This window comes from Callospermophilus lateralis, chromosome 17, assembly GCF_048772815.1.
Source record: "Callospermophilus lateralis isolate mCalLat2 chromosome 17, mCalLat2.hap1, whole genome shotgun sequence".
In the NCBI taxonomy this organism is placed as follows: domain Eukaryota; kingdom Metazoa; phylum Chordata; class Mammalia; order Rodentia; family Sciuridae; genus Callospermophilus; species Callospermophilus lateralis.
Window position 1 is genome coordinate 446,404 of NC_135321.1, and position 67,833 is coordinate 514,236.

General features: G+C 54.7%; 2 protein-coding genes across 6 annotated transcripts; one reads left to right on the forward strand and one right to left on the reverse strand.

Annotated features, from left to right (window-relative positions):
- The first annotated feature begins 10,021 nt into the window (after positions 1–10,021).
- Positions 10,022–39,541, forward strand: Slc66a2 (solute carrier family 66 member 2). Of its 5 annotated transcripts, none has more exons than XM_076836709.2 (6): positions 10,022–10,310; positions 11,176–11,518; positions 17,135–17,268; positions 22,933–22,986; positions 31,714–31,930; positions 38,435–38,731. In XM_076836709.2, the coding sequence occupies exons 2-6, from the start codon at positions 11,316–11,318 to the stop codon at positions 38,640–38,642; spliced, it is 816 nt and encodes a 271-aa protein (XP_076692824.1). In that variant the 5' UTR covers positions 10,022–10,310; positions 11,176–11,315; the 3' UTR covers positions 38,643–38,731. The 5 variants fall into 5 exon arrangements, with proteins under 5 accessions (XP_076692824.1, XP_076692823.1, XP_076692826.2 ...); XM_076836708.2 differs by lacking the exon at positions 10,022–10,310 and adding an exon at positions 10,494–10,547; XM_076836711.2 differs by lacking the exons at positions 10,022–10,310; positions 31,714–31,930 and adding an exon at positions 10,494–10,547 and having other exon boundaries at positions 38,435–39,541.
- A 2,933-nt stretch (positions 39,542–42,474) lies between these two features.
- Positions 42,475–57,940, reverse strand: Kcng2 (potassium voltage-gated channel modifier subfamily G member 2). The gene is made up of 2 exons (XM_076837325.2): positions 57,302–57,940; positions 42,475–43,236 (listed from the first exon to the last, which is right to left on the reverse strand). The coding sequence occupies exons 1-2, from the start codon at positions 57,938–57,940 to the stop codon at positions 42,475–42,477; spliced, it is 1,401 nt and encodes a 466-aa protein (XP_076693440.2).
- Between the last annotated feature and the right edge of the window lie 9,893 nt (positions 57,941–67,833).

Genomic DNA, 67,833 nt, shown 5'->3' on the forward strand with positions numbered 1-67,833 from the left:
AGAGTGGAAGAAAGCACTTGTAAATTATGCATCTGACAAGGGGTCTACATCTAGAACATATAAAGGGCTCAACTTACTCAACAATAGCAACAAAAATCCCAAGCAACCGAAATAAAAAATGGGAAAGTACTTGAGTAGACATTTCTCCAAAGAAAATATAAATTGCTCAATAAACATAAAAAAGATCCTCAATATCACTACTCATTAGGAAAATGCAAACCAAAATCACAATGAAATGCCACTTCATACTCATTAGGATAGCTATCATAAAAAAAAAAACTGAACAGACAAAAAATATTAGGGAGGATGCAGAGAAGTTGGAGACCTTGTGCACTCTTGGGGGGACTTCAAATGATACAGGCACTGTGGAGCATGGCTGGGGACTCTCCTAAAAATCCAGAATGACCCTATGATCCCACTGTCACCCTTTAGAACACCTCCAAAAGAGACAAAAAGTAGGATTTGGGTTGTTTTTTTGTAATGGGGATTGAATCAGGGTCTCACACAAGCTAGGCAAGCATTCTACCACTGAGATACTTCCTCAGTTCTTTATTTTAAAAATTTTTTTTCTTTTTATTTTTTAGAGAGAGAGAGAATTTTTTTAATATTTATTTTTTAGTTCTCGGCGGACACAACAAACATCTTTGTTTGTATGTGGTGCTGAGGATCAAACCAGGACCGCACACTTGCCAGGGGAGCACGCTACCGATTGAGCCACATCCTCAGCCCCTTATTTTATTTCTAATATTTATTTTTTAGTTTTAGGTGGACACAATATCTTTATTTTATTTTTATGTGGTGCTGAGGATCAAACCCAGTGCCTCGCGCATGCAAGCAAGCAAGCACACTACCACTTGAGCCACATCCCCAGCCCTAAATTTTATTTTGAGATAGGGTTTCTTTAAATTGTGAAGGTTGATTTCAAATTCATAATCCTTCTGCCTCAACCTAAGAGTAGCTGGGGCTACATGTGTGCACCTCTGTGCTCCGTGGGAAGCAGTGTCTTGAACAGACACTTGCACACCTGTGTTCACAGCAGTGCCATTCACAGTCGTGAAAGGGAAGCAACCCTAGTGTTCACCTGCACACAGAACTCAGCGTGAACTCCAAACGGAGCACCCCAGACCCTGAGCTGTGTCGGCAGGCCTCCAGAATATCTGGAAGGTCAGCCAGACATGCAGGAACGTGCTGTGAGATTCCACTCAGGAGTGATCCTAGAGAAGTCTGACTCACAGGCGCCAGGGGAATGGATGGGCACAGCCCTGGGGAGGGGACAGGTAGCTGGGGTCTGGCTGGGGAAGATGAGGAAGTTCTGTAGGTGAACGGGGCAATGGCTGCAGAACACCATGAGCAAGTTCTGGGACATTGAGTACTCACGGTGGTGGGTCTCATATGTGTATGTTTTCCCAAAGCCCTTGTCGTAGGCTGGAGCCTTATGCTAAGATGGCTGGGACCTAAGAACCTGTGATTCTCTTCCCCTTCCCCAGCGAAGTTTTTTTTTTTTTTTTTTTTTTAATGCAATCACACAAGAGTCTTCATTGCAAGCTTGAGCCTGGACTCAACCGTTTCCGATGCAGCGGTCCTGAGGAGTGAGTCCCCCTCAGTGAATTTTTAAAAGCATGTTTTACTTTCTTGACCGTGATCTTCAGTCCCAGTGAGAACCAACTGGAGCCTCCAAGAGCCCTGAGAGCCTGTCTTCAGGGAAACAGCACCCATGCGTGGCCCTGGCCGGTGTGGCTTTTCACCACACTGCCTGGGTAGGGGTCAGTTCTTATCCTGCCTCTGGAGGAGAGGAAAGGGACCTGGGAGACTGAGGATGCTAAATTCAGGACCTAAGTTCAGGGGAAAATGCTTTAATCAATAGATCATGTCAGTTTGCTGGTTGAATGGCAATTTTTGTTTTCGTTGTATAGATACAAGTTTGATAAAAACCAAAGCAAAACCTATCTATAAGGTATTGACAATATTTATACAGCTGTCTTATGTTTAAGAAAAATTTCTAACTAAAAAGACAAGGTGGTGGGTACTGTGGATTGAACTCAGGGGCACTCAACCACTGAGCCACATCCCCAGCCCTGTTTTGTATTTTATTTAGAGACAGGGTCTCATTGAGTTGCTTAGCACCTTGCTTTTGCTGAGGCTGGCTTTGAACTTTGAACTCCTGTCTAACCTCTTGAGCTGCTGGGATTATAGGTATGTGCCACCGCACTGGGCTAAAAAGACTTTTTTCAGAGCCAGGGACCATGGTGTGCACCCTTAATCCCAGCGACTCTGGAGAATGAGGCAGGAGGATCACAAGTTAAGGCCAGCCTGAGCAATCTAGTGAGACCCTATCACAAAAAAAAAAAAAAAAAAAAAAAGATCTGGGGGTGTAACTCAGAGGTACAGTACCCCTGGGTTCAATCCCAAGTACAAAACAAAAACAACAAAATGTTTGGGGAGTCTTCCCTCATGCCTCTGATGGTGACTAATAAGTAAGAAGAATACAACTTGTGGGACCAGATTTATTTCCTAACTTTTTTGTTTCTGTAAAGCCTGAATTCTACTGGCATGGCAGTCTCAGTTATAACATTTAAAACTCACTGATGGATCTTTTCTCTGTTATTCAGAAACAGAAAGCCCAGGGGGCCTGAGTTGAGGACAGAGCCCAGAGCTGTCCATCCTCTGCTCACACTCCAGTGACCACTGGACTGTCACTGGAATCCCCCAGTTGGAACACAGGAGGAGCCCCTGGGTCTCATTCTTGATTGACAACTAATGGAGACTCATTGCCAGCTGTGCCCAGAGTTGTTTCCTTGGTCTCAATATAATCGTTTCTACAGTTTGCTTTCCTGAACATGTTAGCATATAGAACTGCCTGGGAACCAACAAACAAGAAATTGATTGCTGAGCCCTGGCTGGGATGATTGACCCTGGAAACTTACAACACTAAATATTAAATTTTATTGAAATGTGCTGAGGATGTAGAAATTAGGCCACACTTCCCTGGTGTGAGGACAATTGGGAATAAAGGGTGAAGCTCCTGTTACTGGGCCTAAGAAGCAGAACACTGAGCAGAAGGAAAGTTTGGGAGGCAGGAAGCAGCTTTCCTGAGAGTGAGTGCCTGGGGAAGGCCCCGTCCTCAGGCCTCCCATCTAGCATGGCGCCAGTTTCAAGGGCAGCCTCTGGGCTGCGGGAGGAGGTGCTGCCAGCTGAGCTGTGGTTACCACGGGCTCTATGTGCTGCTCTTCCATTGTGCATTTGTGAAATTTCTGTAAAATTCTATTGGGGAAAAGATTTGCGTATACATTATATTTTTATTTATTATAAAACAGTCATAATATTTTCATGATCTAAACTTTTAACTTTTTTAATGTTACTTTCATCAGCTACATTATTTAATATTTATTTACTTATTGGTGGACGCAACATCTTTGTTTGTATGTGGTGCTGAGGATCGTACCCGGGCCGCACACGTGCCAGGCGAACGCGCTGCCGCTTGAGCCACATCCCCAGCCCATCATCAACTACATTTTGAATCCCACTAATTATTTACTGTGCAGTTGAAGCCCCAGCTGTGACATTGGGTCTTTGCAGGAATCAGCAGCCCCTCTAAGGAGCTGTCTTCTGAGACTACAGGCAGTAGCTCCCAAACCTGGCTGCACATTCAGCAGCTGGGCACTTTGCAGGGCTGCCCAGCAGCAGCCACTGTCAGCCTCTGCGTAGCTTTCAACACACAGACCCCAGGGGGTTCGTGTGGCTTAAAGCTCTGAATGCACAGAAATCTAGGAAAGCAGGAGAGGGGGACATGGCAGAAAGGACCTTGTGTTCTTGACTTTAGATGGGTGCCAGTGTGCTACTGTGATTTATTTAGGATGAGAAACAAGATATATTTGAGTCCTGTATGCCTCCTGAATACACACACAAAGAAGGGTGTGCCTCCCTAGGTTGCGGCACTGTTAATAGTCCACAGCCTGAGGCTCACTCTACTCAGGCCAGGGCTCAGCTGCCAGATCTGAGAAGCCACTAGATGACACAGAACTGTAAAAAGTTCTATGTGAAGTGCTTATTTCAGATCCGTGGCTGTAGCATTTGTTTTGAAGTTAATAAAAGTGGCGTTGAAATAAATGGAGAAGAAATGGAGAGCAGCAGTTTGTTATCTGGGAAACGTCAGCAGGATTGCTGCCCTGCTCTTCAGGGAAAAACATCTTTGGGGGAGTGAACATTTGACTATAAGAACAGGGTAACACCAGAGACTATGTCTATGATTTTAGGGTTTTATTTATAATTTTATAATAAATTTATTATCATTATTATTGTAGTTCTAGATAGAGAGAATGCCTCTATTTTATTTATTTCTACGTGGTGCTGAGAATCGAACCCAGTGCCTCACACATGCTAGGCAAGCACTCTGCCACTGAGCCACAGCCCAGCCTCAATAAAATTTAATAGTAAAAATTAAAGTGAATTATTTAGGATTAACTTAATAGACTTACTACTTTTATTGGTAGCAGCTCACTGCCCACGTGGGCCCAAGGAGTGGGAGGCCGGGGCCACTGCACACCAGGGGGCCTTTGTAAGCCTGCATCCCACAGCTGGTGTTGGCGATGGAGGGCAGATGCCTGTCAGCCACTCTGTCACACCCAGCAGCTCCACAGCAGGCAGCCGAGGGGCTGAGGGGCAGGTGAGAGGCATGAGGATGTGGTCTGTCATTCACAGTAACAGCCTGTATGTGCACCAACATTGACTGATGCCCACGTCATGGGATGTCCTCACTACTGACGCTAAGCAGACACCCTCACTGGGTCACCGTCCCTGTGGTACTGACATAGGCCAGTGTCCAGTGTGCATACCTATTTCATCCCAGTTTGGGAAAATCATGAACGTATATTCTGCACAAAGCTGTGCTTCCAGAGCTGTGTGATGATTCCTGAGTAGTCTGTAGATGCTCTGGGAGCAGACTCCTTGGCTGGGGTGCCAGGGACAGGACCTTCCGCCAGCAGTGAGGCACTGGACGCACCACACAGCAAGGTGTCAGCAGCTGGCTCAACATCTGAGTCCATGTTGGCACTCCATCACACCTGGTGACAGTCTGCAGCAGCGTTGGGGTGCTCTGGAGAATAGGTGCCTCCCAGGCACAAACTGCTTTGACAGGTGTCCCAGGTCACATGCTCTCACCCACTTCTGATTACTTATTGCCCATCTACCATTAATTTCCTGGTCCCTCCAGGACAGACTCCCAAGTTCCCCTGAGACAGAGTTTCTCAAATTTGTTTGGAACTGAGAACCACCTGTGAGGCTTGGCAAAACAGATTCCCAAGTCCTGAGTGGGTGGGGACCAGTAGGCCTGGGGACCCGAATCTTTGCAGTACCAGGTACTAGCACCTGCAAACCTTTTCCTGGGGAAGTGCTTGTCAGGGGTGAGGTGCTGTGTTCAGGGTAAGGATTGTCCTCAAGGACAAGGACAAGCTATTCGAGGCTTGAAGGAGTTTCCTGGGGGTGGTGTAACAAACCACCACAAACTAGGAGGTGATAAAACAACGGAAAAGTATTGTCTTACAGTTCTGGGAGCCAGAAGTCCAAGACCAAAAGTCGATGGAGCTGCAGTCCCTCTGCAGCTCGTGTGTGTGTGTGTGTGTGTGTGTGTGTGTGTGTGTGTGTGTGTGTGGCGGGGGGTCCTTCCTGATGCTTCTAGTCTCTGGGGACTTCGGTGTCCCTTAGCTTGAGGTCACATTGCTCTGATCTCCACCTGCAACCTCATGTGGTGTCTCCCCTTCCTGTAAGGGTCCCAGTCATTGCCTCAGGGCCCCCTACTCTGGCACGACCTCATCTTAACTAATCATATCTGCAAAGACCTGTTTCCAAATAAGGTCCTGTGTCACATTCTGGAGCCCCATGGGGATATGGATTTTGGAGGCCAGTGCTCACCCCTCTCAAGGCTCACCATGGGCTTACTCTCTTCCATTTTCCAAGACCCAGGATTTGTTGGGGTGCTTCCTGGTTCTGAACCTCCGGCCCTAGGAACTCCAACCCCGAGGAATGGAGTCTTGTTCCCAGGATACCTGGGCCTGTCTTCCACCTGTGGAGGTGACCTGAGCTCTGGGCCCCCACTGGCATGAATGAAGCTTCAGCTCTCCTGGAGGGCTGCAGGCTCTGTGGGAAGAGTGGGAGCCATGAGGCCTGCTTTGGGGATCTTTCCCAGAGATGCCGGTGACATGAGCCAGCAGATGGTAGGCAGCTGCTTCCGTGTGAGACTTTGTGCCAGGCCAGACCATTAACCCTCAGGGAGCAAAACCCACACCTTCCTAACTTTGGCCTGACCTGGGAGCACTTTTTCCTTTCTCAGCACCGGGGATGGAACCCAGGGTCTGGAGTGTGCTAGGCACATCTCTATCATTGACCACACCCCAGCCCAAGGGGCCATTGTTTACATGCTCTGGGTTATTGCCCATGTCCTGCATGTGCAATGGAATCAGGGTGTGCCTAGCTCATGTGCAGGGTGGCCCCTGACACTGGGTTTCAGAGTGGACATGTGCATGGGTACATTTTCTTGGGACTGTCCTCCATCTGTTCTGTCGCTTAGCATGGTGTTTTGGGCCTCAGACTCCAAAATTTATACGGAAAGCTCTAAACCCACCGTGCACAATGCCTGCTGACACACGGCAGATACTGGAATTTATTGGCTGAGTTAGTGAGTGGAAGTTGGCCAGTCAACCTCCCTGTGAGGAGGACTATGTGCTGCCCCTCTAATGAGGCTCGTGGATTTCATCCGTGGTGTGGGGTGTGGTGACTGGTGTGAAGCTAGGGGCACATAGAGTACTTGACACATATCTTGGTGAGATCTGTGGGGTTTCAAGCATTTGCTAAGTAGACTGAGGATATTCATCACAAATTCTGCAAGCCAGGGCATTGGAGCTCACACCTCTGCTGCTCTGGCTGAAGCCATGGTCCATGATACTCACATGTAACCCCAAGGGTCACCAGGTGGCCACTGTTTTATCCTCAGGTGCTCTTGTGGGTGGACGTTATTAGGAATTTTGAAATGATGTCAATTTAGCCTGAAAGAGGTATGGGTTTCCTCAAAAGCCCTTGTGGGCAGAGGGCACATGCCTTGACCTGGACCTACCTGGTGTCTGACTGGATACATTTCAGTACTATGCCACTTTTCACTGAGTGCCTCATTGGACTGTTCTCTTGAGGCAACTACAGACCCACATGCAGTTGTAAGCAGCACAGCACACCCCCTTTCTGCATTTGGATCACTTTTGCCTGGGTGTTCCTGTGTGCATCAAGGTACATGATGGGCTGCTCCATCACCCCCAGGATCCAGCCCATCCACCACCCCCCATGCTGTCCCCAGTGCAAATCCTTGATCTTTCCTCTATTTCTGAAATTTTGGCCCTTTAAAGATGTGATATACATGGAATTACCATGTGCAGCTGCTGGGTTGGCTTTTCACACTGCCTGAATTATTCGTGAAGGTGCTCCCCAGCAGGATGATGCTATGTCCCAGGCCTCTCCAAGTGTTTTCCAGGCCAACTACCATGCCCCAGAAAAAATGAAAAGGCTGTTTTTTTAGGTGAAAATTTTTCATGTCTGACTCCTACAGGGAAGCTGCAGGAATCTTGCATGGGCTGAGAGCTGAGGACCACCCAGCAGATGCAGGGAAGAGGTGGGGTGTGTGTCCTCTGGGAGGCCAGTGTGCTCACACCAATGACAGTGAGGGAACAGGGTGGGCAGAGGATGAGAAGAAAGTCATAAACAAGAACAAAGAACACCTGCAAGCAAACGCACATTTTGCACTACAAATTCTCTCTAGCAGGATTCCTTTTCTGAGCCCTAACCCTGGTCCTGGGGTGGCATCTCCAATCACCCTCCTTTGTATTTTCCTGGAGGGAAACGTGGGCAGGGAATAGGGAAGTCTCCTCTAAGGCCCAGCTGTCCTGACTAGGGTGATTTGGATTTGCTCCTAAAGAAGTATAGTTTGTTAGGTACCTGCTGAAGTGGCTCCCAGTCGGATTCAGGCTTTAATGGGTCTCCTGGGGTGGGGGGCAAACCTTGTGACTTGATTTTCCCCAACGGAGCTGGCAGAAGTGCTTGGAGTAGCTCAGCTTCCTCTTCAAGGCCACAGGTCCAATGGCTGGTCATTACCTGTTGCTGGGTCCTGTGTCAGGTTGCAGTGGCCCCTGTAACAAATGACCACAACCCAGGAGGCTTTAACAGTAGAACTTTATTCTTTCAGTTCTGGAGGCTGGAAGTCTGAATCAGTTTTATAGGGTGGAAATACAGTGTTGGCAGGCCAGGCACCTCCATGGGCTCCTGGAGAGAATCCCAAACCTGCTGGCCACAGGTGTCCACTGGCTGTGGCTGCATCCTTCAGCTTTCAAGGCCTCAGTTTCAAATCTATCTGCTCCATCTTTACATACCTTCTTTTCTTGGGTCAAGTTTCCTGCCTCCTTGTTACAGAGATACATGAGACTGTATTTGGGGCCACAGGATGACCTCCCTGTCTCTAGATCCTTAATTGCATCTGCCAAAAACAAAAACAAAAACTAGTGTTTTCTGTGTACAGAGGCCCTCACAGGCTGTTGGAGTTAGGACAGGACATCTCTGAGGTCACTTTTCACCACACAGTGTGGCCGGCTTCCTTGGGAAGGCGGGAGTTAGGTACAGGTGCAGCATCTGTGGTGAGCTGGATATCCTTCTGCTTGGATCCCAGGCAGGGGACATGAAAACGTGAAGCCAGCTCTGCAGACAACAGTTTGCCTGTCTGTGGGGGTGGCCCAGGACCAGAATGTAAGGCTGTCCTGGAGGGATCCCCAGCAACATTGAGCAGTAGAAAGCCAACTTGCCTGAGTGACTCCATGACCTCTTAGATAGCAGGACACACCAGGTGTGCAGCTGTGACTCCCTAGATGCCCCTGTGAGTCAGGAATGGGAACATTCTAGATGATTTAGCATGTGGGGGAGGGTGGGATAGTTTTTGCTCTTGACCCTGCCACAATCTTTTTTGTCTGTTCCTGTGTGGGTTTCTGCTGCTGAACACTGAACAGTGCTGGCTCAGAGAAAATGTCTCTGAGCCTTGGAGGTTGGAGGCTGTGTTCATCAGCTTTCTGCCACTGTGACAAAATACCTGAGAGTATAAACTTAAAAGAAGGAAAGATTTATTTTGGCTCATGGTTTTGGAGGTCCCAACATTCCGGCCTGTGTCCAGGCAGAGCATGGCAGGGAGTGTGTGGTAGAGCAGAGCTGCCCACCTCATGGCATGTCCCCAGAGACCTCACTTCTTTCCACCAGGCCCATCTCCTCTGGTTCCACCACATCCCAAGAGTTCCATCAGCGGGGGACCCAGCCACCAACAAGTGGCCTTTAGGGGACACTGAAGCTCCAAACTACAACAGAGGGGAGAGATGTACTCACTTAGGTCTTTGGGGTCAGGCTGCTGGTCAGTGTTCCTGCTCTTAGATCAGTATTCTCACGATTTCCCACAATGCCAGCAGAGTGGGAAACAGGAGGCCAGGCTAACTAGATCTGGGACAGGGGTGAACTGGTGAGGAGGCCGGCAACACTTGGAGCCATGGCCCCCCACCCACTTGCCGTTTTAGTGCCCCTTTTGTGACGCTCCCCTTTGTAGGAAGGGCCTCCAGCAAAGCCGGTGTGTGTGAGTGTTTCCTAGGGGACTGTGGTCCTCTTCTCTGCCCTGGAGGCTGGCCTCCCAGGGTCCCTAGCAGGTCTTGGGGTGGGCTCCACTCCAGCACTCCCAGGCGAGCTGACACACTCAGGAATTCCTTTGTTCTTCTTCTTTCAACGGGCATCCTGAGGATTGACCACATACAACCGAAGGCAGAAGGAGAGGCTCAACAAACTGGGCGCACCGGTGTGCTTATGCCAGCTGATGCCAGCTCAGGAGTCGCCCAGCAGCTAAGAGCGCCCGGGAAGCTTCCGCCGCGGTGACGGTGACGCCTGGGCCGCTGTCCCTGGAATGGAGGAAATGTCTATGACCCTGCACAGGGCAGGGTTCCGTTTCCTGGAGAGAAACCCAACCCCGCTGGGACCTGTGCGACTCCTCCAGGGCTCAGTGGTCTCCAGGATTGTGAACTTCCGAACTGGACCAGCGTGGCCAGCCCCGCACAGACTCCTCTGTTACCCGCAGGGCGCCCGGCGACATTCCCCAGGACGGGACTTCCCTGGCCAGGGCTCCCTCTGGTTCCCCAGGACTGCGTCCTTGGCTCTAGGTGGCAGCGCTCTGCGTCTACACCGACCCCATTCGCGAGCCGGGGCGGATGGAAACAGGTCCACTCGGGCACCCGAAGACTTGCCCAGCCAGCCAGGTATTTCCCAACCCCGGCTGCCTAGAGGGGTGGAGCCAAGCGCCCACCGCCCCTTCCCGCCCCCTGGGAGCCAGGGGTCGGGTCCTCGGCGTCGTCACGCCCCGGCTGGCGAGCGCTAGGACCCGCGCCGCCTTCCTGCGGGCCCGGAGTGGGCGGGGCCTTCCATTGTGACGTCGCAGGGGCGCGCTCCCCGCCCTCGCGGACAGACTGACGGACAGACCGGCGTGGCCAGCGCGGGTAAGGGGCGCGGGGCGCGGATCTGGGCGCGGGGCCGCCCGGCCGTCTGTCCTCTTCGGGGTGCTCTGAGACGCCCTAGGGAGGCCGAGGACACCGGGTCGGCAACGCGGTCAGGGCCTCCGCCGCGCCCCGAACCCCCCGCCGGGCCGCGCGCCCGCCCCTCCCCCACGGCGGACTTGCTCCCCAGGCCCTGTCACCCCAGTGGTGACTGCGCCCGGGATGCACACCTCCTTCCTCCCGCCGCACGCCCTCCCCACCCACATGCACCCTCCTCTCACTCTACCCCAAGGCCGTGCGCCCTCCTCCCACCGCCATGCACCCTCCTCCCATTTCACCCCGCTTCCCGGCCTTGCGCCCTTCCCCGCTCCGGCCACGCGCTCTCCGTCCTCCCAGCTGCCTGCTGGATCGAAGGCCCGGCGCGCGTCTCCAGCTCCCAGAGCCGCCCCAGTCCCGGGAGGGGGTCCTGCCCCTGCCGCAAGCCCTGAGGTGCCCTTGGTGCGAGCGTCAGCTTCGGCCTCCGGAGCGCCGCCCTCACTGGCCCCACAGGCCCAACAGCTGGGCAGCGGGAAGTGGTGCGCCGGAGCCCAGCTTCTACCAGGAGTTCTTTACTCTCGTCCTCCATTGCCAGACCCCGGTGGTGGAGGATTGCGCAGGATAGCGGCTGCAATGGAGAGGTGAACGTCACTGTGCGGATTCTGGAGCTGTGAGAGCGCTGGGGCTTGTGCCAGGTGGACGTCGGCCGGACGGCAGGGCTGCCGGGCGCCCGGGATGGAGGCCGAAGGTTTGGATTGGCTTCTGGTCCCGCTACATCGGCTGGTTTCCTGGGGGGCCGCCGCAGCCATGGTTTTTGGGGGCGTGGTACCGTACATCCCGCAGTACAGGGACATCAGGAGGACTCAGAACGCCGACGGCTTTTCCACCCACGTGTGTCTGGTGCTACTGGTGGCCAATATTTTACGGATCCTCTTCTGGTAAGCTGGGGCTTTGACCTGAGGGTGCCTGGGAGATGGCATTCTCTTTTGGGGTTTGTTCCAGATGAGAGGCGAGGGTGGAGGTGTCTACTTCCTCAGAGGGACCCATTCCCGCCTTCGGGTGGCTCAGGCGCCCGTTTTACAGCTGGCTAGTGTGGGACCTCCGCAGTCACTGAACTCTTAGAATGAGAATATTCCTCTGGAGAAGGTGGAATACTCTCCAATACAGTCTCCAGATCTGCCTTTTTATTTGATGAGGGCTTATCTGTATCCGTTACTTCCTCTTTGTGAGCATTTCCTGGGACTGACTCTAGTGGTGGGAAGGGCCCCCTGCCTGGCAGACTCTGAGCTGGTGTGGTTTTGTTTTCCTTAGAAAGGAAGTCCAACCTTCTGGGTAGCACTCAATTGGAGACTGTCTTCTTGCTTCTCTCAGGCCAGCTTCCTCTTACTCTCATTTGTGTTCTGCGAGGAAGTTGAGGTTAGCCTGACAGTTGCTAAAGCAGACATAATTTGGAGGGTGAATTTTCAGAGGAAATGAAGAGAGAGAGAGATCATAGCCTCATCCTAAGGTTAAAGAGGTCTGGCATTTTTCCTTCTTCTGACTGTCCCAAGGCTTCTGTGCTGATAGGAAGTTTTCATGAGGGTGGTCAGCTGAAGGGGCCCAGAAGAAAGGCTCGGGCAGTTTCCCACTTTCTGGATGCAGTTTGAGTAATCATGTATCTGCCTTTTGCTAATTAGCATCAAACCAGTAGCACCAAGCCAACCTTAGTGAGGTATGATTCACACTAAGTAAAATGTCCCTGTTTGAAGTGTACATTCCAGTGTGAGACTCCCTGAACTCATGAGCTGCAGGTTCTCTCTTTGTGCTCTGCCCTGGGCCAGATGCTGAATAGCCCTGGGAGTGGGTTTTGCCCCTGTCTGGGATTTTTAGAAGTCGAACCAGTGAGTTGAATCATGTAAGAATTTGGGGGAGTGGGACGGTCTGGCCACTGCAGCAATGTTGGATACCTTGAGCTTTGTCTCTGGGCCAGGAGACTTCTGAGGAGGCTCTCACTGTTGTCTGAAGAAAGTTGTAAGACCATGTTCTGAAGATTTTTCCCTTCCTCCTCCTTGTCCCTTGGCTGAGGATGGAGGTCCCTAGCTACCCCGTGATGGGACTGGGTGCCCTGAAGTGGACTTATCTCAGGTGGAATGGAAATAGCTTCCGAGATAAAATTGTGTTCAATGATGTCGTTCACCTTGAGCGTGAACGGAGTGGGCACACTCCCAGGCAGGCTTCTCAGTGCAGCCCAGGCACAGTGGCCAGACCGCGAAGGAGGGCAGGCCTGTCTTTCTCCAGAATGGAGGAGAGTCACATGAAGCTGATTGATGGATGGGAGAACGTGCCCCTTTGAGTGTTTCCATCAGTATGCTGTTGTTCAGAATTTAAAAAAGAAAACGAAGTTTAAATGTACATTTGGGCATATGGTGTGGGGAAGTCATAGTGAGGCCAGTTCCTGCTGTTGCCTGGAGACTGCCCTAGTGCTCCCAGGGGAGAAGTACCCAGGAACTGGTGGCCTTGCCTTTGCGCTGGGGCCTCTGAGACCCTTGAGTGCTCCCCTAGGGGTTCCAGGGCCACCTTCCTGTGGATGCCAGGCTTGTCTGCAGGTGTTCCTTTCTGTAGAAACACATACTGAGCTATCCTGGGCCACTCAGGCTTCTATGGTCACATATAGGCCCTGGGTCCCCAGCATGTTCCAGAAGCCTGGGAGGAGGACCCAGAGGGTGATGGCCCTTCTCTGGTCTGCAGCCTAGCCTGCCCCTCCCTGCTTCTTGCGCAGTGGGCCTGAGGGTAGTCTGCCACATGTCCCCAGTGCTGCTGAAGGACCTTGGAAGCCCTGCTGGCCAAGGCAGTGTGCTGATCCTTATATCCCTGGCGCCCCTCACAGCCCTGTGCATGTCTCCTTCCAAGCTCCAGGCCAGCAACCTCTGATCCTACAGATTTTGAGGATTTCCTGGCATGCTTTAGCAGGAGTGATACTTGACATGTACCACCATGCACACATGCAGGTGTATATGTGCCCCACCCGCCATGAACACTCAGAGTGGTTGTGGGTGGGGCAGAGTAGGTGAAACTGGAGCCTGCTACATACCAGGATGGTGGTGGAGCTGGAGGCTTCATGGATTTCACAGTGCTGGCTGGGATTCAGACCTCAGACCTCCGATCCCCTGTGATATGTCCTACCCCTATTGAGAGCTGTTCTATAGTCCTGCAGGAAGGGGCTGATTTGAGTGTAAACTCAAGGATTCTGAAACTTACGTAACTCTCATGCCCTCATTTCTTACGATTTTTGTCATTTTGCAAAACTAGCATTCAGTAGATCACACTCCATGAAATGTCAATGTGGAACATGGTGTTTGTGGTGTCAGAAGTCAGAAGTGCCGTGTGATTATTTGGATCACATTTATAGGTCTGGGGGGGGGTGAGTGGGCAAGATGGGCTGGGTCCCAGAGCCTTGTGATCTCATTATGGAATCTGTGAGGCACAGGTCGCATAGCTCAGCCTCTGCTGTCTCTTGCAGGGTTAGTTGTAAGAATGGAAACACTGTATCTGAGATGCAGTAACATTATGCTACTGAGTGATATCTTCAGCACTGAGGAGTAGCTATTAACTTTTTTCCCACTTGAGTTTTTCTATTACTGTGGAAGGTGGAGAAGCTGTCTGTAGAATAGATTGCAGGACTTTGTGTGCCCCTGGGGGCAAATGGGCACCTGCACCCCACCAGAGCCCACTTGGATGGAGTGTTCAGAGTGGCTCTAGGAACAGGGCTGCTGGCCCTCAGAGATGCTGTGCTCACTCACATCCTCAGGCAGGAGAGCAGGAGCTGTTGAACACCTTGCCAGTCAGACTCATGAATCCTGAAAAGTAAAGACCAACACCTTTCTATTTAAATTATCTTTTAAAAATTAATGATGTTGGGCTGTGGCTGTGGCTCAGTGGTACAGCACCTGCCTCGTGCATGTGGGGCTCTGGATTTATTCCTCAGCAATACATACAAATAAATAAATGAAGATATTATGTCCATCTGCAAATAAAAACAAATATTTTTTAAAAGATTAATGATATTGAGCTTTGGTTTCTTTTTCTTTTGTCCTTTGTATATATATATATATATATATATTTTTGTGGAAAGTGTGCTTTTTGATGTTTTGTCTCCTACTTGGTCTGTACTCACCTGTAGTCAGCTAGCTGTATGTCCAGCTCTGTTCCCTCTGGCCCTGGGTGAGATCTGCTGGACCATCTTCTCTGTGGACATCAGTTAAATCTGACTGGTGGTATGGTATTGGGGGTGCAGACTTCAACTGCTTTTTCCAGTTTTTCTAGTTGCTGTGTTTCTGTTGAACATCTATAAAATGGAAGTAGTCTTTTGGTCATAGAGGCCATTTGTTGAAGGGCCCCTGTTGGGAACTTGATTCAGGAACTCATTTTATTGTGCTGCAGGCTTACATAGTGACCCCTAGAGGCTTCCCACTCCCTCACCTGACTGCCTTGGGGTAAGTTGGACAGCCAGGTAGCTGGTGGAGAGCCAGCCTGAGAGCGACCGTGGTTGGCTCTGTATCCCCCGCCGCCTTAGATATGCCTACACTTCACAGGTGGAGACGGGTTTGGGGATGGAGGGTCCCAGGGACATTAGCTGTTGCAGCACATGACTACAGGCACACGTGGGCAGCATGCCTAAGTCCACTGCACCAGCCCTTGCCTGTGACTCAGAAACCCCTGTTGCAGCTGCCTCTTTCCAGCTGGACCTCCTGACCTGGTCTGGCTCCCACACCCTGTCTTGTTCCAGCCTTAGTTCCTCACCTGGTACTTCCTGGTGGCCTCCCAGGGTGGACTCTGATGACACTTCCTGGGGATACACTGGCCTGCCTGTCTGTGCCCTGGCCCCTGTGCCCTGTGCCCAGGTTGCTCTCTTCCTACTTTCTGTGAATTCCATCTTGCCGCCCCCACAGGAGACTATCTGAGACCTTCCCAGTGGCCTGCCTGTAATCTGTCCCCTACACGCACCACCTCCCCCAGGCATACTTATTACCTGCTAGGCCTGCTGATCTGGGCAGGGGCAAGATCGCCATGGTTCAGAGCCTTGGAGAGGCCTACTGTGTTAGGGTTCATGTTGGCAGTGCACTGTGCTCCCAGGTTTGGGCTGGTAGAAGCTGACTGGTAGCACACAGGTGAATCGGGGATCTGTTCTCTGTGTTAAGGGGACTGTTTTTCTCATGGACTGTGTAGAGCTCTCATACACACTCTTCAAGGCTAGAAGACCAGGCCACATCCAGTTTTGTCTTTTACAGTTGCTGGGAGGAGTGTTACCACCAAGTTTTATAAAATGCTTTTTTGATCTTGATTCATGGAGTGACTCTGGCATGTCCCTTGTCACCGTAGCAGGCTTTTCCTGAGCAGGTTTGGCCATGGCTCCAGGTCCTCAAGGCCTCTGGGTGTGTGGGCCTGAGTAGTGGCCACTCTGCCAGTTTCGCCCTGTGCTGAGGACGGGCCACTTCCTGTGGGCGCACTCAGGAGCTGCAGTAACAGGCCCTCCAGCTGCCTTACCCTTGCTGGCCTCAGAGGTGGCGTGGGGGGGGGGGCGGCTGTGAACTTCAGTGTTGAGGTTAGCAAGACATCCAGTGTGGTGTGTTGACCCCAAGTTCAGGGGAAGAGCCTTTCAGGCCGACTCTGAGGCCGTTTCCAGCTGGAGTGGTTGGGTCAGGGCGAGGGAGAGGCTTGCTTCCCTCCCTTCCTTCCTCTGGTGATTGAACCCAGAGTGGCAGCACTGAGCCATCCCCAGCCCTTTTTGTTTTTTATTTTGAGACAGGGTCTTACTGAGTTGCCCAGGCTGGACTTGGACTTGCCATCCTCCTACCTCTGTGCCCAGAGAGGGTAGGGACTTCTGAAGCCCACAGTCCCAGGTCTAGCCAGGGCGATGGTGATGGGGCTCACGTGTCACTTTCCATAGTGTTCTGGTGGTGTAGGGCAGACCCCAGTCACACCAGCCTTGGATTGTGCTGCTGCCCTGCGTGGGCTTGTGGGCTGTGTTGGTGGAAAACCAGCAGGAACCTGAGCTGGCACTGGGCTGGTAGTCTGGGAGCGGGGGTGGCATGGTGCGGGGGGCCTGGGGTGGAGAGCCATGCCCTTAGCTGCCTCCTCTTCTAGTGGGAGAGGCTGGAGTTTGGAGAGAGTCCCTTCTCTTCCCCGCACACTCTGGGTGCTCTGGTGACCTGCCGCCCAGGCAGACAGCAGCTTCTGTGGCCTGGTAGAGGCAGGGGTCTCTGCTTGACAGGCCTTGGCATCTGGGATTCACTGGGATGGAGAGGTAGGGCCTTCCCATGGGCCAGGTTCAGGTGGGATCTCCAGACGGCATGGAGCTCAGGGTCCCTGACTGTCTATCCTGGATCTCAAGGCCCCTCCCCACCTCAGCCCATCCCACGTGGAGCCTGGAAGAGGAGGCAGCAGGCATTGAGTGCCTAGCAGCCATGGGTGTCTAAGGCCCTGGGGCTCTCTGACCCCACTTACCTGTTGGCGCTGGCTGGGAGAGTCAGGCCTGGCCTGCAGCTCCTCCCTGACCTGTAGTCTCTGCTGCCCAGGTTTGGAAGGCGCTTCGAGTCCCCGCTGCTGTGGCAGAGCATCGTCATGACCCTGACCATGCTGCTGATGCTGAAGCTGTGTACCGAGGTCCGGGTGGCCAACGAGCTGAACCTGAAACGCCGCTCCTTTGCAGGTTGGTGCTCGGCAGCCTCTGGAAATGAATTCCTACTAAATCAACAAAAAATCATCTCCTGCTCACTTGGTGAAACACAAGCCACTGTGTTATCTAAGCAACTTTCATTTCACCAAATAGCTGCTCTCTGTGATGGACAGCAGTGTCTCAGCACTGCTCTGTAAGAGGGAAACGGTTCCAGGTGGGTCTCCTCACTAGAGGTCGGTGAGGCGGCCATCAGGTGCTGTGCAGTATGGGAGCCAGAAGCATGTCTGTGTCCTGTCACAGAAGATGGGGCCTGAGGACTCAGGGTTTCTGATGTTGGGTGCTGCCTGTGTGAGACCACAGCCTTTGGCTCTCACCAGGAGGCCCCTTCCCCTGGATTGGTGCACACTTGTGTTAACTGGGGCAGGGCCAGTTCACGTCCAGCTCACACAGCTTTGCTTTAGAAAACAGAATGCACTTCTAAGCTTAGCTTAGAGAATAGAATGCACTTCTTCCTGCGTTTGCCTCCTCCTGAAGAAGTTCCTTGAGTCGGACGTTCTGCGTTGCAGTCGCAGGCTGGTGGGCTTCTCGTGTGCAGGAGGGCAGGGCCTTACGTCGTTTTCCCATCACTGAGCTGAAGACAGCACAAGCTGTGGTTTGTCTGAGGTTGTGTATGTGCGTGATCTCAGTGGTTGCTTACAAGATGATTTTCCCCAGAGTCATTTAGTTTTGGGGTGCTGGGAAGTTGGAGTCTTGCCAGGTATTTTCATTTTTGATTATTATTTTCTTCTCGTTGGCAAGCTCCTTCCTTCTCTTTCTCTGCATGTCTGTTTTAGGGTGAGATGAATGGGCTAGTTTCAGTCTTGGTAGAAAGTGGGTCACCTTCTCTCTGAGGGAGGTCCTAGACCAATGAGTGTTACCGTAACTAGAGATGGCCACCAAGGCCGTCTGTTTTCTGGTGTGTATCTGTCCTTGCTCCCCATCAGTGCCATCCCTCCCGAGTAGCCACTCTCTGCCCTCTTGTGTGATGGGCTGTAAGGTGTGCTGGGGCTAGTGCCAATGGGGCTGCCCACCTTCCTGGAAGGCTGGGCTTCCTAGGGGCCAGCTTCAGTGTGAGCAAAGAGTCACGGTTTCAGGTCTGGTGGGTGGCTTGGGCTCACTTCCTGCCAGCTTGCCCCTCTCTGTGTGGCCTGAGCTTCCCGTGGCAGGATCCATGTCCCTGGGCCTTGGCTCAAGACAGAGCAGGTGCCCTGACTGGCTGGGGGTGGGGTGCCTCAGTCATGTTCTCATGGGGGAATGCCAAAAGACAGGGGCACAGTAGCACCCAAGGTACCAAACTACAGCTTGTGTTTGTGCTGCCCGTCTGAGCGTCACAGTAGGTTTTGTGACCTGTGAAGCCTCAGGGGTTCTGGGGACTAGGGTAGGTGACATTCAGCAGAATGTGCACTAGGAGGAGGGCAGGCCCGGAGCTTAGCATTGTCTGCCTCCAGAACCTGTGTCCCACAGCCCCTTCCTCAGGCTTCCAGCGGGTTCTGGTTCAGGTGAGGGCAGATTTTCGTCTCCTGGGGACCCCATGGAGGTTTCACAGGGAAGCCATGGGAATGGATCTCTGGTAGCCTCCCTTTACCTATTAGTGGTTCCTGTTGTTCAGTGAATTATTCCTAAGGACTGTTTCTGTTCTAACTGGGATTGAATTAAAATAGTGGCCCCTGTTTTCAGGGCTAGATTTCTGTCTTCCTCAGATTTTGTTGCTGTGGCCAAAATACCCTACAAGAACAGCTTAGAGGGCTGGGGATGTGGCTCAAGCGGTAGCGCGCTCGCCTGCCATGCGTGCGGCCGGGGTTCGATCCTCAGCACCACATACAAACAAAGATGTTGTGTCAGCCAATAACTAAAAAAAATAAACATTAAAATTCTCTCTCTCTCCCTCTCTCACTCTCTCTTAAAAAAAAAAAAAAAAAAGAACAGCTTAGAGGAGGGAAGGTTTATTTCGGCTCACAGTTCCAGAGGTTCAGTCCATGGTGGGCAACTCCATGGCTCTGGGCCCATGGCCAGGCAGGACATCATGGCAGAGGGCATGGAGGAGGAGTGCCATCCAATCAAGGCAGCCAGGAAGCAGCCAGAGAGAGAGCTGGGAGTACTGGGGACAAGTATGTACCCCAAAGGCACACCCCCAGCCTCACACTCTACTTTCCTATAGCTACCACATTAATCCATTTTGATTATTAACCCATCAAGTAGATTAATTACAGCTCTCATAATCGAATCATCTTACTTCATTGTCAAGCATGAGCTTTCAGGGACAACTCATATCCAAACTATAACAGGCTGGAGCCTGAAGTTTGAACCAGTGCTCCTGTGATGGGCAGAATACTGGCCACAGAGATGCATCAGTCCTGGGACCCCCGCCTGGCAAAGGGCTCTGCAGGTGTGGAGGAAGTTGGGGTCCTTGTGGGGAGGTTGTCCTGTATTAATCCAGCCTGAGGGAGGAGGCAGGACCTCTGCCTGCTGACCCTGGGGCTCCTGACAGGCCATAGATCCTCTGTCCTGGGACGGCAGTCCATGCCTGAAAATTCCCGAGGTTTCCATCCTAAGCCCTTTTAGGGTTTGAATCCTGTTCCTGTTCATGGTGTCATGTCCACTGTGTGTGAGAAGTGGAAGGATGGATGGAAACCAGGAAACCTGTGCTGACGTTCTCACCACAGTGCTCCTCTTCCTGCCAGCGTCTGCACATCCCACACTAGGACCTTGGGTTGGAGTGCACGCTGGGCTACCCAGGAACAGGGGTGGGTGATGCCTTGTGTCATGGCAGACTCAAGTCCTGGCACAGTGATCATGAGCCTGAGTAATTTAAGGAGAAACTTCAGAATGATCTTATTTCAATAGAATAGTCAGATGGCCTAAAAATAAAAGGTAAACATTTTTCCACCATCTTTTATAGGATTTTTAAATTTGAAGTTTGCAAATTCAGTTTGCAAGGTGAGATTAAGGAAACAACGAAGGGCGGGTTTGATTTACAGATTATGTATTTATTGTCTAAGTGTGAAGAACATGTAGAGTGCACGTTTGGGGTACGACATTTTTGAGTAGCTCTGGTATCTGCAGGCAGTCTGCAGGGCTGGTGGTAGGGTCTGATTGCTGTTTGGTGTTTTGGGGTGGAAGTGGGGCTGTTTCCCATGAGATGAAATGCTTCCTGGCTGCACATGGTTCTGCCTGTCAGCCCCAGACCTGGGGTTGACTGGGCCTCTTCCGTCATGGCCCTGGCCCCCCACCCATAGGAGTGACAGCACAGATCACCACCATCTTTGGCCTACTGCTTGCCATCATCTGAGGCTGCTTCCAGCAAGACATTTGCTGGAATAGGCTGGAGGGGCTGTAGGCTCAGAATTGCACCTACTTAGAGTACCACCCCCAGGGATGGGTGTTGTGAGGATGATGCCTCCTTGTGGGCATACTGCTGCCCGACACAGTTGAGCTGACTTCAGTCATTTTATTCATTTATTTATTTGAACCAGGGATTTCTACCCAGGGACACTTAACCACTGAGCCACATCCCCAACCTTTTTGAGACAGGGCCTCACTAAGTTGCTGAGACTGGCCTTGAACTTGCAATCTTCCTGCCTCAGCCTCCTGAGTCCCTGAGATTGCAGGCATGGCCATCATGTGAGACTGCTTTTTAAAAATTTAACTTTGTTTATAATGTATCTTTTCCTTTTAAATTTGTCATAGGAGTTATTTGAATAACAAATTGTGGCCTGAAGTCAGGTGATTGGATTATCTGACATTTCCCCAGATCTTAGCACTCAGAGCTCCAGGGAGGGGCTGGTTGCTGAGGGGAGGAGCCCCCGTCCGTGGTGGGGCCTCTGGGTGGTCGTTCCGTCTGCCTGTGCTCAGAGCAGCAGCATTGGGACTGAAGGGGTGTGTGGGATGGTGCCCTCTGTCTGGCTCAGGCTCCCTGGGACAAGGCTCATCAATCCTCACCTCCCTGGTCCCACCTGCTGCCACTGTCCCCTCCCTGTGTGCATGTGCTAGCCCCAATGACTCTCTCCTGATGACTTTCTGCCTATGCAGGTTGCCCTGTTCCAGCCCACCCTGAGCTTGAGCCTTATCACCTGGTGCCCTGCTGTCTGTTACCCCAAACTGAGGACTCGAAGGGACAGTCAAGGTGGAGCTTGTGCCTACAGCTTGTGCCCGTTGTCCCTAGTGTCAGCTAGGGAGGCCTGGAGGCCGAGGCTGGAGGCTGAGGCTCACTGACTTGCAGGTGCTCCTCCCCACTCCCTTCTCCCTCTCTCGCCTGGTGACACCCGGGCCCTGGCTGGCACACCCACTGCGACTCCTCACAGGCCTGGGTTCCCTCACAGCATGGCTTCAGGTTCCCAGGGCGAGCACCTCTGGTGAGTGTGGAGGGAGCTGCTTCTTCCCTGGGACCTAGTCTTGGAAGTCGACAGTCCACCTCCATGGACTGGAGCCAGTGTACCTCTCCACCTGGCAAGGACCTTGAGGGTCTGAGGAAGCTGTGGGCAGACATGCTGCCAGCCACATCAGGGTCCTGGTGCCTACTAGAGCCCTGCTCAGCATGGAGTACAAGGTTCTTGGAAACATTCCCTGGTGTCAGCCTTGGACACTCCTCCCAACTGTCCTGCAGATGTTCTCAAATGTAGTGGCTCTGACCATCTGGCTTTCCAGGTGGGAAACGTTGGGTGGTGCAGGTGTGTCCAGGGAAATCCACTGTGGGTTTTTTCTATGTACTGGATCTGTCTTCCACCCCTGGGCTCTTACTCTGGGTACATTTTATGCCAGAATGTCCCAGCATGTTCTCTCCCTTCCCCTTTCAGTGGATCTGATCTTTAGAAGAGGTGCCCATGGGCAGTGAATTGGCCAAATCCATGGTGCTGGGTAGTGACAGGTGGGAAAGCCGCCTGGGTGTGCTGCCCTTGGGTTGTGAGCAGAGTGGCATTGCATCTAGGCCATGGGCTCCTCTGTGTTTGCATTCGCCTGTTTGTTGTGACAGCTGACTTTAAGGTGTCGTCCACCATGGTGGGGCAGGAGCTCAGCTCCTAATACCCTCTGTCCAGCTGCTTCTCTCCAGGACCACATGAGGCTTTGCTGAGCTGTCTGGCATCCTGGCCATGGAGGGCAGTGCAGCAGGAGGATTGACCATGACTGACCTTGGGAGCCCTGGCTATCTCTGTACTGTGGCCTGTCTCTTTTATGTCGAGTCAGCTGTCCTTTGGTGGTGGACAGGTCACTGCATGTGTCCCAAAGCTCTGCTATCAAGCAGCCTGTGGTTGCAGCTGGCACACTGCTGGCCGGGACTGGGTGGAGTTGACCCTGTGGCTGCCCCTGGGGCACCATGGAAGCTCCATGCTGCCTGATTTTAGAGACAGTGACAAGGGGCGATGGAGTCTTCGCTTTGTTCCCTCTGTTCACTTCCTTAGGATAATGGGAAAGGGTAGGCTTGGAGAATGGTTTAGAAAGTGAATTTCCAAAGCACAGAAATGGAATTCTTACAGTCCTTCTGTTCGTGTGTGTGTGTGTGTGTGTGTGTGTGTGTGTGTGTTCAAGAAATACACAAAGGGCTGGGAACCGCAGTCTGCAGTGTTAAAACCAGTCTGTTTTTGTCTTTCTCTTTCTTTCTTTCCTTCCTTCCTTCTTTCCTCCCTTCCTTCCATCTTCGTTCTTCCCTCTTTTTGAATGAAGCTGGAGACAGCAGGGATGAAGAGCCCAAAGCCCCGCCCAGGCGGTCCTATCTGGGTATGTACGCTGCATGAGGATGCCCCCATGTGCGTCCCTGTCACTTCTCAGCTTTGTCTGCCAGTTCTTCCTCTGTGCTTCCTCCCACGGTGCATGCTGTGTCTCCTGAGCTAACCAACCCCTGGCTCTGCTGCCCCAAGCATGAACCCTTCTTCCTTAGAAGCCCATCCATTTTCTGAATGGGAAGGAGGAGATGGAGGGAGGGAGGGAGAAGGTGGAAAGAAGGAAGGAAGGTAAGGAAGGAGGGAATGAGGGAAAGGAAGGAAGGAGAGAAGGATGGAAGGAAGGAAAGGGAGGGAAAGCAGGAGGATGGAAGGTGAGAAGGAAGGAAAGGAAGGAAGGAGAGATGGATGGAAGGAAGGAAGGAGGGAGGGAGGAAGAGGCCAGTGTCCTTCATTCCATCCAGCATCCTTCACTGCTGCTTGGTGGAACTGAGTCTTACCTAACCTCTTGTGTTGTGCGGCTTTGCTGAAGTCTGCTCACCCTAGCTGAGCTTTAGTGGATTGCTTAGGATTTGCTGTGATCCTGTCATCTGTGAACACAGACTGCAACTTTTTTCCTGATCTGGCTATTTTTCATTTCCTGCTGGACTGCTTGGCTGGACCTGGTACGAGTGGACACCCCATCCTGCTCTTGGGCTTGTGAGGCCTTCGTTCTTCTAAAGTGGTGTTAAAGGTTTGCAGGTGCTTGGCTGAAACTGTGGAGTGGCCACGTGGCCTTGGCTTTTCCTCTGATGATGTGGAGCATCATTGGCTGACTTTGTGTGCTGAGCCGCTCTTAAATTCCTGGGGGTGTGTTAAACGCTTCTATGTGTTGCCAGGTGCTGTTTGCTCTAGGTGGGAGGGTATCTTATTTCCATGTCATAAAGATGTGAGAGTGCACTTTTGTGGCTACGACTTGGGACTCAGGGTAATAATGACCATAGGACGTGAGTGGGGAGGAGTTCCCTTCTACTCTGTTCCCTACATGAGTTTGAGAAGGATTTGCATCAAGTAGTCATCTGGGCATAGGGGTTTCTCCTGGGAAGATTTGAATGATGAACTCACACTCTTATAAATGCAGGCCTGCTTTGTTTCTTCCTGCAGCAATTGCAGTTGCTTGTCTGTGCTAGTATCTACCCATTCCCTTGGTTTCCCCACTGTAGGAGTGCTGCTCCCCTGTGGGATTCGGTCCGTTCCCTCCATTTCCCCAGGTTTCTCAAGGTGGAGATTCATATGAGTGATTTTAGCGAGTGATTTCAGTGATTCCCGTTTCCTTACAAATTTCTCCTGTGAGTCTGTGTGTTTATGAGCATCTGCAACTTCCACCTGTTTGTGAATTTCCTGAGTTTCTTTTGGACACTGCCTTCATTCTCCTGTGCTGCCAGGCGCCGTGGGTCTCTTCTGGAGAGCAGTCCAGGCTTACTCTGGAGGGTGTGCCCTACCAGGTGCAGGCTCAGGTCTCTTTCTGGTTCTTCACCTAAGTGTTACAAAGCTGATACAAAGTCTCCAGCTGTTTGAGTTGTCTTCCTTCCTTTCCCTTGTGGTTCTCCTGGTGTGTTCTGGGGTGTGCTTCTGGGGTGTGCTTGGTAGGTGCTGTGTCTCCATGTAGAATGACCCTGTCTCTAGTGGTGCTTTTGTTCCAAGTCTACTCTGGTATTAGTGGAGCTATGGGTCTGTGTTTGCTATTTGAGTCGTGTATCTTTTTCTGTTCTTTTACACGTTTTTGTATCTGAATCTAAAGGGCATCCTCTGTAGACAGCACATAGGTCTTTAGGAAGTTTATTTTGGCATTCTGATTGCTTATTTGATTCACACATACGTTGATGTTTGAATTTATATCTGCAGTTTTCCTTCTGCCTTTGAAGTGCCTGGGTGTTCCCCAGCCCTTGCGCCTTTACAGTTTCTTTTGTAACATTTTAATTCTCGTGTAACATTTTAATTCCTTTAGTGATTTTTAACTACATGTGAGAGTTACTTTCTTGGTAGTTGCTCTGAGGATTGCAGTATGCATTTTAACTCTCCAGAATCTGCTTCAAACATAGCCCAGACTAACTTTAATGAGACACAGAAACTTTGCTCCTGTGCAGTTACTCCTTCTGTGGGAGATGAGGCTACACATTGTGTCCAGGTAGGTCACACACCTAATGGTGCAGTGTTCTGACTGCTGCTTTATGTGGCTACACGTCCTCAAGACACTGAGGCATGAGGGAAGAGAGAGAGCAGTTGTTGGTCTCCTGTGTCAGCCCTGCTTGCTCTGCCTCTTCCTTGTCCTCACTGTTAGAGTGACTGCCTCAGTCATCTTTCCAGAACACTCCAGCTGCCCACCTTGGGTGCTGGTGTTGAGGACCTCATGTGTCTCCAAAACACAAGTTCAGGTTCTTTTCTACAGCTGCTCTTGAGCCGTGGGAGGAAAGCAGCAGCCTGTGCTTGTCTTTGGGACAACCTGCGGAATCACCTTCTGGCAGGACTGTGGGTGCTGGCTCTCACTGTGTGCTTCATAGGCTTCCCTTCCCTGCAGGTGGGTCTGTTGACCACAGACAGTCCCCTTCCTGTCCTCCGGGGATTTTGTTCTCTTCATTCTCTGGTTTTATTTTGTCCTCCTTTAAGCACAGGGGTTTTGCAGGTACAGACCGTGGTTGATGATGCCTTCTTTCTGGTGCCTGGCCAGCTGCCTGGGCACTGCTGCTGCTACTGCTGCTGAGAAGCCTGCGGTGACTCTCATTGGTGCCCTCGCAAGGGACTCCATGTCCCTCTTCTGCTTTCAGGACCCTGGGTTTTCACTGAGCGTCAGCATTGAGACTGAAGTGTGGGTGTGGGTCTGGGTCTGTCGGGGTGTGCAGGCCAGTGTTCTGTCCTCAGCTGCTCCTCTCTCCTCCCAGCAGCATGCCTGTCATATGTGCAGGACTGCCACTCTTCCTCTGGCTCATGCTTTGGGCTATGTCATCTTCAGTGATCTGTCTTTTTTTTTTTTTTTTTTAATATTTTAGTTGGACACAATACCATTGTTTTTTTTTTTTTTTTTTTAGAGAGAGAGAGAGAGAGAGAGAGAGAGAGAGAGATTTTTTTTAATATTTATTTTTTAGTTTCCGGCGGACACAACACCTTTGTTTTGTACGTGGTGCTGAGGATCGAACCCGGGCCGCGTGCATGCCAGGCGAGCACGCTACCGCTTGAGCCACATCCCCAGCCCCACAATATCATTTTTATTTTATTTATTTATTTTTTATGTGGTGCTGTGCTTCGAACCCAGGGCCCCACACATGCTAGGCGAGCGCTCTACCACTGAGCCACAGCTCCAGCCCCCAGTGATCTGTCTTTAAGGTCATGCTCTTGCACCAGCTCCGTCTGCTGCCTGGTGCTGGCCGAGAGCCTCTGTGTGTGTGCTTCACCTGGATTCCCACTGGTTCTCCTCATCCTTTCTACCCCTTTATTGATGCTGTTGTTGGGTGCCATCATCGAGTGCCCTTTAATTCTTTACGTTGCTGCAGTTTCCTTGGGTTCTGTGCACATCTGCTGTGACTGTCTTGAAGGCTTTTTTTGTTTTTTCCTGCAGAGTCCAATGCCTCCCCCAAGGCTGTGGGTCCTCTGTGCAGGCTGCCTTTTCCTGTTCCTTTGTGTATCTCTATTTGGGTTGTTGCAGATGGACACTTTAGGTAGACATTGGGGCAGCTGTGGACACTGACCCGTGCCGGGGAGGTTGCTGGCTGTCCTCTTGGTTGGGGGATGGGCCTCTGAGTCCTCCTGTAGGTCCGCGGTGTGCACGGGCTCCTGGGTGGCCTGCCCCCAGGGGCGCTGCACTCCTCCAACTGCAGCCATTGCAAGGTTGACTTTGGTGGTACCTGGGCAGGTGCTGCCGTGCTTCAGGCTAGTCTTTGAGGATTGCTCTGACCTGGGAGGGCTCTTTCTGGCTGTGCCTCTCCTGGTCTGTGTGGCAAACGGAGCTGGTTCTAGGGCCTCCTTTCTCCTGCTTGCCATGCAGACCCTCATGGTTCCCAGGCTGCCCCTGCTTCAGTCTAGTCCTCACCCTTAGCGAGAGCAGGAGCTTTCAACTGATTGCCCTGCTCATGGGGCAGGGTCTCACACCCCTGCTGTGGAGCTGGCCAGGGCAGTGGTGAGTTCCGAGATGACCCCTACCTCAGAACACCTGGGGGCCCTCTGGTCTTTTCGACCTGCACATCCTGGTGTGAACCCCATGAGCAAGTCAAGGCCAGGATGGGTGCTCAGTTTTCTGCCCTGTGAGTGGGGCTGAGAGGCAGGAGCAGAAGGGCTGCTGCTGCTCTTGGCAGCCATTTCCCTGTGCAGGTGAGGGGTAGAGGGAACCTGCTATCTCGGCTGGACACCTGGAGCGGTGCTTTGGTACACGGGCATGGGGTGGGGCACACGTCATGGCCCAAGGCACACAGCTCTTCCCACCACCATTTAGAAGGTTCTCTGGGGAACGTCTGCATGTGCCGACGTCCAGAGACCTCCCGTGTGGCTGCCTGTCGCACTTAGCAGCCGTGGTGTGTGTGACCCTTGAGTCGCTGTTCTGGTAGTGCCCACTAGACTGCTGTCTTTAACCTGAAACCCTGGGAGCCAGGTCAGAGACACGCTAGCCTTCTGGTCCACTGTGGCAGCAGGGATGGTCTCAGTAGCTTGAGGTTCTGTGGTGGTTTGTGTTGGGCAGCTTGGGCGCCATTCCAAGTTCTGCTGTAGAAGTGGGCAGCCCCAAGGCCTGGCTGGCCTCCTGGGGTCATTTCTGCTGCAGACGGCATGCTCTCAGGCAGCACTGCTCGGACTGTGGCCCGTCGGCTGGGGTGGCAGCAGCTGGCTCTGCAGGGCAAAGGTGCCGGACGGGACAGGGTGGGGACGAGGAGAAAGAGGGAAAGGCTCCTGAAGTGAGGGGCACAGAAGGCACCAGATCACTGCAGCCTGAGAGGGGTCTCCTCTTTCTGTCCCTGGCTCTTCCTCACAGTGACGTGCAGCCTCCGTGGCAGTCTTCAGAGGCCCCCTCATTTGTGCAGCCTTAGATTGGGGCTAGCTCGCTGCTTGGCAGTTGCCATGTCCTGTCTGACCTGGGACCTGAGAGTTCTTGGTCCTGGGTCTTCTCTGGAGCCACCATGGTGGTTCAACATGGGCAGTGCCAGCCCCTGGTCACTTGGGGTCCATCACTGGGAATGGCAAGTCTGCATCTCTGTCCTTCCCATGTCTGCTGCAGGAGAGGCTGGTGCTGGCTCGGGATCATGGACACAGGAGGCCAGCAGGCCATTCCTGCTCCTTTTGCAGCAGGTCCTGCTGCTGTCTGCATTGGACTCTCTGGCTATACTTGACCTGGCACTGCCCCGTGCGAGGTTCGGGCCCCACATCCCTCAAAGTCCCTCCAGGTGAGGCCTCTGCCTGAGCCCTGTACCACCCATGCTTGGGCCAAGTTCACCATTCTCACTGGGCTGTGGCCTCAGGGGGCTGAGTGGTGGCTGTGGTCAGAGCTGACCCTACAGCTCTGTCCCTGCTCAGCTGCAGTCAGAGGGAGACACCATGGGCAGCTGGAGCCAGGCCATGTGCCCGTCTGACCCAGGTGGGGAAGGAAGGGGAGGTCTTTGGAGGCTTTTATTTTAAAACATATTGAAATAGGTTAACGTGGTAATACCATTTTTTTTTTTAACTATTTGAAAATGAATATTTCCTAAGCACAGGGAAATTCCTGTTGACCTCTGTCAGGAGACCTGGTGTCTCAGGAGAGGGCCCATCAGAGCACCATGTATTTTTTAAAAATGATTTTTAGTTATAGATGGAGGCAATGTCTGTATTTTGTCTATTCATTTTTATGTGGTGCTGAGGATCGAAAACCAGTGCCTCCCAGGTGCAAGGCAAGCACTGCCACTGAGCCGCGACCCCAGCCCGCCCCATGTGTTCTTGTCTCCTGGCAGGCCAGGGCCCTGGTCAGCTCCTACCTTTCCTAACTTGGGCTCTTGTTGGGCTTGATAAGACTGCTGTGTGGGGGTCCCTGGAGGGTGGCCTTCATGGGGAGCTCTCTCCACATCTGGTCCTCAGGCTGGGTGGTGGCCTGCCATCTGGGCAGGCTGCTGGCTTCCCCGGTGCTGTGTTGACTCTGGCTTCTGGCCTGGGGCCTCAGATGACCTGGCGTGGAACAACCCAGCTGTCATGGGGTCACTCACAGACTTTAAGAGTTTCTATCAGCCAAGTAACAAAGTTAGAAGAAACCAGGTGGAGGGGGAGGGGGAGGCAGGAGGAAGCTTAGCCTAGCTGTTTGAGGCCAGCTGGGGAAGCAGTGAGAAGGGACGGGGACGGGTGGCCAAGGAAAGAAAGGAGGTGAGAAGAGGCCAGGGAAGGGTGTGGTGGGATCGGCTCTGACAGGACCAATCTCCTACCCCTTCCCACTGGGTCTCAGGAGTCAGGTGTGCTGCCTCCAGGTGCCACATGCTGTTGGACCCTGGGACCAGAGGGAACTGCTCCTTCAGAGCTGCCTGGAAAGGGCCTTGGGGTTTGGAGACACGGAGTGTTCCTGTGGTTCCTGGTTGCCTTGCCCTCTCTGCTGCCCCTCGGAGAGCAATTTGGGGGCTGGCAGGGTCTAGGTAGGAAGCCCGCTGGGCCCCTATTCAGTCCTGCCCCTGACTGGAGTGATGCTGCGAAATCTGCTCTGCAGAGCTCTGTCCTCTTGCTCTGCCACCAGCTAGCGGCTTAGGAGAATCACACACCTGACTGCTCCTGGTTGGTTTAAAGATACTAACGGAGGAGGGGATGCTCTTGCGCCAGGCTGCCAGCCAGAATGCAGGCTGTTATGGTCCATTGCCTGCAGGGTCTGGGACACTGTGACAGGTGGCTTCGGGGTTACTGGGATGCAGTGGCTGCATGATGTTCTTAGAGTGTCCTGCAGCTCCTCCTCAGTGAGGTGCAGGGAGTGTCCCCACAGCTGCCCCAGGTAGTCTTGCTCAGTGCTGTGCTCAGCGGGATGGAACTGGCTGTCAGGTCTCTCTGTAGCTCAGTGGAGAGTTTCTCTCCCCATGCATCCCAGGATTCAGGGGTTGAGAGAGTCGCAGTGGGGCGGGGCTCTTGCTGTCTCAAATCCACTGCATATAGGGTCATGTGTGCTAGGAGGGATGTGGGTAACTGTGTCTGGCCAGGGCCCTGTGTGCTGCAAGGTCTGGGTGCTTGGAAATGGAAAGGAACATGTGCTTGTTCAGAGGGACACTGCTGGCCAGGTGAAGCTGCTGTGGTCATGCTGTTCAGCAGGATGCCCTGCCCTGAGCCAGCTCCATCTTCCCCGGCAGCCCGCCTGCAAGGTGTGTGTGGGGGGGTGCACTTCATGCTGGGGCCTGGTACCAGTTGCCTCGTGCCAGATAGCCCCTTAAATGGCACCAGCCTCCTGGCTTCGGGGCGCCTGTGGGATGGGGGTTGGGAGCTCTGGCAGGACCCCTTCTCCAGAGCCTCCATGCCTGGAGCGCGGGATCCGCTGAGCACACAGCCCCAAGTGGTGCAGCAGGCCAGGCTGTACGCGCGGGTCCCTCCACTCTTTCCAGTGACTTTTCGCCTCTGAACACCGCGCCGCTGCCCTGCAGCAGGGGCTGAGGAGAGAACCCTCATCCTGTCCTCCACTAGCTGCTCCCAGGGCAATGGGAAGGCCTCTGCTCAATGTGGCCTGGGCCCGCCGCACGAGGGCGCCCATCGACCGCCGCAGGACTGCCGCCGGCTCTGGTTGCCCGTTGGAAAATTGTGCTGTCGCTCTGTTACGGTGGGGTGTCACTGCTGGTGCCTGGCCCCAGGGCCCAGCTGCAGGTGACCACTTGTGAGGGTCGGACTCCTGCCTGGACCTGGGTCCTGACCGCTCCCCACGGTTGAGAGGCAGGGTCTCTGCCCCTCTCTTCTTTGAGTGGGCAGATGCAGTCTTCCATTTATAGAACTGCCTGCCAGTTGCCTTCTGGTTGCTGCTCTGCAGCAGACCTGCAGAGCTGTGGGTGGTGGGGATACCTGCAGTACTCCCACCCTAGCCCTCTGGGTCCCACAGGACGCCTGTGCAGGGGCAGGAGGTGTGGGGGACACCAAGGCCCTCTGTAGCTGGTCAGAGCTGCTCTGCAGGGACCAGCAACCTCCTGCTCCTTTAGACTGTGATGTTCATGATTTAAGAAAATGGATAGGTCACTACCCTGAGACTGGGAAGGCTGTGCCCTGTGGAGGTGGAGGCCCACCATAGCTGGCCTCTGTTCAGGTGCCCCTGTTCAGGGGAGTGTGGGAATGCTGGGGGAGGTAGGAGTGGCCCTAGCCCCCACCCACGTTGGTGTGTTCCTCCTGTGTGCCGAGGATGGGCCTGGGGACCTGCCTGCCTGAAGCCCAGATTCCTACCAGCCTCCTGTGCCAGGAGCCACCCAGGTGTGCATCCTGAACAGGGCCATGGCTCCACTGAGTCTTCCAGCTAGTCTGGGCTTCCATCCTCAACAGAGCATCAGGCAGCCCCTGAACTCCCCTGTGCACTTCCCTCTGACTAATGATGCAGGCCATCCTTCCCTGTGCCTTGTGGAGGAACATCCATTGAGACTCTGCCTGGTTTTCATCAGGGTGCTGGTCTTGGTGGTGTTGCTGGTCACAACAGAGTCTGCCTTTTATGTGGAGTTAGTATCTGTACCAAGGCTCCACCAGGAGTAGCTTCCTGAGGAGCACCTGTAGTCTGCCTTCCCCACAGTGACCCTGACCTGCTCATGTTCCTGTCCCCAGCCTGTCACCTGGCTGAGTAGCTCTCTCCTTCTGGCCCTAGATCTTGACCCGCACCACTTCTGGCACTGGAGCAGCTTCGGGGACTATGTGCAGTGTGTCCTGGCCTTCACTGGTGTGGCGGGCTGCGTCACCTACCTGTCCATCGATTCGGCGCTGTTTGTGGAGACGCTGGGCTTCCTTGCAGTGCTGACCGAGGCCATGCTGGGCGTGCCACAGCTGTACCGCAACTACTGCCAGCGCTCCACAGAGGGCATGAGGTAGGGCACGCGTGGAGTGTCTGTGGCACTGTGAGCTGCAGATGGGCATGGGGCATTGAACACAGGGGTCTTGGCTGTTCTGAGCAGGTATTTCAGGTGGCAGGGCTGGGGAAATGACCGTCTGTCAGGGGATGTGGAGAGCCGGAGTGGCAGGTGCCAATGGCACAGGATGGGCAGGACAGACCCTGCCCACAGAGCAAGCAGGTGGTCAGGGCAGATAACCCTCAGTGGTGCATTGCCTCCTGCTGCTGATCTCCAGGAGGAGGTGAAGGATCTGTTATCAGACAGGGCTAGACTGAGGGTGCTGCCTTCACCTGGCAGGACAAAGCCCCATGTGACTGGCAGACCCCATGTGATGGTAGCATCCGCGGATGGGTACCTGGTGAGCTCCGGGCCATCCCCACGTGTTCACTGGAGACTCTGGAACAAAGCAGTTTGTAGGAAACACGTCACCTGGTGGGGAGGGGCGAGGACGCAGCTTGCTCAGTAGCTCACCACCTGGTCTTCCGGGAGGGCCCCGCCCCACGCCTTCTTGAAGACCCTGCCCACCCCTCGCTGAGGGCGCCCCAGCCCCCACTCTTGCTCAGGTATTTCCCACCATCTATTTTATTTCTGAGAACACAGAATTGGTGGAAGGGGAACCAAGTGGATTTCCCTGGGTGTGCAGGGTGTGTCTTGGGGTTCTGGGGAGTTCCCTTCTCAGAGCCGGAGTTCCAGGTTTAAGGAGCGGCCCAGGCTGGGATGGAGGTGGGGCTTGGTGCACAGATGGAGGTGTGGCCTGGGTGGGGGCTGCAGGTGTGCTCAGGGCTGAGGGGTGTTAGTGCAGATCTGGGCTCTGGCCTGCTGCAAAGCTTTGGAGGGGCCAGGTTGGCCCATGTGACCACCGCGAATCCAGACTACTGGGGTTGCTGGAGTCACAGGTTGGCCCGGAGGCTTCCTCACCATGGGGCTGGGACCATGAGGACCCAAGGCTCTGGTCAGGGGTGATGCCACCCCCAGGAGCCAGATGGGAGGAAGAAGGTGTGCAGAGTGGGTGTGCCCACTCTGGGTATACACTTGGGGCTCATGGCAAGTGGCTGTGGAGTTGGGTCTGGGCTCAGTTCTCAGGGGGCCTCATCTGTGTGTACCTGGCTGCACCTCCTGGGATCGTGTGAAGGCCTGGCAGCACTCAGCGTAGGATGATAGCAGCCATGTGTGGAGGGTGGGAGGCCCCAGGTTGCCCCCTGCACCCTGTGGAGGGTCTCATGGAGTGATCTCCCTGCCAGGAGCATGCTGGACTGGATCTGGGCACTGCCCAATGAGGTCCACTCAGAGGGCTGCTCCCCTGGGCCAGTGTTCTGACTCCCTGGAGGAAGGTCTTTGTCCTCTGTGGGCCATGTTGGCTGCCTTGGGGCTGCCTGAGCAAGTGCAGACGGTGCAATCCCTCCCCAAGTCCAGGTTTGCAGAGACCAGCTGTCAGGATCACAGCCCAGGCCCCCAAGGTCAGCTCTTCCTGTGCATCTGACCTGGAAGGGGAGTCCCCAGTTCTTACACTGTCCATCTCCTAGGCCAGCTTCAGCAGGCACTGAAGGGACACAGATACTCAGCCTGTGCTGGGCCACGTCAGCAGATGAGGGTGGGCACCTGGACACAGGACCTGTGGTCAGATGGGGGCATGTTCTCTCCTTGACACAGGAACGCTGAGACCATGGTTGCTGCTGCTCAGATGTGTGTCCACCTTGGTTGCTGAGGTCTTATGTCACCCAAGAGTAAATTCTGGTGGCTTTTCCTCTGAATCCAAAATGGTCCTGAGCCCCAGCGTTGGGTGCCAGGGAGGCCCCATTTCAGCAGAGGGAGGCAGGTGCGGCCCCTAGAGGGCAGTGCGCAGAGGCTCCTAGAGGCAGGACATGAGTCCTCTGCTTGCACAGGCCCTAGCTCCCTGGGCTCTGTTGCAGCAGTGCTGGAAGCTTCCTGCGGTCCTCGGCTCCACAGCCCTCCGCTGTGCTGTCTCCTGGGGTCTCTGGGTGGGCCACACCCAATCTGCTTGGGCCTGGCGTCCAGGCCTGTGGCCCTCTCTGGGTTCTGTTGGGTCCTGGATGTGCTCAGACATGTCCTCTGTGCACCCGGACACTCATTGGATGGCCTGCCCAGAGCCTCAGGGGCCTGTGCACCCCGCCCTGCTGCCCAGGGGCGATGTGGGGGAACTCCTGAATGTGAGCTGGAGAGCAGACGCTCCCAGCCTTGGGTGTACCGAGATGCGTTTAAACGTGCACATGTGATCACTTCTGGATACACAGACTGCTTGGTGGCCAGCAGCGTGGCAGTGTAGACTTTGGCCTACTTTTCTTTCTTTTTTTTTAATATTTATTTTTTAGTTGTAGGTGGACACAATTTATTTCATTTTTTTGTGGTGGTGAGGTTTGAACCCAGTGCCTCCTGTATGCTAGGCGAGCGCTCTACCTCTGAGCCACAACCCCAGCCCTGGCCTCCTTTTCTGAGGGCCTCCTAGCACCACTGCTGTGGCCTAGGGAGGTGTGGAGGCCCCTGGGACCACACCACAACCTCTGCCTCAAGTCCACCTTAAGATCACCAGGATGGGGCTGGGGATCACTCTGTCAGTTGATAGAGTGCTTGCCTTGCATGCACGAGTCCCTGGGTTCAATCCCCAGCATCACCATTACAACAAAAACAGCAACAACAAAAAACAAAGGTCACCAGGATGCTTAAGGATGACTTTGAATTCATGTTTGAACCGACTAACTTGGGCAGCCTCAAGTGAGCAGCCTGAGAAGTGGCTTCACAGCAGGTCTTCTAGAGGGTCCTGCCTCGTGGGAATGCATGTGTCCACGTGGGTGTGCACACATGGCCACACACTGGCACACAGTGTGCACCTAGACTCACACATTTATGATGTGTGTACACATGTACCTGCATGTGAACACATGCACAAAGGCACCCATACCACATGTGTGCAGAGAGGTATGCACATGAAGGAGTGCGTCTGGAGACATGGTCTTACCCACATGCACACACAGACTTGTACAATCTTTGTCTATCATGGAGCAACTGCTAGAGTTTTTTGAATAATGTTTTTCCTTTTGAAAAATATGAAGATGTTGTGGGTTCAGTGCCAATTATAGGAAATGATGAGCCTTTGAAAAGATGTTACTAATTAGTGCAACAACCTGAAAGACAGATTCTGTGGGGATATTATTTGCATTTGTCTTCCTCCAGTTTTTATGAGATTTGAAGACTGTTCCCTAACAAGTAATTATTGGAGTGGGAGTGGGATTTCGTAAGAGATAAGAGGGGGCTGAGCATTCCCAGACCTTCAACAGAGGAACGGGTTATTATTGAAGAATGGAAAGGGCTGTGTGGGGAAGGCATCCAGGCATTCGCGTGCAGAACCTGGAGGTAGACATGGTGCAGGCTGGCAGGAGGTGCAGGTGCCCGTTGTAGGGCCACAGTGACCCTGGAGGCTATGTGAGGAGAAGGAGACCAGAGGCAGCAGGTGCAGGTCACCCTCCACGGCCATGCTGTTCCTCTGGCCACTCTGCCGAATTCAGCAGGACTCTGGGCTCTCGCCATTGAGCTGCAGGCACCCAGAAGCTGGATTCTATGTCTGATCCCACATGGGCCTTGTCTTGGTCCCCTGAGCAGACCACTTGGATCTGTAGCCTTTTGGGAAGTAGAGCATTTTCCCCTAGACCACATCTACCTCATCCTCAGACCTCTGCCTAACTCCTGGTGACAGCTGTGAGTGGAAGGTGCTCTGCAGGGCCCGTGATGACCCCTCACACAAAGCCCATGGCCGCCCTCTGACAAGGGTCTGGGACACTTTAGAGCTGGCCTGTGCCATGATCCAGTGCACCTCAGTGGCCTCAGCAGAGCACTGTGTCCAAGGGTTAGGTACTGTCCTCAGGCGGCAGCTGGTTTGTCCGCCCCAGCTGGCCCCACCAGCCACGCTGGTCTCCTGATGGCGGCTCTGGAGCTGTGCAGTTGCCCAGCATGGTCCAGTGCCGGCTCCTCTCAGGCAGCGATCTTCAGGGTCCTCGGAGGCCTAGGTGTGTTGGTGCCATTGCTGTCTATGCTGTGACACCTCTCTGTGCAAACACCACATGTGGCTTAAGCACACTCCAGTTCATGGGCACCCGGGTGCTCAGCCACCGCAGGCTCTTTGGAACAAAGTTGTCCTGAACATCCGTGTGCAGGTTTTCATGTGAACTCATGTTTTGCCCTCCAGGGCAGACAGGTGGGCCTGCGAGGGCTGGATCACGTGGCGACGGATGGCTGTCTCTCTGGTGGCTGCACCACCTCGTGTTCCTACCACCCTGTGAAGCGAAGTCCTCGTGCCCCCTCCAGCCTTGTCTGTGCCTCTGGCCACTGTGGCAGGCAGGCGGGGTGTGTCGCTGTGGCTTCAGTTTGCATTTCCATGGTGGCCGTGATGTGGAGCATCTCTTCAAGTGCATGGGTGCTTCCTTTTTGGAGAGTGTCTACTTGGCTCTCTGCTGTTTTCTAAGTTGGTCATGTGGTGGTTTTTATTACTGAATTGTAAGAGTATATATTCTAGATAGTCAACCTCATCAAATGTATGATTTACAAATATTTCCCCCACCATCCTGTGGGGGAAATATTTGCTTTCTTTATGCTGTCTTTCACAGCAGATTTTACCCATATAGTGCAATGCAGTGTGTCTTCTCTGTCTTTCTTTCTTTTTCTTTTTTTTTAAGAGAGAGTGAGAGAGGAGAGAGAGAGAGAGAGAGAGAGAGAATTTTTTAATACTTATTTTTTAGTTATCGGCGGACACAACATCTTTGTTTGTACATGGTGCTGAGAATTGAACCCGGGCAGCACGCATGCCAGGCGAGCGCGCTACTACTTGAGCCACATCCCCAGCCCCCTCTTCCTTCTTTTTCTTTCTTTCTTTTCATATTGGGGATTTTTTTTTTTTTTTTTTTTTTTTTTTGGCACCCAATGGTGCTTAACCACTGAGCAACATCCAAAGACCTTTTTTTGTACTTCATTTAGAGACAGTGTCTCAAGGAATTGCTTAGGGACTCAAGTTGCTGGGGCTGGTTTTGAATTTGTGATCCTCCCACCTCAGCCTCCAGAGCTGCTGCAATCACAGGCAGGCCCACCGCCCCTGCTGCCTGCCTTCTCTTTCATCTCATCTGAGAGAACTTGGCCTGGCACGGGGTCCCCTGACAAAAGGGCTGGGATTGCCGCTTGGGGATATCGTTGGGTGGGGTTCAACGGTTGGTGGAAAGTGGGGCCTGTCCCTGGTGCGCTGGGGCAGGATGGGTTGCGTGCCTGTGGGAGGGAGGCAGCTGAGCAGGTCTGGGAGTTGGCCCTCATCTCCTAGACCTGGGGCCATTTCCAGTGGCTACCTGGGGCAGGATCAGCTGAGGGGTGTTTCAGGAGTGGTGATCTGGCAGCCAGTTTGGAGGAAGCCTGCTGGAGCCAAGAGTGAGGTTACGGGAAACCAGGAGGTGTAGCTGGGGAGCTGCAGCTGCCCCTGGCCACCAGCCACCAGAGGGCGCTGCAGACAGAAAGCCTGGTCCTTGGAGGTGGCAGTCCCCTCCCTACCTGCTTCAGTTCCCCTATGCGGCTGAGCCTCATGATGGGCATCCTGCAGGATGGGGCTCCTGGGTGGGACCTGGGCCAGCTGAGTGTCTGCTGTCTAGGGACAGAGGGACTTGCTTCGGGTGGGCTCACCACCATGCTGAGGCCAAGCTTGGTGTGCACTGGGGACCCCCTGGGTGGCAGAACTAGTGGACTTGCTCCTTGTTCTCACAGATGGTGCTGGGGTAAAGGATCACAGAAACCCAGTGTGAGAAAGAGGTGGAAGTCATCGTTTCCATCAATGATCACTGAGATCAAAAGCCCTGGGTCCCCAGCTTGGTGGCTGTGGCTCCCAGTGAGCAGGTCCTTTGGAGCCTGACCTGCTGAGCCCCTAGTGTCAGGGCCTCTGGGGGCTGGGCTTGAACACTTGCCCCCACAATGGTGGGTCAGGAGGAGCTGTCGCCTGGGGAGCGGGGGTGACAGGGGTCCAGGAAGCCATGGTGTCAAGCTCTGGAGCATACCTGTGCATTTGGGGCCACTAAGAGTGAGGGTACCGGCAGCTGGTGGGACAGGACAGGTGATCCTGGGATCCAGGCTGCAGCTACACACCCTTCTGCCTAAACCCAGTCCTTCCCAGGCTTTGGAGTTAGCCTTATTGGACCTCATCCTACTTACTGTGTGACCTTGGAGCAGTTACTTAACCTCTCTGCTTAGAGGGGTGCACAGGCCACCTCTTGGTGTTCTGAGGCTGGCTGTGCACAACCCGTCTGTGCAGTTACGAGGACCAGGCCTGTGCCCTGGGCCTGTGCCAGTCCAGGCTGTTGGCCCAACATGGTGCCAACCCACCCCAGGCTCACTGGGTCCCCACCTCAGTCGGCCACAGCACATCCCCCTTCCCCTGGGTCACACTGCTGACCTCCCTGGGTGTCCCTGTCCTCTGACTTCCCTCTTGTGTCTCCACAGCCTCAAGATGGTGCTCATGTGGACAAGCGGGGACACCTTCAAGACAGCCTACTTCCTGCTCAATGGCGCACCCCTGCAGTTCTCAGTCTGTGGCCTGCTGCAGGTGCTGGTGGACCTGGCCATCCTGGGGCAGGCCTACGCCTTTGCCTGCCGCCCCCAGAAGCCAGCACCCCACCCTGCACACCCTGCCAGTGCCAAGGCCCTCTGAGGCACCAGAGAAAGACTGTCGATCCTGGCTGTGGGCGTGCTCCCACGTCAGGGCTGGTGGGCCCAAGGCCACGCAGGGAGCAGGCTGGGTGTGGGTGGAGGTGAAGTCCTGCGCCAGCTTCTCCACCAGCCTGCGTGAGGGGTGGGTGCTTGGGGTGGCTGGGGACAGGCCAGTCTGGCACTCCCCGTGAGGACAGTGGGCACGGGTCTTGCACCCAGGGCTGGCTCTCAGGCATGTTCAAGTTGACAGGAAACTGTGTCTCATGCGTCTTCTCAGATGCACTGGCCTGACCTGAGAGGCTCAGTCAGGAAGGAGGGCTGTGGGGCTCAGCAGCTTCCCTGGGCAAGCCTGGGCAGAGGGAGCCCTGCAGACCCCGGGCAGCAGGCCAGTGTGAGGGTCCTGGCTGCTGGCGGCCCATCCCCCTGGTGTTCCCACCTGCCCAGCTGCCACTGTTGCTGTGCCTGCCTGATGGGTCGCTGGCCTGACGCCACCTCCATGTTCCCCCTTTCCATGCAACACTGGTGACGTGTGCTTGGCAGCCTTGTGCCAATCTGGTCACTCCCAGCCCTGAGAGTTCTGGATGCTTCTGTGGACTCCCACAGGCAATGACTTCCTTCTGCAGGGCAGAGGGGCCGCCCCCATGCAGAGGTCGCGGCAGGCTGTGGTCAGCACCACGCTGGTGATGGCAGGGGCGCTGTGGTTGGCCAGGAAGCCACAGCACAATCCCCACTTGGCTTCCCTCAGATTCAGTGTCTGAGTGAGGCTCTTGCTTAGCTCTGTGGCTGTAAGATGCTTTGAAATGTTTATTTTTTAAAAATGAAGGTAGATGTCTGTAGTGGTAATTGCTTCCAAATTAAAATGTCACCGACCGCAGGTTCGGTGGCTGCTCATTGAATGTACCCCGGCTGGCTCTGAGTCAAACTTCTGTGTGCCTAGGGTGGGGCCAGCATGGGGCTGGGTGGGGCAGGTGGCCTTGGAGGAAGCCCTGTCTGGTGCTGGGGAACTGTGCAGGCCTGGTGCTGCAGGTGCCTGTCAGTTAAGCCCGAGTTCCCACCCCCTGGATGGTCACCCCTTTCTGCTGATTTTTGAGCTGAGGCCTGTGCAGTGAGGGGGGAGTCTGCACAAGGTCGGACACCTGGCAGTGAGGAGGCTGAGGTGTGGCAGCCCCACTGGCCTCATGGCACAGTGCCCGGCCTCCATTCAGATGGCCTAACTGGGCCCCTGCCACCTCTGTCCTGTGGCTGGCGGCTGCCCTCCTCAGCAGCACATGCAGAGGTGGGAACAGGTCTCCACCTGGCTCTTGAGTGGTGGAACAGCCACATTTCTCAGCTCAGCCGAGTCACTGCTGCCCTGGAGTCCTGCCACTTTAACAGCAGTGCCCTGCTGAAGTGGTGATTCACCACTGCTCTTGCCAGAGGCCCGGGCAGGTGTTTCTAGTGTGGAGTTCATCAGAACGTGAGGAAGGGGGTGGTGGGAATCCAGGGAATTCACGCCCCCTGAAAACAGGCAGGGAACTGAGCCGTGGCAGCCGAGCCAGCCCGGAGCCCTCCTGTGACAGGACAGCCACCTGGCAGCTTCGGAGCCCAGGGTCAGGCTCAGCGGCAGCTGTGTCCCTCCCCATCCACTGTTCTCAGCAGAGCTGGCCAATGTTCTCTCCTTTCTGGTGACCCAGGGGCCTCTGATGCTCCCAGCCTGGTCTTGGAGTCTCCTACAGATGCCTTTGTTCCCTTCCTGCTACTCACCTGGCCTCCAAGGAGCAACCGCCTGGGTTCACTTTGGGGTCCTCATGGTAAAGGTCAGCCTGCACAGTAGGGATCGTCTTGTTCCTGGAGGATGAGGTGAGGGCTTAAATACAGGCCTGATGGGTGAGGCTGCCTCGGTCTGTGTTGGCAGGCACCACCCTCTACCCCTTTCATCCTGAGCAAGTTGCAGCTGTTGCTGTGAGGGCAGTTCCCCTGGCTCTCCAAGTGTCGAGGGGCACAAGCCAGAAGGCAGGTCTGAGCACACGGGGCCCTTGGGGCCTTCTGGCTCTAGCCCACTTTGGAGGAGGTTCTGGCTCTCAGGTGGACTTACCTGTTCCCTGCATTTCCTGTCCTCACCACACCTGTTCCCCATAGCATGTGGCCCAGTGGGGAGGAGGAGAATAGCCGGCCCAGAGTACAGGAAGAGGGGCTCAGCAGCCCCGTGTCCTCACCGTTCTGACTGGCCTGGTGGGCAGGACTCAGGCCAGGGTGCTACATGTGGCTGGGCCCATCTTGGACAGTCATTTCCTCAGAGATCAGGGCATCTTTTCTTCCCTAAACTTGTGCAAGAATCCAGGAGAAAGTGGGGAACCCTGAAGGTAGACGTGGGACGCGCTCTCCCGTGCTTGCTGGCCTCTATCGGTCTGCAGGAAGCCTGCGAGGTTGCTGGAAAGAGTTATTCCAGTTTCCAGGGCCCTTGTCCTTGACTGGGGAGCCAGGTGTTTGTGTGCATGCCAACCCGCTGCTGGGGACCAGGGGGGAAGATGGGGGTTGGGAGCTAGGCTCACCCCATGCCAACCTCAGAGCCTGGGTGCAGCAGGTTATCCCAGGCCTCTCTGGCTCTGGGTTTGTTCTGGCACCCTGAGATGAACCAGCCTACCCTGGAGAGCAGGGGCATATGTGTCTGGGCTCTGCCGTGGACCTAGGAGTTTGGACAGCTGGGCTTAGTGAAGGGACACTGGCGAGGTCAGAGTGTCTCTGGTGGTTCCCACTGTTGCACCTGCCGATTCCCAGGAGATCCTTGGGCCCAGGCCCCGACTCTGGGCAGACCCACAGACTCAGGTGACATTGCACCCAAGGACTCAGCCAGGAGGTTTCAGGGGAGGCTGCACTTTTTATTGGTTTTCAGTGGAATCTTAGGAAACGTCCAAGGGACCCACAGGGCCTCTGCTCACCCCAGGGGTCCCAAGGAGGGTACCCTGCTGTCCAAGACCCTCTGGGTGCAGTACCTCAGGTGTGGTGGCCAAGCTCATCAGTGAAAAGTACAGAGTGGCCTCTGGAGGATTCTGTCCTGTCCTGAATGGACTTGCCCAGGCTTTTGTGGACAGGCTGCTCTGGCACTCGAGTCCGCAGGAGACACTGAAGGAGCACCTGCCCATCTTGCCCCCGTACCACCACATCCTACGCCGGACTTGAGAGTGGGGAGTGTTTTCTACTTGTGAGGCCTTGAGAACTGTGTTCCAGCGGGGAGATGCAGCCCCTCCATGGTGGGTGGGTGGAGGGGGGCTGTTAAAACACCACATGCAAATCTGCTCTGCCACCTGCCAGGGGAGGCCCTGTCCCTGTCACTGAGGAGCCAGTGTCAGGGAATGCAGGTCAGAGATCTGGGCCCCCACCAAAGGGGGTTACTTAGGGAGAAGCAGGGCCTGTGAGTGCCCATGTCAAGACTCTGCCCTGTCACTCTGCAAGTGACATGGATTGGCAGTGCTGGATGTCTCCCTCCCATGGTGCACTGCCACTATGGGTGACCAGGCAGCAGAAGGGACTTCTGTCTCCAACTGCCCCACTCCTGCCAGGGCTGCCCTGGCTGACAGGTCAGGGTTAGGCCCGGGCCAGTGCAGCTTGGCATTTGCTCCAGGTGTGGGATTTCTGGGATCCAGTGGATTATTCAGTTAGCCATAGAAAATTTAAAACCCGAGGGAAAATGAGAGGACCAGGCTGGTGAGCTCTCCAGGAGTCACTGGGAGCCCGAAGCTGTCCGAGGCCAGTCGGTGCACTAGACTAAGCTCCTCTGGCAGGTCCGCAGGCCCCTTGGCGGACCTCCAGCGACCGCACTTCCTGAAGCTCCAGAGCAGTACCCTCCTGCCAGCTCAGAGCGGCCCTGCTGGGCCCTGTGCACCCCTGGTGCCCTCGGGGTCCTGTGAGCTGTCCTCGGTGGCGCTGGCTGAGCGCGTGCTGTCCTCGCACAGGGCGGGCTCCGGGCTGGCAGCGCGCTGCTGCTGCTGCTCTTTGAGCTCCGAGTAGGAGCGCGAGAAGGTGTGAAAGATGGAGGTGACTGGGAAGGCCATAAGCAAGATGCCGCTGAGGATGCTGCTCAGTGCCACCACCTGCCCGGGCAGGCTGCGCGGCACCATGTCGCCGTAGCCCACGGTGGTCATGGAGATAACTGCCCACCAGTAGCTGGCCGGCACGCTAGAGAAGTCGCGCCGCGCACCCAGTTCGCGTTCAGCCAGGTGCACTAGCGGCGCGAAGAGCGCCATGGCCACGCAAAGGAAGAGCAGCAGCAGTCCGAACTCGCGCGCGCAGCGGCGCACCGTGAGGCCCAGCGAGCGCAGCCCCAGCGAGTGCCGCGCCAGGCGCATCACGTAGAGCACGCGCAGCGCGCGCAGCAGCCGCAGCACCAGCCCCGCTCGCTCCAGCAGCTTGCTGCCCGCGGGCCCCGCCGCCAGGCCCACCAGCAGCGACACGTAGAAGGGCAGGAGGGCCAAGATGTCGATGATGTTGAGCGGCCTCCGCAGGAAGGCGCACTTGCTCTCGGCCTGCAGGGAGCGCAGCAAGAACTCGAAGGAGAACCAGGCCACGCACACCGTCTCCAGTACAAAGAGGCTGCGGCACTTGGTGGAGCACTCACCCTGCGGAGGAGAGGGGACACGAGGTTGGGGGAAGCTCGCTGCGGCCTGACCCAGCAAACTGGAAAGTCACTTAAAACCCGAACCACTTAACGCCTCTGAAATGATGGCCAGCGGTGCCTACAAGAAAGAAAGGTCTCAGATTAATAACCCAACGTTCCACTTAAAGCGACCAGGTAGGGGCTGGGGGTGTGGCTCAAGCGGTAGCACACTCGCCTGGCAGGCGAGCGGCCCGGTTCGATCCTCAGCACCACATACAAAGATGTTGTGTCCGCCGAAAACTAAAAAAATAAAGAAGTATTAAAATTCTCTCTCTCTAAAAAAAAAAAAAAAAAAAGCAACCAGGTAAAGAAGAGTAAATAAAATTCACAAAAAGTGAAGAGGCCATAAGACTAGCACTGGAATTTGCCAGTAAACTGATGCAACTGGAGACTGTCATGCTAGGTGAAATAAACCAGTCCTCCAAACCCAAAAGCCAAAGGTTCTCTCAGATATGTGGATGCTGGCTCACAATGGGGTGCGGTGTCACCAGACTGGACAGGGCACGGGGCCTGGAAGGGTGGGAGGCTAGGAATGGGAAACTTTCCTATGTTCATGGATGAGTAAATGACCAGTGTTACTCCACATCATGCTCGACCCCAGGAATGAGAAGTTGTACTCCATGTCTGTAAGATAGGTCAAAATGCATACTTAAAAAGAAAAAATTCCACCCCCCCCAAAAAAAAAAAAGAAAAAAGAAAAGAAAAAATGAGTGCTGGAATGAATGACTAGGAGACAGACCAAAAATCCAAAACCTGATTCTTTAAAGAGATCAACTAAAGGGACACATTTCTAGCTAGTGTGACCAGGGGAGAGAGAAAACTCAAACTACTGAAATCAGAAACGAAAGAGGGGACATTGCTACCACATGGACAGGAGTAAAAGGACCGGAACAACGCTGGGAAGGAGGTACCCACAAGTTGGGTAAATTCTAGAAATGCGTGAATTCTATAAAGGCAAACCACAGAAATGGGCCTAGAAGGAAGCAGGTGAGGAGACTAAACTCAGGGGAGCCCAGGCCCAGAGGGCTCCACTGCTGAGCTCCACCAACTCAGGGCCAATACCAAATCTTTACAGGCAGAGGGAATACAGGCTCCCATTCTGGCCTGTGTTTACCAACCCAAGTCAGCATAAGAAAACTGCAGATGGAGTTCTTTGTCCATACCAGTGCAAGATGCTTTAAGGAGAGCAGCAAACTGAGCTCAGCAGCAGGTGAAAGTAAGAATTGGACATGAAGGACTCATCCCAGGAAAGCAAGGTTGGCACAGTCTCTGGGAGTCCATTAATGCAGTACACGGAAAATGCTTTGGACAGAGTCTGACCCAGGGCCCACGTCCTACCCACAGTGAGGAATCATGGCTCCTCATACCCTCAGTGACCTTGTAAGGAGGAAACCTTGGCAGTGACCTCTGGGTCCTGGGCCCGTCCTGCAGGGAGTCCCCATAGCAGCCTGCCCTGCTTGGCTCAGTCCCGTGAGCATCTGGAGACAGAAACCTTCTAAGGCTGGTGGTGGTGGTGGGTTACCCTAAGCAGAGGGTGGTAAAGCCCCTGAGCCTTCCATCATTAGCAAGACCTCAGCTCAGGGTGGCTCAGACGCTCCTAGTGCACACCAGGTCTGGGCTCAGCAACCCAGTGTTTTTGTCTTGAGATGGAATCTGTGTGGCTTATAATTCCTGGGCTCAAGTGATCCTCCTGCCTCAGCCTCCAGTGAGCGCAGCCCCAGTGAGCAGCGTGCGCAGCAGCCGCAGCACCAGCCCCGCACATGCCACCTCACCCAGCTCCACTTTCAGGCCACCAGCATGTGTCCTAGGAGTTTCGACCTTTGTGGACCCTAGGACAGGGAGGAGTCATCCTGCACATTCAGGCCCAGGCACTGATGGGTCATGTAACCTGCAAGAGGCCCAGAGAAAGCCACAAGCTGCCACAGCTTCTCTGTGCTCCAATGAGCTCATTCTGAGCCGGGCACGGGCCAGCTCAGGGCAACGTGTGTAAGCTGGTCAGTGTCTTCCACACCCCGCTGGCAGGTTCCAGGTTGATCTCGTCCCTCCACGTGGCTGGAACTGTTCCTTGCCTTCCTGCGGAGGGGAGGGCGGTACTCTTGCCTCTAGAAGGCCCTCTGACCCAGTCCTATGACCATGGATGGATTTCTGGCAAGTCTGTGGGTTCTGGAGTTCCCACATCCAGGCATCTGGACTCCGAGTGTGTGAAACCCTCCAGACACCCTGGTGAAGACATGGCACCTACAGGTGTGGGTGCACTCCACTCTTCAGCATCCCTACGCCTGCACCTCCTGGGCAGCTTGCTTGGGCTGCACACACGGGATCTGAGCCCACTCCAGGGACACTGCCCTAAAGCCTTCCTGGGAAATAAGGCTGCCCCCGCTCTGATTCCATGATGGTGGGGGAGGGACAAACCTGTGTCCCTGGGAGATCTGGGATGTCCTACCCATTGGGTCCAATGTGTGTCCAATGAGTCCCCACTGGTCACCCTCAGCTGTGCGTGAGAAGGCGTCTGGGCAACCTGGCACAGCCACCTAAACCGTAAGCTGCAGAGACCGTGGGTGGGAGCCGGGTGGCACAGAATCTCCATAGGTGATTAGCGGGGGGCGGGTTCTGGACCATCCTCCCTGAAAGCAGACCCTGATTCCTCAGGACCCGACAGGGCTGTCTGACTGAGCTGGCCTGGCAGGCAGGGCTTCCCTCCTGCCCTGACTGTGGTTGTCTGGCCTTCACATGGCGCTGACCCTTGGATCAGTCTGAAGGCTGCAGCTGCCCAGGGAGTCTGTGTGTCTGAGCTGAGGTGGAGGGCAGGGTACCCCTGCTGTCCTGCATGTCTGAGAATCCCTGAGCCACGTTCAGATGTGGAACACATCTCAGCCTCTCCAGTGGCCTTTCCCACAGTTACAAACACAAAACCGAACCTGCTGAGAATAGCAAGTGATCACACACTGGAGTCCCCTGGAGCACCTGGAAGACACGTGCCATTACCAATGCCGGGTTGCTCCCTACTCGACAGCAGACAGGGGCCACTGGGTCTTAGGCCCAGGGTGGCACAGGTAGGACCCAGATTGCATTCATACAAACTTGGCACAAATACATTTTAAAAGCCTTCAGAGAGTATGTCCTCTGACCTGAGAACTGTTTCAGAAAGTGGATTCTCAGGGCCTATCAGAAATGGGCCCAAAGACTTACTAAAAGGGGAGCGCACTTGTGGACACAGCCTCGTGGGCTCTGACATGTACAGAGCCTGTCTCTGCCTGGAGGGTGGTTTCACCAACACCACTTGCCTGCTGTTCCAGAAGGTTCTGTGTGTTCATGCAGCTGCAGCCTTGGGTCTGGCTTCCCACTGAGGGTGATCTGAGGTTTACTCTTTTTGTGCTGCGATGGAGTACAAAAGATGGACCCAGGCCCTGGAGCATGCAGGGAAGGGCTCCCCCACGGAGCCCTACATCCCACTCGGTGTTTTTCAGCACTGGGGATGAACCCAGGGGCACTTTACTAGTGTACTACACCCCCAGCCCTTTTTATTTTTACTCTGAGGTGGGGTCTCACTAGGTTGCCTCCAGAGTTGCCGGGATGAAGGCATGGCCCCGTGCCTGGCACGGTTCCTGCTTCTGAGGCAGCGTCTCTCCCTGCTTCACTCCACTGGCTATTGAAGCACACCCTCCAGCCACTTCCAAGAGCAGGTGCCTGGACATCTTTGCAAATCTGGAAATGCTTTTCTTCTACCTTCAAGGTTGGCTGAAAGTACAACTTGGTGTCCAATTACAGGTGGAGGGCAGACTGCACTCAGAATAGCAGGCGTTGTCTGTTGGGTCAGCTCTCAGCACTGCTGCCGAGGTGAGCCTCACACAGAAAACACGGAAGGCTGGTGTGTGGTTGTGTGTGCCCCACAAGCCGAGCCACCAGTGCCAACACGAAGATCAGAGGGGAACACGCCCAGCGTCCCCACCCCAGTCCCCACGATGCTGGGGCTGAAGGGTGTTCTGCTGTTCACTGCCAGGTGGGACCACCTTTCTTCCCTCTCCCCAGGAAGCCTTTAGAGGTCTCAGGCTTCCCTGCAGGCTTGGGGCGAGGGCTGCTGAGTACTCAGTGTGGGACCACTAGGAGTCTGGGATTGAGGGCTCTGAGGCACTCTGAGCACGTGGCACCCGCCTGTTGGGGAGGACCAGCCTGCCAGGCTCCCTTCCTCCCTCCTGTCTTTGAGCTGCACCCTCTGCAGGTGCAGGTCCTTCCCAGAGCTCCGCCCACAGCCCTGGCCTCCTTCCGCTTGCATCTTCCTGCTCCCTGCAGTGAGCCCTGTGGGCTCTGGGTCCGTCTCAAGCATGAGGTTCTGATGTGGGCAGGCTTGCTGGACACAGGGTCTCACAAGGGACAACCAGCCAGTTGGGCCTCTGTCAGGCCCAAGTGACAGCTGATCTTTCTGGTTCCTGACAAGGGTCTTTGGACTCCTGCTGGGGTTGGTGGGGTAGGCTCAGGTCCTTGCCCAGTGCCTACTGTGGTCCTGTACACCACAGCCATTGATGAGACCTGCAGGGTGTGGGCAGTGCTGGGCCACCTCCTCGTGGTCTCACTTCCCAGTCTCAGTGTCCCTCGGCTGCCTCTGCATGCCGTGTCCTGCTGCCTTCCTTTCCACAACGTGTGGACACGTGCACCTGTTCCCTTTGCCTGCACTGTCTTCACCGCGCACTCTGAGCTCTCCCTCACCGTCTCCGTAGCAGGGTTGAGGGAGCAAGAAGAGAGAAGATGTGGCAATCCATCTCCTAACTGAATTCCAAGTATCAACCATTTTATTTCTTTTTACAAAAAAAAAAAAACCCCAGGAACTTAAATATTCAGTACTAAAGGGAAGCTTGCTGAATAAATTATGGTCTTACCAAAACAATGTAGCCATGACCAAGGCCACCAGAGAAGACAGAGGGCACCCACACTCTCATGTCAACGAGCTTTGGTTTCCAGCAGGATGGCCAGCAGAGCTCAGTTTATAGTGTGATGAGGGCTGGGGTGTGGCTCAGTGGTACAGCACTTGCCTGGCACATGCAAGGCCCTGGGTTCCGTGCCCAGCTCAACTATTTCCTGCCCACATGGGCAGAAACAAAGCAGGAAGACCACCTCACCGCCAGCAGTGTCCTCTGGGTGCAGTGGGACCAGGGGGTCTAGCTTTGCTTTCTCAGGCCACTTTCACGTTGCCCGGCAGAGCTGATGCCACCAGAAAATTCACAGGCACTGCAGGAGGGTGCCCTTGCTGTGCTCTCCGCCAGGCTGCTGGGCTAGGTGCTGGCAGAGCAGGTGGTAGGAGATGCCTGGGGGCAGAGGGAGCAGCGGGCTCACCAGGAACCACAGCCACCCCACTGTTAGAAAGCTGACCTGTCAGAGGTCCGTGTGGACACTGGCCCTGGGTGTTCTCTCATGAAGACGAACAGAGGCCTCTGATTCCCTGAAGGTGGTGGTCTGTGCTCAGCGGGACGCCTGGATTGCACTCAGAGTGCCAGCGCACCCAGGTGCTGCACCCCTGCCCGGGCCCATGCTGTCAAGCCTTCAGCAGCAGCAGCCTGCCCAGGAACACCACCGTGCTCCACATCTCTCCAGACACGCGTGGGAACAGGAGACTGAAAGGCCCGTGGCGAGGGCCCGACTTAGCGGGCGGCTGCTTCATAGAGCCCCGAGGCCAGTGCCTTCCCTGGTGGGTGTGCGGTGTGCTTGGTGCGACTGAATCCTGACACTGCCCACGGCCCTCTGAAGAGCGCCTGTGCGTCCTCTGGACACTTCCTCCCGTCGCCTCACCAGTCCTGCCGTCTGCCTTTGACTGGGACTATGGCTCTGAGCTCCATGCTGCTCCCACGCTGGACACCAGATGCACCTCTCTTTCCTTAGTGACTCTGTGCAATTCCTCTTTAGCTCCCCTAAGCACCAGAAAGAAAATATTCAACTCATTTTACTATAAATTTATAACAATTCAGCTTTGAACTGAATGAGGCTTATTTTTTAAAATGATTGCTCTTATCAGATCTGGTGTTGCAAACAGAGAAGGAACAGAGGAATAGAAAATCGACCCAGGAGAACCCACTGTTTAAAAATAGCACAACAGCCATTTACTCAGAAATAACAGAGCCCCTCCTTTCAGATGATCTGTGCTGAGCGGCCTGTCAGCTCCCTCTCCTGCCAACGCCTCCTCCAGTGCTTTGTGCTGGTGACACGGAAATGAATTCATCAGGACCAATCCTGGCTTCTGGCCTCCCCAGCCCAGCCCCGCCGGCCCCTGGAGGCTCTGCCATGAACCGTGGGGTCCTACTGTGGGGTGCATTGAACCAACAGAGCCTGGCTGGTGGCCCCTGGCTTGCCAGGTGCCACAGGAGTGAGCCGTCCCTCCTGGGGCTCTTCTGCATCTACTCACCTGCTCTGAGGCCCCCGGGAGGTACAGATGGTGAGGCCTCCTGTGAGTGTGGACAGGGCGCCCCCCAGGGCTCCAGGTCACCCATTGATTTCCTCCATGTCCAACATGAACCCTGAGCCACTGTTTTCCACCCAGAGCTGACCACAGCTGTTCACCAAGTCCATGTGCCTGCTCCCCCCCACGTCGGCTCTGTGCCCGGCGCAGGGCACTAAGCTCTTGGTTTGCAGAGGTGAGCCTGTTTGAACTGAATAGACCACTATCACTACAGACTACAGCTGGATGGGAAATGCTGTTCTGATTTCCCCTGGTCAAACAACTTGTCAGGGCCACCCCAGACAGGAGATGCAGCTCTTTCTCCCGCTCCGCTCCCACACAGGAGCTCCTCGTGGCTCTGGGGGGGCACAACCATGAGGAACCTGCACCCAGCCCTGCCACACGGGTGTGGGCAGGAGCTGGCCTCACTGCCACATGCCTCCTCCGCCACCTCCCATGGGCCCCACAGCTGTGTCACACCGGGCAGGTGCTGGCTCCTCCTGGCAGGGCTTCCCGACTCCTCAGACCTCCCCAGACATCAGCCATGAGCCATGGGTGCTGCAAGTCTGCTCCTAGGTCACAGCTAACTGCTCAAGTCTGGGGAGGGCTTTCACCAGCTTTTAATTTTTGTGTCGTGAAATATTTTCCTGTGTGGTTTCTGGCTTTCTTACCAAACCTAAAAAGATTTCCTCCACACCCAAAAGGGAAAATATATTCACCTACATTTTCTTTTATTAACCATGTGGACTTAGTTTTTTCGACAGTTTCCCAGAGACCTGAGATTTATCTGAATTCTACCCAGCACCACCCAGGGGATGGCCGTCCTTTCCTGACTGGTAAAGCTGTCGTCTGCATGCTTAATGCCCCACACACTGAATCTGGATGTCTGGTCATTTCTGTTCAAGACAGAGTCTATGTTGCCCAGACTGGCCTCAAACTCCTGGGCTCAAGTGATCCTTCTGCCTCAGCCTCCGTAGTAGTTGGGAGCACAGGCCCATGCCACTGCGCCCAGCTGCCTGGGGTCCTTGGACTGCCGGTGTGAGCAGCTTCTGTCCTTGCTGACCACGCTGTTCGGATTTGCCTACAGCAGCTCCAGCGTCCACCGTTACTAAGAATACATCTTTCACTTTGCCTACAGCATGCTCCAGTGCGGGTCCTTGCTAAGTACACACCTTACTAGATTACTAGAATGATGATGGCGGGTTACTAGAATGATGATGGCGGTTACTAGAATGATGATGGCGGGTTACTAGAATGATGATGGCGGTTACTAGAATGATGATGGCGGGTTACTAGAATGATGATGGCGGTTACTAGAATGATGTCCTCAGGACACCCTGGCTTCCAGGTCAGAGAAACAGAGCAGGGACCTTCCCTGGTGGCTTCCTGGGCAGATGGCTGTGCTGCCTCCCCCACCTGCCCCTCTCCTGGGCCCACCAGCAGTAAGAAGGAAGACTTGTGAAGAGGGGGATGGTGGGTGGCCAGGAAGGGCCCATTCTTGTCAGCCCTCAGGTCAGGCATCTGTCCTGCTTGGTTCTTGCAGTTGAAGAGCTACTGAGAGTTTACTGGAATAAGTGGAGGTGAAGGATTCTTCCAAGAGTCTATGATTTCATTGCCTCCCATCATCTCCCTAAATAGGACTGAATTATTTTGACAGATAAGCTGCATTTTTTAAGGGAACTGAATCCATGCAAGCATAAATTCATCAGGCAGCGCCAGCTGGGAGGACCGACTTGAGAGGCTGCAGTCGGAGTCCAGCTCTGCTTCTCAGTTCACAGCTCGGCCTCTCCTCCCCTCTAGGAGCTGGTGGGGCACCGGCAGGGTTCAGCCAGGGCGTGCTCACAGCGGGCTGCTCCGGGAGGCAGACAAGACCCACACTGACCTTAGGAACTCCAGGCAAAGAAGCAGTCCACCCAGGGTCCAGGACTTGGGAAAGGTGAGATGGCAGACAGCCTTTCCTCAGGGTTCTCAGCAGCTGCCTGCACCCACAGTGCTGCCTTTGTCCACCTGCAGGGAGGCAGAGGGGCCATCCTGGTGTGCTGGACCTACAGCATGGAGCCCGACCTGTTCTCCCACCAGCTGCTGCATCTGACTAGCTCTCACATATTTCTGTGGACAGCAAATCTGCTTGGCATGGAGAAGCTGTGGGCCCAGAGGCGAGAGGCCCTGGCCCGCTCCTCCAGTCACATGGTGCGTTTGCATGCTCTGTGGAGAAAGGGTGAAGCCATGAAATGGCTGGAGAGGTGAAAGTTCAAGGCCATCCTGGCCCCTTAGTGAGACCCTGTCTCAAAATGAACAACAAAAAGCTCTGGGGATGTGGCTCAGTGACCCTGGGTTCAATCCCCAGTACCAAAAAAGAGGGTGAAACACGTCCCCAATTCTCAGGCACCATTCAAGCAAATCCCTTTGAAGAGCCTGCAGGTGACTGGTGAGGAGCCCGAGCTCCAGGGAGAAGTGACTGTCTTGGGGTCTGGCAGCCATCAGACACACACCCAAACCAATGCCCAATTGTGCCTCTTTTGGAGACAAGGAGAGACCAAAAATCTTGGATAGGTTATGGAGAAAAGAATCTGTGCTTCTATTCTAGGCATTTGAATACATGTTCCCACCAGACTAAAGCGAAAACCAGAAACACGAATCTCCTAGCTTTCTCTAGCCAGATCTGGGCAGGGAGCAGAGGGAACAACCGGAGCTTCCTCTTGGCCTGCACTGAGCAGCCTCACCAGCTCCAGCTGTTCCCTGCCTCCCAGAGCCCACGTGGCCTCCCACAAAAGCAGGCAGAGATCCCGGATGTGGGCACTGGCCTTCTGTGCCTCCCACATCCATCTGGGCAGCATGGTACCCTGGCCACCAGGGGTGTGACAGCACTGGGGACTCCTGCGGGGGAGGGGCCAGCTGCATGGGGGAGGACCGCAGAGGAGCAGGATGGCCGAGCCCCTGCTGTGCGCTCACCCCACTTCGCAGCACCCTGAGGAATGGTCCCCACTTCACAGAACAGGAAGGGGGGCGACCACATCCGACCCCAGGCCCGAGGCCCTCCAGGATGCGCAGCACAGACTCACTCATGGCCGTGCTGCTGGTTTGCCGATGCGTGGAGCAGGTCTCTGCAAACATGAAGATAAGCCAGCCCAACCCATTACCCTGAGACGGGATGGGGAGTCTGTGGCTGACGGGGCTTTCCAGGCAGGGCCCGCAGTGCCCTGCGCTCTGGCCAGTACCCTCGGCCCTCTGTGCTCCAGCGGTCCAAGCATGGCCCTAGGGGGCCAGCAGGCAGGGCAGCAGTGTGTGGGCACTGTCTGCCTCTCCCTCCTCTGTGCAAACGCCACCTGCGGCGTCCTGGGCCTCTGTGAAGATGGCTCCGCCCAGGAGTGCCACACAGTCTTGTCAACAGACCCCCAGGCACCCATGTGTGGCCATGGGTTGCCCCCCACCCCACTAGGTTTTGTCTCCACGCCTAGGAAGGGCAGCTGGGAGCCTCTGGGAGAGACCATGCTGACCCATGCTGCCCACCCGGACTCACTTTGGGTGACAGAAGGGAACTGAATCCACCCAAGCATAAATTCATCAGGCAACACCAGCTGGGAGGACCGACCTGAGAGGCTGCAGTCGGGGTCCAGCTCTGCTGCTCAGTTCACAGCGAGAAGGAGCCTGAATGCAGGTCTGACACCACAGCCCTAGCACAGGGGCCACCATGCAGCTGTCACCACACCACAGCCTTCACCCCCACAGCTGTCACACCACAGCTGTCCCAGCACCATGGCCACCACTAGGCCCTGCTGTGGCCATGCCACAGCTGTCGTCCATGGCCCACACTGCACCATGGCTGTCACCAGGCCTGGGATGGGAAAGCTCAGGCTGTGGTTCCCTTGGGAGTGCCTTGGTCTGCCTTTTCCAAATGAACCATGTCGGTATTTTTCCCTTTCTCTCTTTTTTTTGGGGGGGGGGATGAACTTAGAGGTGCTGCACCAGTGAGTTGTAATCTCAGCCCTTTTCACTTCACTTTGAGACAGTGTCTCACTAAATTGCTAGGCTGGCCTTGAACTTGCGATCCTCCTGCCTCAACATCCTGAGTTGTGCAGAATACCTGCCTGGCAGCAGATGGTTCTCAGTGTGAGCACCCCCATGTGTGGGTCCAGGGCAGCTTACCACAAGGCTCAGGGTGGGCCTCAGAAGCTTTATCCAAGCTTCGAGCTGGAGTGCACAGCCCTGGAGGCTGGTCAGGGGCCCCACAGACCACGCAGGGCCCAGGAAGACATCGGGAGGAGCTGGGAAGTGTGATTCCTCCTCACCTCATGGATGCTGGTGAGCCAGGGCCCCACCATACAGACCCACACTGGTGGGATGGAGGGCACCAGTGGTGGGGAATGAGTGGACTGGGCCACGGGGTGCCCAGCTGCTGGTCAGACTTTGCCCTGGATATGTCTATGAGGTACTTCTGGGGGTGACTGACACATGAGTCGGTGCACTGTGCACAGGGGATGGTGGCCCAGCTCAGACACAGCACTGATCTCGCTCTAGGCAGAAGCTGACAAAACACCATGTGCCGTGTGCACCAGACAGCACCAGCTCTCAATGCTGCAGACACATCCTCAGGGGGTCTAGGAGCCGGGCTCCCAGGTGTGAAATCCATAACTAATCACGTTGGCCTTCAGTTAATCATGCAAATTTAAAGAGGAAAATCGACCTACACAGCCAGATGGTCAGAACATGAAAGAAGGTGGTGGACCTGGAGAAATGCCCCTTACTGCAAGCTAGGCAGCCCCCGGCTCTTCTCAGAGGCTGGTTTGCACGGGCCCAGGCAACACAGCCACCCCTGCACAGGAGAGCTCCCCCAGCTCCCTGCTGGAGTGAGAAGCCCTGCCCACGCCTCTTCATGGTCGAGTGGCACTGAGACCCCACCTCGTCCAGAAGCCAGCCCCCGGCATGCGCTGACCACTGGGGGTGCCTTGGACCTGCAGCACCCTCAGCCTCCTGGCCTCACTACAGAGAGTCCTTCCAGGTCACTCCACAGCCATCAGGGTTGTTGCCCTCAGGGCCTGTGCGGCACCTGTGTGTGCATGTGACACCTTTGTCGTGGTCCCTAAGCCACCATCAGCACTGGATGGCAGCATGAGGTGGGGCAGAGACACACTGGGTCCTCCATCCAACACTCATGGCGGTCACCCCAAGCCCGAGCCCTGCTTGGACAGCAGGCAGGTCTAGGTGCAGCTCCAGAGCACACGATGCAGGGGACAAGCCCACAGGATGGGGACGACCCAGCAGATGGCCCCTCCTCCAGACCCTCCTGCCCAGACCCTCAGAGTGAAGGGTCTGACCTGCAGCATGAGGGCTGGTCCTCAGGGTCAGGTCTGGGCACAGGTGAGCCCTCTGCTCTAGGTCTCGGATCTCGTGGGGACAGGACTATGAATAACAGTCCTAGGGCTGCTTAGTGTGAACAGCAGCAGGCCCAGGAGAACTGCGAGACAGTGCGATTCCAACTCACAGGTCTTCCTCCGATCCCGCAGCCAGCCACTGCTGCTCTCTAGCAGTGACACATGTCCCTCCCCCTCTGGGTGCCTGGACCAGGTGCCAGGAGGCAGACGCCTGCGGACTTCTCTGATGTAGGAGGCAAGTGGCTTTCAGGGCAGGATGTGGGACAGGATGTGGGCTGCCCCAGCACTCGACCCAGAGGTCACCCACTCCTCACTCTGGAGCCCAGGGAGACAGCACCTCACAAGACAAAAGGGACTTATGGGTGTGACCAAGTTAAGGGACCCAGGATGGAAGAGTGACCCGATCACCAGTTGGGCTCAGTGTAGTAAGGGGACAGCTGGGGCCAGTCAGAGCAGGAGACAGGTGGAAGTGGAGGCCAGGGATGTGTACTGGTGATGGAGGAGGCTGCAAGGGCAGGCATCTCCACAGCCTGCAGAAGGGACCACCCTGTGGCACCTGGGCTTCTGGCCCTTGCACACCCATTGTGAACTCTCGCCCACAGGACTGTACCAGAACGGATCTTGTTTTAAGTCGGACAGGCGGTGGCTCATCATTGACAGCACCTGCTAGGAGCCCATCTGGGATCACTGCCTTCCTTCCTAACCCGAAGCAAATGCCACAGGTCCAGCTGACTAACATCGTCCTTATTCTAGAGGGTGTGGGACCCGCAGCCCGCCCACAGTGCCTGTAGCTTCCCAGGTCCCTGAGACAGATGTCCTCAGAGCGTCTTGTCACAGCTCTTGACCATTGGCAAACAGCTTTCCAAGAGCCCACAGTGGCCAGCACCTCTGGCGGCATGGATGCCTCTCCCCATGTCCTCCCACAATGGAGGCTCCACTCTTGAATGTGAAACTGAGTTAGGAAGATAGTGTCTGGGAGTGTGAAGAGGCGTGATGGGGACCAGAGGTGCCTAAGAGAGGATCTGCAGTTGGGCTGCCCAGACCCTTTGCTGGCCCAGGCAGCCCTGACTGCTCCGCTCCCTGGTCTTATGTAAGTGATCTCCCCCTTCTGAATACTGCACTGAGTAATCGCTACTTAGAAATACAAACACATCAGTATCTTTTTAGAAGCAGAATTAGCAACTCAGGCTTGATTAGATGACTGGACATGAGAGCTCAGTTGTGGGACCCTCATCAACGAAACAGGCCAACCAATGTCCAAAATTTACATGCAAACCTAGCCTGTAGTAAGGTGCCACGCTCCTACTCCATTCAGCTCTCCTGCTTCTCTGAATGAGCTAACCCCTGGAGGGCTCCAGCCTTGTCCCTGGACACCCAAAGGGCTCTGGCCAGCTGACCAGAGGTGGAAGGTTAGGAGCCTCTGTAGGAATGAAGCACCATGAGGAGGAGTGACCGTCCCTTCCCTACTGATCCCGACACCTGCCCTGGTATACACCATCCTTACACAATGTTTTCAGGACATTCCATGATGCACAATGTGTGCAAATGCAGGCTAACTGCAAGGGCAGACTTTCATCTGCCCTTGCTTTGTCTTGAGAACTTAGCTTAACCCACAAGTGATACTTCTGCCTAGCTCTTCTGTGCTGGAATTCTCCCATTGGTCAACAAGCGAGAAACAAGGGGGCAGAAAGCTACTGTGATGTGATGGAGTCCCGTCCCTGCCTCCCCCCACCCCACCCCAAAGCTGACTTGGCTCTGGCCCTGCCGCCCCAGGAGAACATAGGTCTCATTCCTTTGCCCTGGAATGACCAAATTTGGGGCCAAACCACACAGTTCTCTAGACCCTTAAGGTACTGCATATTTTTAGCTTCAGGTAGTCCACCCTGGCTGAGCTGTTGGAAAGACTCCAGAGAAAGTGGATCAGGCCTGGGGATGGATGCCCAAACTGACTCTAACCTAGAGCCCAGATTCTGCCCACTGGACCTTCACTCACGCCTGTGGCCTCACCCACCACTGCAGGAGGGTTGTACACAAACAAGACCAGGGCTCTCTTGGGGCCCTCTAACCCTCTATGTCCTGTCCTGTCCCGACCCCAGCGTGTGTCCCACCATGTTGTTCTGGGGTTGGCAGGGCTGCCAGCGTTGCCACCTCCCACAAGCTAGGCTTGCCCCCAGCCAGCACTTCCCGCCCCACCCTGCCCAAGGGCGGCCCCGCCGACCCACCACGCTCACCCGCTCCTCCTCTGCACGGATGTCCGGCATGGTGCTCAGGCAAAGGCCAACCGCCGTGACGGCCACGAAGGACACGGAGACAAAGGCGAAGAGCTTGCCTGCCAGCCCCGAATGGGGGTTGTCCACCACATCACGCAGGCGCTGCCGACTGCGCTCCAGCCGCCCCGGCCCCAGGCCGCGCGCAGGGCTCCCTGGCGCCACGTGCCCAGTCCGCACAGCGCGTGCCTCGGCGGCCTCCTCCTCGCGGCGGCGCAGGCGGCGCAGGCAGCAGCGCTCCAGGCGCGCCTCGTCGATGCCCCAGTAGGCCAGCTCGTCACGGAAGGCCAGTGCGCACGGTCCACGCAGCAACCGCAGCTTCCCGGCGTGCAGCAGGGCCACTATGGCTCGGAAGGCGCACGGGCTTCTGTCGAAGAAGAACTCGTCACGGCTCACGTCATAGTCATCGCACACGCGCAGCAGCTCGTCGCGGCCTCGGCATGCGCTCAGGCGCTCGAGGCGCGCGAGGGGACAGCGCGCCAGCGCGGCCCAGGCCAGGCGAACCCTGCAGCCGCCGACGTTGATGATGACGTGCCGAGCGTGGGCGGGTCCACCGCCAGGCGGCCACCTGGGGGGCTCCGCGTGCCCCGGGAGTAGGGCCATGGCCCCATGTGCCGGCCGGTGCTCAGAGGTGCTGCCCAAAGAGGTCACGGAGCCGCGCTCTTAGGAGACGGGGTCTGCAAGAAAAAAGAGGCAGGCGCCAGTGAACCTGCTGCTTTCTCCTCTCGCATTCCCAACCTCACAAAATCCAAACAGCAGAACTTTCAAGCTTTCTAGCGGAGCGGTTAAGTGGAGACCTGGCCTTAACTCGTGGCCTGAAGAACAGTGACACATGCTGGGATTTGTGTTTTGGAACAGGTGCTGGAGAGAGGCTTGCACAAATTCATATTTGGGTCCGTCTTAGAGACACAGCCAGAGATTTGGGCAAGGCGTTGCCCAAAACAATGGGGAAAAAACCTGGTAAGATAATTCTAAAATCAACTCTTTTTGAACTCTGGGAACTAACCAGCAACCTCGGAACACTCAAAACAGCACAGCCCAGTCTGAAGCTTTGCAGTTTTGACTGTGCCTCTTCTGCTCTGCTCCCAGCTTAGCAGTGGCCCTGGAAACACAGCCTGCAAAGGCTCTCCCCTACAGTCGGACCTCCTGCACTGGTAACTGTCATTACCTGGACCTATCTGGTGGTTCCCAGAAGCCAGCTTGAAGGTCTTGGCTTTGTCTCTCATAGCTGGCAACTCTCCCAGTGCCAAAGCAGGCAGTGTGGAGTGAAAATATTTATTGGCCAATGCCTTAGCTATTGCTGCTGAGGCAGTGGGTCACAGCCGGGATAAACCACAGGCTAGGCAGAGTGTGTGGGAGGACAGGCTGGGGAGTGGGGCACTTTGGGGAATAGGAACTTAGAAATCTGTTCCAGCTAATTCTTGAGACTCCAGAATACCATGCTCAAGCCTGGACTGTGCACAAGCTCAGGAAAGACCAACGGAGTTCCTTGCATCTCTCCTGGGGCTGATCACCACACTGCCCGCAGGTGGGGGCAAGGCAGAGATCAGGACAGACACGGAGAAGGTGAGGTGAGGGCAAGACTGTGGTGTGAACTGTCTGGCATGGGTTGGAGTGAGATAAACACACACACAAAGCCTGTGTGCAAAGCTTGCTTTGCTTTCCATTCTGGGCATTTAAGAATCTGTGTCCACTTACCCATTGACCACTGAGCTGATAGAACAGAGATGTTAGCAGCCACATTTTGAACAAAAATACAGACCGTTAAAAATCATTCCAGTAAAGTTATCGAACATCAGTAGCTACAACAAATCCCAGGGGGTGTGGTTTCAGACCTGCCTCTTAAAATGTTCTATGGAAAACTCAGGAGGTGTACAAAGAATGAAATGTGTAGCCTCCACAGAGAGAAACTGCAGCAAACTGCCCAAGCCTGCTGAGACTGTGAACAGAGGAGACTGCAAGAATAATGTCTTGCCACACATAGGACCAGTGGACATGGATGTTACGGAGGGAGTGACAGAAACTCTGGGGCTGAAACATGCAGTAATGAAATACGCCCTCCAGGGGCCCCAGGGCAGATCCAGGAGGCTGCAGAAAGCACCCTGACTTGAGACAGGCCACGGAGGGCGACACGTCTGAGGAGCCCAAAGAAACTGAAGCCAGGTGCAGCAGCACCCACCTGTGGCCCCAGCAACTCAGGAGCGGGAGTTGCCAGGCCCAGGCCAGCCTGGGCAACTTAGTGAGACCTGTCTTAAAATAAAAATAAAAAGGGCTGGGTTCATTGCCCAGGAGCGGGTGGGGGCGGGAGAAACAAGAAAACAAATGGATCCTGAGGTATCTGTGGCTCCTGTGGAGGGTACCTACTTGTGGGATGTATGATATCCCACAAGGAGAAAGCAGCAAAAGAATATCTGAAGAAACGATGGGGATAAAAATCCCCAAATTTGATGAAAACATAAATCCACACATGTAAGCAGCTCTACGAGAGTCACGTGAAGACACCCAATGTTGAGCTGTCAAGAGGCAGGTGAGGGGCTCTGAGAGCAGCCAGTAAGTGCTCGTTGGAGGAGCCTGGGGTCAAGTTAGTGTTTCCTAAAAACTACAGGGAGACGCCTCCTCACACCTGTAAACGTCCTCACCACACGGGAAAGAAGCAAGGGCTGGAGGGGACCTGGCCAAACCAGAACTGGCATGTGGCCAGCAGGAAGTGGGAAACAGCCTGGCAGCTCCCCAGAAAGGCCAGCCAGGGGTCACGGCCCTGCAAACCCAGCCCGGAAGACACCAGCGAATGACAGCATTTCTCATGACAACCTGGACACAGATGCCTGCACCAGCTCATGCACAGCAGCCCAAGGTGACAGTGACCCGGATCCCATCAACAGGCACATGGGTGAACAAACTGGGTCCATTCATACACCGGGACAGGTCAGCTGTGGAGAAGAAGGAGGTGCTGCTGCAGTGTGGCTGACCTTGGGAGGCGGCACTGAGGACAACCATAGGAAGGGCATGCCAGGGGCCACTTCATGTGCCACATCCAGTCTACATGCACCCACAGGAAGACAAGGCTGGCAGTGGACATGGGCACCAAGTTTCTTTTGTGGAAGTGACAGTGTTCTGGGCTTAGTGGTGATGGTTATACTGTTAATTTACCAAACCCACTGAATTGAGGGTTGAGATGATTAAAATGGTAGAGTGACCTTATGAGACTTAATCTAATTTATATTTATATATTTTGTACCTGAGACTGAGTTTGGGGGCAATTTACTGCTGAGTCACAATCTCAGCCCTTTTTATTTTTTTATTTTGAGACAGGGTCTCTCTAAGTTGCAGAAGCTGGCTTTGAATTTGTGATCCTCCTGACTCAGTCTCCGGAGTTGCTAGAATCACAGTCGTGTACTACTTTGCCCAGCTTAATCTCAATTTTTAAAAATTAAAAACAGCTTTTAAGTAGGTGCTGGGTAAATTATTGTGTCTAACCCACACAGTCTGAATATCTTGCTCGTTACATGCATCTCACATGTTAAGGGGTCCAGAGTGAGCTACCTGCCCCGGGGCAGCTCAGGCACTAGGGCACCCTCCTGCAGTGTGCTTCCCCTACAGCTGGGGGAAGGGGTGGTGTTAGCAGAGGGACGGAAAGAACATCCACAAATCACAGTCCCTTCCCGCTGGCTGCGGGACTTCACCTCTGCGGGGGCATGAAGCCTGAACTCTGGAGGGCTGCCCGGGATAGCACCTGCGCGGGCCAGGAGCCTCTCCAACAGCCAGCACCCGTGCTACAGCTGCAAAGCCTTGCTGGCTGCATGACTGGGGTCATCCAAGAGCCAAGCTTGTGTGTGCGTTCAAGCCCCACTGCCTTTTCATCCAGTAAACACCCAGTCTCAGTGCATCGCGGGCCAGCTGAGGCCAAGGACCTGCAAATCCCAGCCTCTCTTGGATGGCATGCACAGAGAAGGGGTGCCCAACAGCCCCACAGCCAGGGGTCGGTCGCTCGCTAGGCTCCAGGCCATGAATCAGGGGAACTTGAAAAGTACTGCAGAAGAGGACCTTGGACTTTTTTCCTTCTTCTTTTAAAGAGTCATTTCTTATTTTATTTTATTGTTTTGGTAATTGTAGATGGACAGCATGTTTTGTTTATTTTTATTTTTTTTAGTTGTGGAGTACCTTTATTTTTTATGTATTCATTCATATGCAGTGCTGAGGAGCGAACCCAATGCCTCATACACACCAGGCAAGCGCTTTTCCACTGAGGTACAGCCCCCAGAGGGTCTCCTCTTATTCAAAATCTCCAGAGACTGAACTTGCTCAAGGCAGGAAAACAGGAGCACATGCAGGCCTGAGACTGCAGGAACTGCCCGAGGACGCCTGGTAGTGCGGCTGCCTCGGTCCTGCTCCAGCCTCCCACTTAGGGAGGACCTGTGTTCTGGCTGCCCTGGGGGTGCACGCCACCCCCAAGGGTCACACTCAAGCAGAAAGCACACCCAGATGGCCTTTCCTCTGAAATTACAAATAGTTCCAGTGCTGCTGGAGGGCTCCTGCCAGCTTCCTTGGGCTCTGGGTGGACATGGCTGTGAAAGGGGGCACCCTCTCTTCTCATACCTGTTGGAATGGAAGCAGAGACGGCAGCTCCTACCAGGGGCAGACACGCTGGGTTTGGCTCTCAGAAACAAAGAACCTGATCTGTCTCTTGGGGAACTCCCATCCCATTGTGTTGCTGCGTCCAACTACCGCCTGGCCCTGACCCCACCTCTTCCGCCCACCTGGCTCCTGTTGTGGCCAAGGCATGGTGGGCTCTAAGCTTTCTGCGGGTTGGGTGAATGATCATGAAGAGGAACCACAGAACTGAGGTGATGCGGAGGACTGTCTTCCTCAAGAGTACACACTCACCACCTGCCCATAGTCATGTTACGTTGAAAGCGCTCCAAGTCAACTTCCATTTGACTCAAAATTGTGAGGTTACTTGTGGAGACTCAAGTTCATTCCCATCCTTGGAGTGGAATGAAACATGTGCTCTTGGTCACAGAGAAAAGCTGAAGTGCCACAGGAAAAACGGGCAGATTGACATCAAGTTTGATTGACAGTAGATGAAAAGAAGTCTCTAAGTCCGTGAGAAGATGCTCAATTCATAACAGCAAAAACAGACACACCTGTGCCACGGGAATAGCCTGGCAAGTCTGACTCCGTCTCCGTGGGGAAGTGGGGCAGGGGCTGGACCTCAAGGTCAAGGTCACTTGAAAGTGGCCTCACAGGCTAACCCACAGCCCCGGGGAGACCTGAGAGACCACCTACCCATAAGGAGAGTCTCCAGGGCGTGAGGCTGGGATTGTGCCTGTGAAGCACGTGGGTGGACAGTGGCTGCAGGTTGGTATGCCCAGGCACCTAACAACCAGACACAGCATCAGAGTGGCGATTCTCGGTCTGACCCTGCCCACAGGGCACAGGCAAGGTCTGGAGGTGGCTCTCATGGTCAAGAGGGGATGACCCCACGCCTAGCGGGCGGAGGACAGAAGGCCAGGAGGCAGCGTCAGCGGGACTGAGGCCAGCTCGCAGTCTAGCCCTGAGCTTGCCTCATAGCAGGATTTCGGTTGAGTGAGCCTGCAGTGAAAGGGTGCAGAAAGGTGACCCACATCACACCTAGAAGGAGCTGTAAACTCCTGCCTAGCCCAAGCCAAGTCCCAGAACCACCGGAACCACAGGAGCACACAGGGCTGGGCCTGGAGTCACTGTGCAGCTGCTGGGTGTGAAGCCCTGGGCCTCCGTCCTAGCTTCCTTGTAGACAGGCTGAAGGGCCCGCTCTGGCTTCCTGTGTCACTGCTCTTGGCTTGGGGACCCTGGAGGCAGATCACCATGCACAGATGTCGGCAGTCCTGTGAGGAGTGTGAATACCCCTCTGTGGCAAGACTCGGGTGGCAGGAGGGACAATCAGGAACGCCAAGGCCCAGAGGGAGCTGATCCCAGGGTCCCGGAAAGCCCAGGCCTGGCTGAGTGTGGCCAGCATTGGCAATGCCGCCTGTACGGTGGACTAAGGCCCAGCTCTTCCTGGTGCTGCTGCACGCTCCTGGTGGACTTGGTGTCACACAAAGCAGACATTAAACTGGGTACAGAATGTCCCTCAGGGTGCTGAGCTCTCCAGAGCCAGCATCTTCGTGTGCTAGTGGAGATTAAAGGCATGTCATTGGAGTAACAAGGCCAACATCACCCTCTTTCCTAAGTGGGAAAACAGGAGAGAGCTTTCTTTTTTTTTCTCAGTTGTTGATAAAACTTTATTTTTATTTCTTTACTTGTGGTGCTGGGGGTCCAGCCTGGTGCCTCACACATGCTAGGCAGGTGCTCTGCCACTGAGTTACAGTCCCAGCCCTGGGAGAGAGCTTTCTTGAAGGGAGGCCATGGGGGGTGGGACACAGCGTGTCGGTGGTAATTAAATGCGACTTGTGAACACTGCAGTGACTTGGGGTTCCCAGCTCCAGCCCAGGTCTTCAGAGGATGTCTGGGGTGTGCTCTCCTACGGCTACAGCACCTGTAGCCAGTCAGAACCAGGCAAAGCCCTGGCTCCTGGAGCTCTCCCCACATGACCTGGGCAAGCTGCAGCAGGACTGTACAGTGGCACAGTGAAGAGCTGGCAGTGCACCAGGAAGGCAGCCTCAGACGCTGCCTGTGCTGCCAGCCTGGACTCTTGCCTGGGCCTGCGCATGCTAGGGCAGACCAGGAAGGGGGAGCCTGGCCTCTGCCTGCCCTTTGTGTCTGGTCTTTGTGATGACCTGCAGCTCTGATTGGACTCCCGCACTCTGTGCAGCAGGGTGCACCCACTCAGCGACCACCTCCTGGGGTCTGAGACGTCAAGATGAGGGCACCGAGGTGTTTTCACGATTCTCAGGGATCACAGCTCCCAGCTCTTGCCAAGCACTTTACAGACTCCTGGAGGAGCACCTGGAAGTCCCCTGCCGTGGCCCTCACCTCCCAGGAGCAGGGGCAGACCCCAAACAGGAGCAGCGTCTCATGGGAACCCAGTGCCCCTCCAGGACTCCAGGTCTGGCAGACAGACATCCTGTGAGGCAAAGGGGACGGCCTCTCCAGCAATAAGGGTCTCCAGAGCCACCTCACAGAACCAGGGCTAGAGAAGAGTCCACCAGACCAGGGTGAGGAGTCCAGCTCTTCCTCCTCTGAGACCCAAGGCTCACTCAGCACCCCAGAGACAGGGCTAAGCTGCTGCCCCACGGCGCCTTCCCAACGTAGCCACACCTGCTCTTCAGCATGGCTTCTTCTGTATGGGGCTTGGGCAAATGGCCAGACCTGGTTTACTGGGGCCCCTAGAGCCAGGCCTCTGGCTGGGCCTGGGCAGCTCTGCCCACTGCACGTGGCCCCCAGTCTGGGCCCGCCTTAACCTGCTGGCGTGGTGCTACTGCAGCAGGGCACCCAGCACACCACCACTCAGCACCGTGGTCAAGGTCCTTGCCACCACTCAGCACCGTGGCCAAGGTCCTTGCCACCACTCAGCACCGTGGCCAAGGTGCATGCCACCACTCAGCACCGTGGCCAAGGTGCATGCCACCACTCAGCACCGTGGCCAAGGTGCTTGCCACCACTCAGCACCGTGGCCAAGGTGCTTGCCACCACTCAGCACCGTGGCCAAGGTGCTTGCCACCACTCAGCACCGTGGCCAAGGTGCTTGTCAGTGTGCTGTCTCACCACTGTGACGCTGGCCAGTGAGAGATGGGGACCTGTGCGTCATGGCACCTCATGCACAAGACCACGGTGAGGACCACAGATAAGGAAATGCTCAGAACGGCCCAGAGCAAGGTCCTCCAGGCAGTGAGCACACAGGCAGGCACACACTTTCTGATGTGCGTGGACTGCCTCCTGGCCTCCTGGCCAACATCAAGCATACCCCCTGTTCTCAGTGTCCCCTCAACACATCCTCCATCTTAGGGCAACCCACTCCTGGACGATGGAGCAGGTGCTGGAATTGGAGCTGCCTGTCCACTTCATGGGTGGACATGGCATGGCCACCCTGGGGCTGTACCATCCAAAGCCTACATAGTCCTTTCTGAGCCATTGTCTCTCTTTGCTTCATAGAATTCACAGGGAAAATAATAAAGGTTTATATTATGAAGCCTTTTAAAAATATTTTAGTTATAGTTGGACACAATACCTTTATTTCATTTATTTATTTTTATGTGGTGCTGAGGATCGAACCCAGGGTCTTGCACATGTGAGGCAAATGCTCTACCACTGAGCCACAACCCCAGCCCTATTATGAAGTTTTTAAGCTTAATAACTTAAAGAAGAAAACTAGGGCTGGGATGTGGCTCAAGCGGTAATGCGCTTGCCTGGCATGCGCGAGGCACTGGGTTCGATCCTCAGCACCACATAAAAATAAAAACCACCACATAAAAATAAAAATAAAAATAAAACATTGTGTCCACCAAAAGCTAAAAAAAAAATTAAAAAAAAAATAAAAAGAAGAAAACTAATCAAAAAGTATTTTCAGGGGCTGGGATTGTGGCTCAGCAATAGAGCGCTTGCCTAGAACATGGGAGGCCCTGGGTTCGATCCTCAGCACCATATAAAATTAAATAAATAAAATAAAGATATTGTGTCCAGTTACAACCAAAAAATAGATATTAAAAAAAGGATCTTCAATATCCAGAGCACAAAAATAATAAATTCTGGTGAGCACGTGGGGAAAAGGTGGACTCACATATTCTGGTGGGACTGCAAATTAGCACAACCCCTCTGGAAAGCAGCGCAGAGACTCCTCAGAAGACTACTGAAGGAGTCACCCTCTGACCAGCTGTCCCACTCTTTATTTATCCCAAAGATCCAAAATCAGCATACTAGAGCAACACAGCCACCTCAGTGTTTACAGCAGCACAGTTCATAAAAGCAAAGTCATGGAACCAGCCCACGTGCCCATCAACAGAGGAGTAGACTAAGAACATGTATTTCTATGTATCCACACACAATGGGCCGTACTCAGGCATCACCATAACTGGTGGATGAAGATGCAGAACATGGTGTTAGTCAGCTATTTTGCTGCTGTGATGAAAGACTTGAGCAGAACGACTGCAGAGAGGAAAAGTTTACTTGGGGGCTCACAGTTTCAGAGGTCTCAATCCATAGACAAAAGGCGCCATTCCTCAGGGCTTGAGGTGAGGCAGAGTATCATGCAGAAGAGTGTGATGGAGGGAGGCAGCTCATCTGATGACCAGGAAGCAAAAAGACTCCACCTGCCAGATACAAATTTATACCCCAAACCACAGCCCCAATGCCCACCTCCTCCAGCCACACCCCACCTACCTCCCATCAGGCATTGATCCGTTGATTGGGTTAAGGCTCTTGTAACCCAGTCACTTCCCGCTGAACCTCTCGCTTTGTCTCACACATGGGTCTGTGCAGGACGCCTCACATCCAAACCATAACATCATGGTAAGTGAAATAAGCCAGACTCAGAAAATCAAGAGCTGAATGTTTCTCATATGTGGAAGCTAGAGCCCAACAAGGAAAGAAGGTGGTAGGAGAGGAGACGAATATCATAACGACACGGGGAAGATGGTGGAGTAGATGTAGGAGAAGGTGAGGGACGGAGGAAGGAGGGAACGAGGTAGACATGCGGAGTGAAGTTAACCACAGCATGTTGCACGTCATATCAGTGTACCAAAAGAATTTCACCTGTATGTATGTGGAGGAAATAAAAATAAATAAATAAATAAAGGAGTCAGGTGCGGTGGTGCACACCTGTAATCCTGGTGGCTCAGGAGGCTGAGACAACAGGATCCCAAGTTCAAAGCTAGCTCAGCAATGGCGAGGCGCTAAGCAACTCAGTGAGACCCTGTCTCAAAATAAAATACAAAACAGGGCTGGGGATGTGGCTCAGTGGTTGAGTGCCCCTGAGTTCAATCCCCAGTACTCCCCCACCCCCCAAAACAAACAAACAAATAAATAAAGGAATGAAAGGAGGATGAATTCATCCCAACTTTATACAAACTCCATCTGCTCTGGGTTGGGAGATGACAGTGTGGTCGCAGCGCAAGAGCAAAGGGGCCTCGGTGGCCTGGTAGGGTCTCAATCACGGGTCACCCTGCTGCTGTGGGGTGTGTGCATGCCCAGCGCACTGTGGGTGGCCAGGGGGCAGGAGGAGCAATTCTGGTGGGGGGTCTGGGTTCTGCCACTGCCTGCGGGGAAGAGGTCTCTGTTTCCTCTGGCTTGAAGCCAGGTCAGTCAGGCAGTCAGCATAGAAAGGTCGGACTAGGAGGCCAGTTCTGAGCGAGTCGGGGAAGTTGGAGACTGTCCCCTGAAGGACTGAAATGTGGATTCCTCCGAGCCCTTCCTCCACCCCATCAAGAACCAGCCCTTTCTCCAACCTGCCCCAAGGTCGCCTGTCCCAGGAATTGCCCCCCTACAGGGGACCCTAGGGTAGTCACTGTGTCCAGGGCTGCACCACCCTGCCCTCCCCCCAGCCCACCCGGGCACTTCCTAGGCCTAGCCATGTACTAGGAAGG

Excerpts from the sequence above, each read along its gene's own strand:
- Slc66a2 (XM_076836709.2), top strand. The coding sequence starts at position 11,316 with ATGGAGGCCGAAGGTTTGGATTGGCTTCTGGTCCCGCTACATCGGCTG. Across the intron at positions 11,519-17,134 it reads ATTTTACGGATCCTCTTCTG|GTTTGGAAGGCGCTTCGAGT; the intron begins GTAAGCTGGGGC and ends TCTGCTGCCCAG. Across the intron at positions 17,269-22,932 it reads GAAACGCCGCTCCTTTGCAG|CTGGAGACAGCAGGGATGAA; the intron begins GTTGGTGCTCGG and ends TTTTGAATGAAG.
- Kcng2 (XM_076837325.2), bottom strand. The coding sequence starts at position 57,940 with ATGGCCCTACTCCCGGGGCACGCGGAGCCCCCCAGGTGGCCGCCTGGC. Across the intron at positions 43,237-57,301 it reads TCCGTGCAGAGGAGGAGCGG|GGTGAGTGCTCCACCAAGTG; the intron begins GTGAGCGTGGTG and ends TCTCCTCCGCAG.